This window comes from Alnus glutinosa, chromosome 1, assembly GCF_958979055.1.
Source record: "Alnus glutinosa chromosome 1, dhAlnGlut1.1, whole genome shotgun sequence".
Classification (NCBI taxonomy): Eukaryota; Viridiplantae; Streptophyta; class Magnoliopsida; order Fagales; family Betulaceae; genus Alnus; species Alnus glutinosa.
Genome location: NC_084886.1, coordinates 31,380,911 through 31,452,999, shown reverse-complemented (window position 1 = coordinate 31,452,999; position 72,089 = coordinate 31,380,911). Strand labels below are relative to the sequence as shown.

Below are 72,089 nucleotides of genomic sequence, written 5' to 3'. Positions count from 1 at the left end.
TGAGCATGAAAGAAATCCCTGAGCAGATCCAAAGTAGGAGGCTCCAAAACCTCATTGAAAGGATTTGCTGAATTTGGAAGCACAGGTACACCAATAATCCTGCTGATGACCTGAGGATCAACCTAAAAAACATGCCCCTAAATAGTAGACTGAAGAATAATGCCACTGTCCTCATCTTGCACCACCTCCAGGTTCCCATAAAGTCTCTAACCTATTGAAAAGTGAATGGCTCATATTGGGTAACGAAAAGTTCACATTGGTTAATGGAAAGTTCATATTGATTAATGAAAAGTTCATTGGTTAATGGAAAGTTCATATTTGTTAGTTTGTGATTGGCTACATTCTGTTAGACAAAATCACTTCTATATAATGATGCTTTTTAACAGGGATTCAGTTATTCAGTTCTTCTAGAAGATTCTGTACAGTCTACAAGTCAGTGAAATTGGATCCCTTGCAGCCGTCCGGGCGACGTGATATACCGTCCGAACGCTCAACTATCCAAGCATCATCTCTAGACGACTAGAACTTTCCTTCCGAACCTTCCTCGGTGTCGAGAAGCTTCAAACTATTCCAGCTTGCATCCGTCCAAATTTTTCAGCAGCACGTTCGGACACCACTCAATGTTCAATCAGCTATGGGATTTCTTTCCAAAACACAGATATGGGAAGACAGCTGCAACCGTCCGGACGATGTGGATTCCCGTCTGGACATGCTCATCCATAAGGCAAGTCGTGCATTCAAAATCAAGACGTCAGGACGTTAGTCCTCATGGTCCGGACGAGCGAGCTTCATATATGGAAATTGCGTGCATCAGATCAACCACCAAGCCTTGATAAGAAAATTGCGTGCAGCTAAAGTGCGACCGTCCGAAAGCCAGGGCAACACCGTCCAGATGCGGCTCATTTCAGGAAAGAATTTTTGCGAAATTTGGAAAGCCGATCGTACAGTTGTTTGTCCGAACGGCGCCTAGGTATTTCAAGCCAAACGCTCATTTGAACCTGCAGCCTATAAATAGAGGCCCCTAGGCTTGAGAATGGTAAGAATTTGGTATTGAATTCTGTACTGCTTAGAGAGTTATATTTTAGAGTTATTGTGCTGAGTTAGTCTCTCTCAAGCCGTTGCCAAGTGTTATTGTTGTGCTGAACTGAAGTCTATCTTAGGCGTTGGCCCTAAGGTAAAGGATTCCATTGAAGAACCCTTCAAGTAGGAGACTTGGTTAGGAGGCATTCGTGTTGGGTTACACGTCAGAGTTCAAGGTACGACCACTACATCATGGGGAGCTTTGTCTTTTGAATAGTGGATATCCTGGGTTTGGCTGCCCCGGAGTGGTTTTTCTCTTAATTGAGTTTTCCACTTCGTCAACAAAATATTTGTCTCTTTTAAATTCCGTATTTAATATTTTGTTGCACACTGTTCACACACAGAGTTAATTACAAGTCCAATAATTTTCAATATTGGTTAACGAAAAGTTTTTTGGTATGCCCAATATTTGATTGCTCTCTTTAAAGCTTATCTGCAAGTCTTGAATTTGTTATTCCTTCAAGGCACCAATTCATTGAATGACGTTTAGTCTTCCAACGTCTGCAATAAGTTTCTCAATGTATCTTTCATGTTATTATTCTCCTATAAAATGGAGTTTGTTTCAGGAACTAAGAAGCGAGATTTGTGAGAATGAAATTGGGTGTATTTGGGATTTGGGTTTATGAGTGTTTAATACTCTTTTGTGTACTCCATTTGATATAGTGAAATCTCTCCCTGTTGTTGCACTATGGACGTAGGTAAATTGTCGAACCACGCAAATCCTGTTGTCTTTTGTTTTTTTTTTAAAAAATACTATATCACGTTTGTTCCGCTTGAGTGTTTGTGTGAGAAATTCGCTACTTTTCGCACAACATAACCTGCTTGGGAAGCACTATGCAAGCACAATTGTAGAGATAGCCCCAATGATAAGTCTGGATAATGTCAGCAATAATGTCTAGAGGAGCCACCATGGCATCTGCGGGGACCACATTCCTCTCAGGAATAGCTTGCCTATTCTCAATTCTGGCCCTAGTAGCAGCTAAGCTAGCTTCTGTCCTTTAACGGACTCGACGCTAAGAACTGCCAGTAGACATGATTCTGCAAAAAAAAAACCCAAAAGGTTGCCAAAAATAATCCCAATGAAAGTTAATTAGTCCCCCCAAAAAAAATTTGGCATTATAACGACAGTAATTTCGACTGTCCCAAAAATACAAACATAATAAATAACCCAACACAGTCCAAATAAATGACAGATCAATATATCCCAATTTCAATAGCAAAGAAAATAATCAATATCATGCAATATCCATCTCAAATATATTCTAAAATATATCTTAAAAATCTAACAATTAAAAAGAACTGAAAAGAATGCAAAAGATAGAGCAAAATACCTAGAATGGAGAGAAAAGGCACAAAATGACAAAATAGGACAAAAAACTCATGAGAAAACTGCACAAAAGTACAAAAATCAAGTGAGAAAGTGAGAGGTGCGGCGGGTAGGGAGGAAAAGATGCAATTTTAAGACCTATAGGGTACCCGTCCAGTCGCGCAACTTACCCGTCTAGACGGATACTACCAGATCATCACTCGGCAAAACCACGCGTGTCCGAACGTGTCACTTACCCGTCTGGACGACTGAGTCACTTGCGTCCAGACCCAAGACGAAGACTGTCCGGACGCATCACACAGAAAATCAGGAACTGGAGGAAAATTTGCAAAAAAATATATTTCCCTAAAAATAGCTACAGAACACGCATGTATAATCTACTGAAAACGCAATCAAATAGCATTTCAAAAATATACAAAAACATAATGGAGAGTTAAGTTTTCAATAAGCACAAATTTTCCTGTAGATAGAAATTTTAAATAGATTACTCAACTCATGCAATGTGTGTGTGTGTGTGTGTGTGTGTGTGTGTGAAGTTCACTGATATGACTTAAAGCAACTGAATTTTCTAAACAAGAGAGAAAATCAATGATAGATCAGTCAAAAGTCAAACCTTATTTTACTAGAGCCTAGCCACCCTCATCTAATACTCCTCCTAAGCTGTAGCACTTTTTCTTTTACTTAGTCATTTAGTGACCGTCTATTTCCGCAATGATTTGGTCACTGACTGTTTCTTTAGGGACAATTTTAAGAACAGATTTGTAGCACAATAAGCAGTGGATCTTTTTATTTATCCATATTTATTGATTTTTGAATGTTTTTTATCACTTGGTGCTGCAACCTAGAAAGAATGCCAGAATTTATAAGGTCTAGGTTCAACTAGCGAGTTGGTCAATTTGGCCATCTTATCAAAAAAAATCTCTCTCATAAGAATCTTCAAAAGAAAAAAATTAGAGAAAAAAAATGTACCTTAGGGGGAGCTTTGGATAGTGCATATATTTCATCGCATGAGAAAAGTAACTATCTAGCATTAAGATGCACAGGAAGACTTAGTAGATATCAGGTATAAACTCTCAATCATATATAAGCATAGGCAATTAATGTATGAACTGAGATATCAAGCAAAAATACATTTAATATCAGAAAAGCTATTAAAAGAAAAAAATAAAATTCTGCATCTTCTCCCCCATTTTTTTTTTTTTAATGAAAAAATAGAAAAACATGCTTCCAAGGAAGGGAAACAAAACTAACCTAGCATGTGTGGCAAGATCAAACCTGTCCTCAAGGAGAAAGGATCAAAATTACTATTAGTATTATTGGCCTCATTCTGTTTGGACAAAATCACTTGTATGTAAAAGATGATATTTTACAAGGGATTCCGCTATTCAGAAGAGTTTCAGAAGATTCTGCCTGCAAGTCAGAAAATCTCCGGCTCCCTGTCAGTTGTCCGAACGATCGTGGCATCCCGTCCGGACGCCCATCTGTCCACTGTTCCATCCGTCCGGACAACGTGCCATACCGTCCGGACGCCCGACAGACCAAGCATCATCCGTCCAAACGACGTATATTTCCGTCCGGACCTTCACTGTTTCGAGAAGCTACTGTTCCAGCTTGCATCCGTCCGGACATCTCAGCAGCCCGTCCGGATGCCTCTCAGTGATCGATCAGCTTCAGATTCTTTCCAAGTTCAATTTAAGGGAAGATTGCTTCAACTGTCTGGACGATGTGGATTTTCCTCCGGACGCGCTCATACATAAGGCAAGAATCGTAATTCAAATATCATCGTCCGGAAGACTGTCAGCCTAGGTCCGGACGCGCGTTCAACAGTTAAGGAAATTGCCGATTTGACTTCAACCGTCCAGACGACTGCCTATCATGGTCCGGACGTGCGCATAGCAGATATGGAAATTGCGTGTTGAAGTTTAGCCATCCGGACACTCCTCCGATGGTCCGGACGCGCGAAGCCTTATATGGAAATTACTTGCAGCGGAGGTGCGACCATCCGGACGACAGTGTCTCACCGACCGGACACAGCTCTTAAACAGGAAATATTACTCAGTAAAATTTTCAAAAAAATCTATTGCACAGTTGTCCGTCCGAACGTCCCTTGTCCACTGTCCAGACGACACCCGCATATATCACTGCAGTCACCCATTCTGTTCCTCAGCCTATAAATAGAGGCCCCTGGGCATTGAGAACTGCAAGAATTCGGTATTGAATTCCACAAGTCCTCAGAGAAGTTATTTTTCCTCTGAAGCCATTGCAAGTGTGCTATTGCTGTGCTACATCTAAAGCCTATCTTAGGGGTCGACTCTAAGATAAAGGATTCCATTGAAGACCCCTTCAGGTAAGAGACCTGGTTGGGAAGCATTCGTGTTGGGTTACACGTTAGAGAGCAAGGTACGACCACTGCATCGGGTATATGTGAGTGTTACTATCTTGTATCTAGCTTTGTCTTCTGAATAGTAGATATCCTGGGTTTGGCTGCCCCGGAGTGGTTTTTCTCTTAATTGAGTTTCCACTTCTTCAACAAAAATCTTTGTGTCATTTAATTTCCGCATTATTATTTTTGTTGACACTTTGTGCACACACTTGCTGTTTATTTTAGAATTCAATTTCAATTTTCATTTGGTATCAAAGCTTGGTACACTCTGTTGAGATTTATTTCTTGAGTGTTATTACTTTTGACTTTTATATTTTGATATGTCTCAAACTCCTAATTTTGTTCCTGCCTTTGATGGTACGAACTATGGCTATTGGAAGGCACGTATGCGTTTCTTTCTGAAATCTATTGACTGTTGGAGTATTGTTGAAACTGGTTGGACCAAACCAGAGGATGCAGCACTCGAACTAGTCCCTCAGAAAAACGCACGTCTTTCAAATGACAAAGCCCTCCATGCTCTGTGCCAAGCACTTTCTCCATCTGAATTCGCCAAAATTTCAAACTGCGAATCAGCCAAAGAAGCTTGGCAAATTTTGGAAACAACAAATAAAGGCACTAAGCTTGTTAAATCTGCCAAACTTCAAATGTTGATTTCAAAATTTGAAGAAATTAAGATGTTGGAAGAAGAGACATTCGGGGAGTTTTACTCCAAGATGAGTGACCTGAGAAACTCCATGGTAAGTCTTGGGAAACCTATCTCAGATGTAAAACTTATCTGAAAGATTCTAAGATCTTTTCCTGAGCGTTTCAGGATCAAAGTAACAACCATTGAGGAAAGCAAAGATCTTGAAGAGATGAAGATTGAAGAGCTTGTGGGATCTCTTCAAACATATGAGCTGTCTCTACCCCCAGTCAAGAAGTTGAAGACCATTGCCCTAAAGGCTTCCAAGAAGAAGGTAGAAGCCTCATCTAAAGATGACTCTGAGGATGAAGAAAAAGTTGTGGCTATGTTAGACAAAAATTTCAGAAGACTAATGAAAGATGATCGATTCAAGAAGAAGTTTTCTGAAAAAGTAAAGAAACCTCTCAAAGAAGTTGAACCTGAGGAAGAAGAGAAGAAAGATCCCAGAGGACCCCGATGTTTTGAATGCTCAGGCTTTGGGCATATCCGGGCCGATTGCGGGAATCTTAAGAAGGGTAAAGGGAAGGCATACAATGTGACTCTCAGTGATGAGTCAGAAGAAGACACTCCAGAGTCTGAAAAATTTCTGGCCTTTGTTGCCCCACATGCTGAAGAAAAAGACTCTTACTATTCGGAGCACAGTGATAATGGGGAAGAACTCAAGGAGGCCTACAAGACACTCTATATAGAGTATGAGAAGCTAAGGGAAGGTCGCAAGCAGCACCTCTATGATCTGAACAGTTTGCAAACTGAGAAGAGTTCATTGCTGCTCAGAATATAAGAGCTCGAGGAGAAGCTGCTAGAGACTCAGCTCCAGTTGTAACGTGTCACAGATGAAAAGCTAACTCGTATGCTGTCTATCCAGAAGAGTCCAACTGACAAGACTGGTCTCGGGTATGTAGCTCCCTCTTCTGATGCTCCCTCTACTTCAAAGACTGTATTTGTAAAACCTATAGTCCCAGAGCCTCCTCCCACTATTGAAGATAAAGGGAAGGACAAGGTCAATGATGATGCTACAGGCACTCAGAAGCCTCATTCCATCAGAAGACCTCCCATATGCCATCATTGCGGTCTAAGTGGGCATGTACATCCTCAGTGCTCCTTTCTCAAGGCTCAGAAAGCCAAGGACAAGAAAGAAGTGCCCCGAGAGGCAAATTATGGCACTAGACCTGCGGCCCAGTTTCAGACTCCATGGTATCCAGCTTCCTATTATCAAGCACCAAGATATCAAGCTCCTTGGTCTCATGCACCACGATACCAGGTATCTCAGTACCAGCGGCCTCAGCAGCGGTTTGTACCAGCCAATCACAGTGGCAACTCCACGAACAAACTCAAGCAGTTTAGAAGGCCCCAGAAGGTGGAAGTAGATCAATATCACAGTGAGCCACCTACCTGGATCTAGAGCATGATGGAGTGGATGATGTCCTGCCAGCAACCATCCTCAGAAAGGTAGGCTTGGGTCAAGAAGGACCGTCACCCTATGAGGGGGAACAGACGTACCTAGCAGGTTCGGGTGTTCATGCCTAGGATTTGGTTCCTAATCCTATGGCATCAGGTTTGATTGCTTATTTTGCTGTTATATTTTATATGCAATCTAGGAACCAGTGGTACTTTGTTTTGCCCCCTATATTTTGTTTAGAGACCTTTGCAGGTATTTATTATGGAAGACAGAAAAAGTAGTTCAAGCGACTGTTTTTCTGTAATGGCATCATCAGGTTTGATTTTTCCTTGCATATGATGTCATTTCCATATTGCATTTTTTTTAAATAAATAAAAAAAATTGGGGAGAATTTTCAGGATATTTTTTTCTCTTGGCATGTCAGATATTACATGTAGTTTCTCCTGATATCTCAATTACTTGGGTATTAATTTACTTTGCTTAGATATATTTGTGAGTTTCTGACTATAATTTGCTAAGTGTTTTCCTGTATATGCAAAAGTAGGATAGTTTCTTTTCTCATGCGATGAAAAATGTGCACTATCCACGACTCCCCTAAAAGGTACATCTCTCTTTCTCTGACTTTGTGTTTCTAGAAATTTTGGATAAAGAGAAGAGGCCTTTGATAAGATGGCCAAATTGACCACATGCTAGTTGAACCTAGAACCTAAAAACTCTGGCATTCCCTCTAGATTGCAGCATCATAAGAATCAAGCAGTAAATCATAAGAATTCTGTGCTTTAATTATTCACTGCTTATGTGCTGAATTTGATTTATGCCTTGCCCTCTACGTGCAAGTAAAACATTTACTTTGTCCTTCATGGTACAAGTAAAACAATTAGGTGCTGCATCTCATGGGGAGTGTATCAGATGAGGGTGGCTAGGCCCTAGTAAATCATAAGGTTTGAATTTTGATTAATCTTGCATTGATTTTCTCTCTTGTTTAGGAAATCTAGTTGCTCTTTGTCATATCTATGATAGTCATACCTTGTGGATTAAGTCTTCACACACACACGCATTGCATGAGTTGAGTTGACTATTTGAATTTTCTATGTCCAGGAAAATATTTGTGATAATTAAAATCTCAACTCTCTTTTATATCTCTGCTTAGTTCTGAGATGCTCTCTGATTGTGTTATTAGTGGTTTATACATGCGTATTCTAAAACTGACTTTGGAAAAATTTGATTTCTGTAAATTTCCCTCAGTTTTCTGATGTTTCAGTGTGGAGCGTCCAAACGGTAGTTTCTTGGCGTCAGACGGGGATGGAGCTTAGACGTCCGGACGGGAGTTGTTTAACGTCAGGAAGCGTGCGGCCAGTATCTGGCGGACGGCTAAGATTAATCGTCCGGACGCACGCGACCAGTCTGCTCATTTTCGAGGCAGCGAGCGTCTGGACAGCATTAATATACCGTCCAGATGGGGGACCCGCAGAGGATGACTGAGTTTCTTTTTGTTATGTGTTGTTTGAAACATTTTGCTTTATTTTTTGCTATGTCCTTTTTTTGTTTATAAAAACTTGTGGACTTTATTACTCTGTTTACCCGGGTCCTTCTAAGACCTTTAGGGGAGTAATTTTTATTTCAGTTGGTGTTTATTTACTCTGTTTTACCCTTTGTCCCTTTGTGACAAAAATGGGAAGTAATTTTTGACTTGGACCGGGAATGTTTTTCCAAACTAGTCAAGTGATTTTTTGTCCCAAAATGGCCAAAAGGGGAGTTTATTAGTATTATTGGCCTCATTCTGTTTGGACAAAATCACTTGTATGTAAAAGATGTTGTTTTACAAGGGATTCCGCTATTCAGAAGAGTTTCAAAAGATTCTGCCTGCAAGTCAGAAAATCTCCGGTTCCCTGTCAGCCATCCGGACGATCGTGACATCCCATCCGGACGCCCATCTATCCACTGTTCCATCCGTCTGGACGACATGCCATACCGTCCGGACGCCCGACAGACCAAGCATCATCCGTCCGGACGACGTATATTTTTGTCCGGACCTTCACTGTTTCCAGAAGCTACTGTTCCAGCTTGCATCCATCCAGACATCTCAGCAGCCCGTCTGGACATCTCTCAGTGATCGATTAGCTTCAGATTCTTTCCAAGTTCAATTTAAGGGAAGATTGCTTCAACTATCCCGACGACGTGGATTTCCATCGGGACGAGCTCATTCATAAGGCAAGAATCTCAATTCAAATATCACCGTCCGGACAACTGTCAGCCTAGGTTCGAACGCGGGTTCAACAGTTAAGGAAATTGCCGATTAGACTTCAACCGTCCGAACGACTGCCTATCATGGTCCGGACGTGCGCATAGCAGATATGGAAATTGCGTGTTGAAGTTCAGCCGTCCAGACGCTCATCCCCTATGGTCCGAACGTGCGAAGCCTTATATGGAAATTACTTGTGCAGTGGACGTGCAACCATCTGGACGACAGTGTCTCACCGGCCGAACACGGCTCTTAAACAGGAAAGATTTCTCAACGAAATTTTCAGAAAAATCTGTCGCACAGTTGTCCGTCCGGACGTCCCTTGTCCACCGTCCGGACGACACCCGCATATATCACTGCAGTCACCCATTATGTTCCTCAGCCTATAAATAGAGGCCCCTGGGCATTGAGAATAGCAAGAATTCGGTATTGAATTCCACAAGTCCTCAAAGAAGTTATTTTTCCTCTAAAGCCATTGCAAGTGTGTTGTTGCTACGCTACATCTGAAGTCTATCTTAGGGGTCGGCCCTAAGATAAAGGATTCCATTGAAGACCCCTTCAGGTAGGAGACCTGGTTGGGAAGCATTCGTGTTGGGTTACACATTAGAGAGCAAGGTACGACCACTGCATCGGGTATATGTGAGTGTTACTATCTTGTATCTAGCTTTGTCTTCTGAATAGTGGATATCCTGGGTTTGGCTACCCCGAAGTGGTTTTTCTCTTAATTGAGTTTCCACTTCGTCAACAAAAATCTTTGTGTCATTTAATTTCCACATTATTATTTTTGTTGACACTTTGTGCACACACTTGCTGTTTATTTTAGAAGTCAATTTCAATTTTCAATTACCAATACAGAAAAGCAGCCGCCTGACGTGCTTTTTCTGTCATCCCCTAATAGTACCCAGAGAATTTTTTCAAGAACAACAAGAGAAATAAGGGGAAAAATAATGATGGTTCCTAGATTGCAAAGCAAGCAGAAATATGTCAAAGAAAACAATGCAATACAATCAAACCTAATGCTCTAGGATTAGGAACCAAATCCTAAGCATGTGTACCCTCACCATCTAGGTGTGTCCATTCCCCATGAAGGGGTGAACAGCTTCATCCTTTTTGACCTATGCCTGCCTTCCTGGTGGTGGTTGTTGATAGGCCTTCATCTGGTGATCTATCCACTATATCATACTCTACATCCATATAGGCAGCTCCTTATAGAATTGATCATCCTCAAGTCTCTGTGGCTTATTTATTTTTCTTGGGTTTGCCATTCTGATTGGCAGGAACAAATTGCTGTTGATGCCACTGATGCTAAGGAGCTTGATGCCATGGGGCCTGATGTCGTGGGGCCTGATTCCTTGAAGCCTGATTTCGTGGAGATTGATACTAGGCCAGGGGTCTAGTGTCGAATGTAGCTTGTCTTAGTACCTCTTTCTTGACCTTTGATTTCTAAGCCTGGAGCTATGGACATTTGGGTCGGATGAGACCTGTGATGCCACAGTGATGACAAGTGGGCAGGCTTCTTTGGTTTGAATGCTTCTTGACAGTCTCTATGGATTTTAGGTTAGCATTCTTACAAATAACACTGTCCTTACAGTTTATATGTCTCCTATGTGGAGGAACATATTTGGACGAGGAAGATTTTTCAACTTTACCTTTCCTCAAAGCATCCTGCTTAATCCAAGATCTGTGGGTTTTTAATAGAAAACAATTTGGTCTAATTTGACCAACCTTCCCACAATTATGACAAGTAGGGACAAACTTATCATGAGTTTGTGTTCCAATATGAAAAACGAAATTGACTTCTAAAAATGAAGTGTGTGCATAAGTGTCAACAAAAATTAAAGCACAGCCGAAAATAAATGACACAGATTTTTGTTGACGAAGTGGAAACTCAATCAAGAGAAAAACCACTCCGGGGCAGCCAAACCCAGGAATTTCACTATTCAGAAGACAAAGCTAGATACAAGATAGTAACTCACATGTACCGATGCAGTGGTCGTACCTTGATCTCTGACGTGTAACTCAACACGAACGCTTCCCAACCAGGTTCTCCTACCTGAAGGGGTCTTCAATGGAATCCTTTATCTTAGAGCCGACCTCTAAGATAGATTACGGTTTATAGCACAGCACACTTGTAAAACGGCTTCAGAGGGATTGATGACTTCTCTGAGCTCTAATGGAATTCACACTGAATTCTTGCAGTTCTCAATGCCCAGGGGCCTCTATTTATAGGCTGGGGGCTCAAATGAGCGTCAGGCAAAATATACCTGGGCGCTGTCCGGACGGTGGACATGGGCCGTCCGGACAAACAACTGTGCGACAAGATTTTCCAAAAATTTTGCGGGAAAATCTTTCCTGTTTAAGAGCCTCGTCCGGACGGGATGGCACATCGTCCGGACGGTCGCACGTCCGCTGCAAGTAATTTCCTTATAAGGCTTCGTGCGTTCGGACCATGGGGATGAGCATCCGGACAGTTATTCTTCAACACGAAATTTCCATATCTGCAATGCGTGCGTCCGGACCATGACGAGCAGTCGTCCGGACGGTGGAAGTCGAATCGGCAATTTCCTTCTTTGATGAACGCGCGTTTGGACCATAGCTGTCAGACGTCCGGACAGTTATATTTGAATTGCGATTCTTGCCTTAAGGAGACACGCGTCCAGACGGGATACCACATCGTCCGGACGGTTGATTGATCTTCCCTTTCTTGGAACTTTGAAAGAAATCAGAAACTGATCGAGTACTAAGAGGCGTCCGGACGTGCTACTGAAACGTCCGAACGGATGCAAGCTAGATAGAACCTTCTCGATACAGTATAGCGTCCGGACGGAATGATCATGTCATCCAGACGGATGATGCTGATCTGCGCCTTGGCGGTCTGGACAGTAGAACACGTCATTCGGACAGATGGAACAATCCACAGATGGGCGTCCAGACGGCTGACAGGGAACTTGAATTCTTCTGACTTGCAGACTCTGAATAGTGGAATCCCTGTTTACAGCATCTTTACACTTAAGTGATTTTTGTCCAAACACAGAATGAGGCCAAAATACTAACAAACTCCCCCTTTGGCCATTCTGGGACAAAAATCACTTGACCGGTTTGGAAATACATTCCCGGCCCAAAATAAAAATTACTCCCTCTTTTTGTCACAAAGGGACAAAAGGTAAAACAGAGTAATAAAATAACCAACTGAAATAAAAATTACTCCTCTTAACGGTCTCAGAAGGACCCGGGAAACAGAGTAATATAAATCCAAGTGTTATAACAACAGAAAAGTAATAAAATGTTCCAAAATAGCAAAAGACAACAAAAACAAGAGGGAATCAAACATCCTCAGGCAGAGGTAAAGTCCCGTCTGCATCAGCCTCATCATCACTACTGCTGGGATGATGATACTTCAGGCACTCCTTGAGGTCCAGCTGGTTCTACTCCATGCGCTTGTTGATGGAGTCCACTTCTAGCTGCATGGAAGTGATGGTCTGCTGCATGGCGGACATAGACACCTGCATATTGCTCATCCCCCCCTGAAGAACATCAAGAGCCTCCATAATCTGAGCATAGTTGACCTCCGGCTCAGATGGTGGAACAGTCTGTGAGGATGAAGCCATATCCGGAAAGCCGACTGGCATAGCAGCAGGTGGGGGCACCTCATCATCGGAGTCATCTCTCCGTAGCTGCGCGTTGGACTTCATCAGTGTCTGCTTGCTGATTGGCTGCTGGATTTTCATCTTCGATTCGCCATTGACATTGACTCCCGACTGAAGAATAATCTGAGTGAGCAGGAAGCCAAACGGAAGACCAGCATTTCCTTCATCATGGGCCTCTAACATAACACCCAAAATATGCTTACACAGGCAGAAAGGCAAGTGAAGGTGGACTGCATAGACAAACTGGGCCCGTTTCAGGATCAGATCACTACGCCGAGCAACAGGCCAGATGTTCTGCTGAATAATCTTGGCCAGCATGCTGTGGGAGGAAGACAGGGCACCAATCCTGATGGCAGTAGAGCGCTCCTCGCCTTGGGGAATGGCATGGAAGAATTCCCTGAGATCATCCAGGGATGGAGGAAGCACCACCTCATTGTATGGGCTAGCCAAAATCTCGAGCACTGGGACTCGGATGATGTGATTGATGAACTGAGGATCAACAGTGATGAGATGGCCTGCAATGGAGGACTGAAGCACCACTCTGTGATCATCGTTCTGCACCACTTCCATGTTGGCGTAGAACAGCTTGACCAGTCTGGTGTACACCACACAAGCACAGTTGTGGAGATATCCCCAATTGTATGTCTGGATAATGGCAAGAATGTTGTCCAGCGGGGGCACCATGATATCAGCTCGAAGGACGTTCCGCTCAGTAATGACAGTGCGGTCCATTATCTTGGCCTGAATTGCAGCCCTATCTTCCACAAGCCTCTGACGGACCCTGCGGGGTGGACTGCCGGCAGACATGATTCTGCAAAAGATCCAACAAGAATTTTGCCAAAACAAATATTCCAAAAATATTCTTGTTAGGATAACAAAAATTTGGCAGAATAACAGCAATAAAAAGGACTTGTGTAAAAATCAATACAGAGTAATATCACAATTAAGTCCAAGGAATTTCAACATGGCAGCAATATGCATCTCATATTTCAAAAAAAAAACATTCTAACAGTTTTTTAAAAAAAAATTAAGAGAAAAAGACTAGAAGAATACCTGAAATATGAGAGGAATATGCAAAAAGCCAAAGAACTCAAAGACAAATAACTCACAAGCAGCCAAAAGTTTAGATTTTGTGGGGTATGAAGAGAATGCGGCGAGCATTAACGTCGTCCGGACGCGCGCTACATAGGGAATATGCGGACAGGTCACGCGCGTCCAGATGATTTTACTCACCGTCTGCCCGGTGGTTGCCGCATGCGTTCGGACTCAATCAGGTCCTATCCGGACGATTGGGCTCCATACTAGTCCGGACTCCAAGTGAGTGCTGTCCGGACCACTAATCCGTCCGGACGTCAATGGAGACCGTCCGAACGCTCCACACTGAAACACCAGAAAAACTGAGAAAAATTTATAGAGATCAAATTTCCTCAAGTCAATGTCAGAACACGCATGTATAATCAAATGATAACACAATCAGAGAGCATCTCAAAAACTAAACAGAGATATAAATGAGAGTTGAGATTTCAATTAGCACAAATAATTTTCCTGATCATAGAAAATTCAAATAGGCAACTCAACTCATGCAATGCGTGTGTGTGTGTGTGAAGACTGAATCCACAAGGTTTGAAAAATCATGACAAGAGCAACCGGATTTCCTAAAGAAGAGAGAGAATCTGTGACAGATTAGCCAAAAGTCAAACCTTACTTTTACTAGGGCCTAGCCATCCTCATCTGATACACTCCCCCTGAAATACAGCACCGAATTGTTTTACTTGTACCATGAAGGACAAGATAAATTTTTACTTGCTCATAGAGGGCAAGGCATATTGCACATTCAGTACAGAAGCAGTGAATAGACAATTTTAAAACACAAAATTCATACGAATAACTGCTCAATTCTTATGGTGCTGCAAGCTAGAGGAAATGCCAGAGTTTTTAGATCCTAGGTTCAACTAGCCTGTGGTCAATTTGACCGTCTTATCACAAACCCCTTCTCTTATTCAGAAATTCTAGAAGCAAAATAGTCAGAGAAGGAAAGATGTACCTTTAGGGAGTCTCGAATAGTGCACTTTTTCATCGCATGAGGAAATGAGCTATCCTACTTTTGCACAATCAGGAAAAATAACTTGGCCAAAATAGTCATAAGCTCTCAAATATGTCTAAGCAAAGTAAATTAATGCTCACAGAATTGAGATATCAGGTAAAGATACATACAATATCTAAACAGCCAAGGAAAAAAAATCCTGCAAATTCTCCCCAAAATATATATATATATTTTTTTATTATTTATTTAAAACAAACAAAACATGCAATATAGAAATGACATCATATGCAAAGGAAAGATCAAACCTGTGAACGCTTGATGATGCCAACACAAAAAAAACAGTCGTTCAACCTGCTTTTTTTGTCTTGCCCAATAAATACATGCATGATTCTCTCAAGAGACATAGGGGGCAAACATACCTGGTTCCTAGATTGCATATAAAGATATATCAAGTAAAATAAGCAATCTAACCTAATGCCATAGGATTATGAACCAAATCCTAGGCACAAACACCTGAACCTGCTAGGTGCGTCGGTTCCCCCTCATGGGGTAACAGTCCTTCTCAATCCAAGTCTGCCTTCCAGTGGGTGGTTGCTGGCAAGACTGCATCATCCACTCCATCATATTCTGCATCCAGATAGGAGGCTCACTGGAGTATTGAATCTTCTGAGGCCTTCTCACTTGCTTGGGTTTGCTCTTGTAGGCGCCACAGTGATTGGCTAGTACAAACCGCTGCTGAGGCCGCTGATGCTAAGGAGCATGAGACCAAGGGGCTTGATACTGATGCCTTGATGCATGTCCCCATGGTACTTGATAGGATGCCTGATGCCACGGAGTCTGATGCTAAGCCGGAGGTCTAGCGCCATAATGAGCTTGTCTGGGCGCTTCTTTCTTGGCTTTGGCCTTTTGAGCTTTCAAGAGGGAGCACTGAGGCCGAGCATGCCCACTTAGACCACAGTGATGGCAAATAGGAGGTCTTCTGATGGAATGAGGCTGCTGAGTGCCTCGAACATCATCATTGACCTTTTCCTTCTGTTTATCTTCAACAGCGGGAGGAAGCTCTGGGACTGTAGGCTTCACAAATACAGTCTTTGAGGAAGAAGGAACATCAGAAGAGGAAGCTACATACCCGAGACCAGTCTTGTCATTTGGGCTCTTCTGGATGGACAGCATACGAGTCAACTTCTCATCAGTGACTCTCTCTAGCTGGAGCTGTGTCTCTAGTAGCTTTTCCTCGAGCTCCTGTATCTTGAGCAGCAATGAACTCTTCTCGGTCTGCAAACAGTTCAGTTCATTTAGGTGCTACTTTCGGCCTTCCCTCAGCTTCTCATACTCTATGTAGAGTGTCTTGTAGGACTCCTTGAGCTCTTCCTCATTTTCACTATGCTTCAAGTAATATGAGTCTTCTTCTTCAACATGTGGGGCGACAAAGGCCAGAAATTTTTTAGACTCTGGAGCTTCTTCTTCTGACTCATCACTGAGAGTCACATTGTATGCCTTCCCCTTGCCCTTTTTAAGATTCCCACAATCCACCCGGATATGCCCAAAGCCTGAGCATTCAAAACATTTGGGTCCTCTGGGATCTCTCTTCTCCTCTTCCTCTGGTTCAGCTTCTCTATGAGGTTTCTTTATTTTATCAGAAAACTTCTTCTTGAACCTATCATCTTTCATCAGTCTTCTGAAATTTTTGGCTAACATAGCCACATCTTTTTCTTCATCCTCAGAGTCATCTTCAAAGGAGGCTTCTACCTTCTTCTTGGAAGCCTTTAGGGCAATGGTCTTCAACTTCTTGACCGGGGGCAGAGACAGCTCATATGTTTGAAGAGATCCCACTAGCTCTTCAATCTTCATCTCTTCAAGATCCTTGCTTTCCTCGATTGTCGTTACCTTGATCCTGAAACGCTCGGGCAAAGATCTTAGAATTTTTTGGATGAGTTTTACATCCAAGATAGATTTCCCAAGACTCACCATGGAGTTTCTAAGGTCACTTATCTTGGAGTAAAACTCTCCCAAAGTCTCTTCTTCCAACATCTTAATTTCTTCAAATCTTGAAGTCAACATTTGAAGTTTGGTAGATTTAGCTAATTTCGTGCCTTCATATGTTGTTTCCAAGATTTGCCATGCTTCTTTGGCTGATTCGCAGTTTGAAATTTTGACGAATTCAAAGGGAGAAAGTGCTTGGCATAGAGCATGGAGGGCTTTATCATTGGAAAGTCGGGCGTTTTTCAAAAGGACTGTTTTGGGAGTTGCATCCTCTGGTTTAGTCCAACCAGAGTCAACAATATTCCAACAGTCAATAGATTTTAAAAAGAATCGCATCCGACCTTTCCAATGGCCATAGTTCGAACCATCGAAGGTAGGAACAGAATTAAGAGTTTGAGACATATCAAAATATAGAAGTCAAAAATAACACTCAAGAAATTAATCTTCTCCGAGTGTACCAAGCTCTGATACCAATTGAAAAACGAAATTGACTTCTAAAAATGAAGTGTGTGCATAAGTGTCAACAAAAATTAAAGCACAGCGGAAAATAAATGACACAGATTTTTGTTGACGAAGTGGAAACTCAATCAAGAGAAAAACCACTCCGGGGCAGCAAAACCCAGGAATTCCACTATTCAGAAGACAAAGCTAGATACAAGATAGTAACACTTACATGTACCGATGCAGTGGTCGTACCTTGATCTCTGACGTGTAACTCAACATGAACGCTTCCCAACAAGGTTCTCCTACCTGAAAGGGTCTTCAATGGAATCCTTTATCTTAGAGCCGACCTCTAAGATAGACTACGGTTTATAGTACAGCACACTTGTAAAACGGCTTTAGAGGGATTGATGACTTCTCTGAGCTCTAATGGAATTCACACCGAATTCTTGCAGTTCTCAATGCCCAGGGACCTCTATTTATAGGCTGGGGACTCAAATGAGTGTTAAGCAAAATATACCTGGGCGCCGTCCGGACGGTGGACATGGGCCGTCCGGACGGACAACTGTGCGACAAGATTTTCCAAAAATTTTGCAGGGAAATCTTTCCTGTTTAAGAGCCTCGTCCGGACGGGATGGCACATCGTCCGGACGGTCACACCTCCACTGCAAGTAATTTCCTTATAAGGCTTCGCGCGTCCGGGCCATGGGGGATGAGTGTCTGGACGGCTACTCTTCAACACGCAATTTCCATATCTGCAATGCTCGCGTCCGGATCATGAGGAGCAGTCGTCCGGACGGTTGAAGTCGAATCGTTAATTTCCTTCTTTAATGAACGCGCGTCCGGACCATAGCTGTCAGACGTCCGGACGGTTATATTTGAATTGCAATTCTTGCCTTAAGGAGACACTCGTCTGGACGAGATACCACATCGTCCGGACGATTGATTGATATTCCCTTTCTTGGAACTTGGAAAGAAATCAGAAACTGATCGAGTACTAAGAGGCGTCCGGACGTGCTGCTGAAACGTACGGACGGATGCAAGCTAGATAGAACCTTCTTGATACAGTATAGTGTCCGGACGGAATGAGCACGTCGTCCGGACGGATGATGCTAATCTGTCTTGGCGGTCCGGCGGTAGAACACGTCATTCGGACGGATGGAACAGTCTACAGATGGACGTCCGGACGGGATGGCTCAATCGTCCGGACGGCTGACAGGGAACTTGAATTCTTCTGACTTGCAGACTCTGAATAGTGGAATCTCTGTTTACAGCATCTTTACACTTAAGTGATTTTGTCCAAACACAGAATGAGGCCAAAATACTAACACTATATCTTTAGATTTGGGCTTCACACAATTATTTAAGCAAGAATTTTCAGAATTATCTAAACAAGCAGTATCTACTATCACAGGCTTAATAACAATAGAATCTAATTCAGAATCAGAAGCATGTGAAGTAGAAGCACTCAAATTATCAACAACTAAGTCAGGCTTGTTAGAAATATCTGTATAAATACAAAGCATGCTTTTTGTTAATATTTTGGCCTCATTTTGGGTTTGGACAAAATCACTTAAGTGTAAAGATGCTGTAAACAAGGATTCCACTATTCAGAATCTGCAAGTCAGAAGAATCCAAGTTCCCTGTCAACCATCCGGACGATCGAGCCATCCCGTCCGGACGCCCATCTGTCCACTGTTCCATCCGTCCAAACGACATGTCATCCCGTCCGGACGCTAGACAGACTAGCATCATCCGTCCGGACTAAGTGTTCATTCCGTCTGGACCCCATACTGTATCGAGAAGTTTCTGTGCCAGCTTGCATCCGTCCGGACGTTTCAGCTTCACGTCCAGACGCCTCCCAGTTCCAAGAAAGGGAAGATCAATCAATCGTTCGGACGATGTGGTATCCCGTCCGGACGCGCGTCTCCTTAAGGCAAGAATCGCAATTCAAAAATGACCGTTCGGACGTCTGACAGCTATGGTCAGGACGCGCGTGCATCAAAGAAGGAAATTGTTGATTCGACTTCAACCGTCCGGACGACTGCCTATCATGGTCCGGACGCGCGCATTGCCGATATGGAAATTGCGTGTTGAAGAATAGCCGTTCGGACGCTCATCCCCCATGGTCCGGACGCTCAAGAGCCTTATAAGGAAATTACTTGTAGCGGACGTGCGACCGTCCGGACGATGTGCCATTCTGTCCGGACGATGCCCTTAAACAGGAAAGATTTCCCCGCGAATTTTTTGGAAAATCTTGTCGCACAATTGTCCGTCTGGACGGCCCATGTCCACCGTCCGGACGGTGCCCAGGTATATTTTTCCTGACGCTCATTTGAGCCCCCAGCCTATAAATAGAGGCCCCTGGGCACTGAGAACTGCAAGAATTGGGTATTGAATTCCACAACTGCTCAGAGACGTGATATTTTCTCTGAAGCCCTTTTCAAGTGTGCTGTGCTATAAACCGAAGTCTATCTTAGAGGTCGGCTCTAAGGTAAGGAGTTCCATTGAAGACCCCTTCAGGTAGGAGAACCTGGTTGGGAAGCGTTCGTGTTGGGTTACACGTCAGAGATTAAGGTACGACCACTGCATCGGTACATGTGAGTGTTACTGTCTTGTATCTAGCTATGTCTTCTGAATAGTGGAATTCCTGGGTTTGGCTGCCCCGGAGTGGTTTTTCTCTTAACTGAGTTTCCACTTCGTCAACAAAAATCTGTGTGTCATTTACTTTCCGCTATGCTTTAATTTTTGTTGACACCTATGCACACACTTTATTTTCAAAAGTCAATTTTCGTTTTTCAATTGGTATCAGAGCTTGGTACACTCTGAGAAGATTAATTTCTTGAGTGTTATTATATTTGACTTCTATATTTTGATATGTATCAAACTCTTAATTCTGTTCCTACCTTCGATGGTACGAACTATGGCTATTGGAAAGCTCGGATGCGATTCTTTTTAAAATCTATTGACTGTTGGAGTATTGTTGACTCTGGTTGGACTAAACTAGAGGATGCAACTCCTGAAACAGTCCCTCTAAAAAACGCCCGACTTTCCAATGATAAAGCCCTCCATGCTCTATGCCAAGCACTTTCTCCCTCTAAATTCACCAAAATTTCAAACTGCGAATCAGCCAAAGAAGCATGGCAAATCTTGGAAACAACATATGAAGGCACAAAATTAGTTAAATCTGCCAAACTTCAAATGTTGACTTCAAGATTTGAAGAAATTAAGATGTTGGAAGAAGAGACTTTTGGAGAGTTTTACTCCAAGATAAGTGACCTTAGAAACTCCATAGTGAGTCTTGGGAAATCTATCTCGGATGTAAAACTCATCCGAAAAATTCTAAGATCTTTGCCCGAGCGTTTCAGGAACAAGGTAACGACGATCGAGGAAAGCAAGGATCTTGAAGAGATGAAGATTGAAGAGCTAGTTGGATCTCTTCAAACATATGAGCTGTCTCTGCCCCCGGTCAAGAAGTTGAAGACCATTGCCTTAAAGGCTTCCAAGAAGAAGGTAGAAACCTCCTCTGAAGATGACTCTGAGGATGAAGACAAAGCTGTGGTTATGTTAGCCAAAAATTTCAGAAGACTGATGAAAGATGATTGGTTCAAGAAGAAGTTTTTTGATAAAATGAAGAAACCTCTTAGAGAGGCTGAACCAGAGGAAGAGGAGAAGAGAGATCCAAGAGGACCCCGATGTTTTGAATGCTCAGGCTTTGGGCATATCCGGGCGGATTGTGGGAATCTCAAAAAGGGCAAGTGGAAGGCATACAATGTGACTCTCAGTGATGAGTTAGAAGAAGAAGCTCCAGAGTCTGAAAAATTTCTGGCCTTTGTAGCCCCACATGTTGAAGAAGAAGGCTCATATTACTCGGAGCATAGTGAAAATGAGGAAGAGCTCAAAGAGGCCTACAAGACACTCTACAAAGAGTTTGAGAAGCTGAGGGAAGGCCGAAAGCAGCACCTGGATGATCTGAACAGTTTGCAGACCGAGAAGAGTTCATTGTTGCTCAAAGTACAATAGCTCGAGGAAAAGCTACTAGAGACACAGCTCCAGCTAGAGAGAGTCACTGATGAGAAGTTGACTCGCATGCTGTCCATCCAGAAGAGCCCTAATGACAAGACTGGTCTCGGGTATGTAGCCTCCTCTTCTGATATTCCTTCTTCCTCAAAGACTGTATTTGTGAAGCCTACAGTCCCAGAGCTTCCTCCCACTGTTGAAGATAAACAAAAGGAAAAGGTTAATGATGATGTTCCAGGCACTCAGCAGCCTCATTCCATCAGAAGACCTCCTATTTGCCATCACTGCAGTCTTAGTGGGCATGTTCGGCCTCAGTGCTCCCTCTTGAAAGCTCAAAAGGCCAAAGCCAAGAAAGAAGCGCCCAGACAAGCTCATTATGGCGCTAGACCTGCGGCTCAGCATCAGACTCCGTGGCATCAGGCATCCTATCAAGTACCATGGGGACAAGCATCAAGGCATCAGTATCAAGCCCCTTGGTCTCATGCTCCTCAGCATCTGCGGCCTCAGCAGCGGTTTGTACCAGCCAATTACTGTGGCACTTACAAGAGCAAACCCAAGCATTTGAGAAGGCCTCAAGAGCAATACTTCGGTGAGCCTCCTGTCTGGATGCAAAACATGATGGAGTTGATGATGCAGTCTTGTCAGCAACCACCCACTGGAAGGCAGACTTGGGCTAAGAAGGGTAGTTACCCCAGGAAGGGGAACCAACGCACCTAGCAGGTTCGGGTGTTCATGCCTAGGATTTGGTTCCTAATCCTAAGGCATCAGGTTTGATTGGTTGCACCTTTTATGTCATATTTATGTGCTTGTTATGCAATCTAGGAACTAGTTTGTTGTGCCCCCTGTTTCTCTTGAGAGAACTTTGCAGGTGTCTATTGGGGAAGACAGAAAAAGCAGGTCGAGCGACTGTTTTTCTGTACTGGCATCTTTGAGCATTTACAGGTGTGATCATCATTAAGAGACCCTGGCAACCCAAAAAATGTGTGCCATATCCAAAAATCGTATGACACCACGACTTTCAAAATAATTGTTGGTTCATGAATATGACCAAAAAGCATACCTGCCCATTCTCTTGGACAATTCTTCCATTTCCAATGTATGCAATCAATGCTCCCCAACATCCCTGAAAATTTACGTCTTGCGTTCACCTCTAACAGTCTAGCAATGTCATTGTTGTCTGGTAACCTCACTGATTTAACAAAATATTTCAAACACTGTGTTGCAGTGCTTTCTGCAATCCTCAAATATTCATCCATAAAATCACCTGATACTCCATAAGCAAGCAACCGAAGTGCGGCAGTCATCTTTTAAAGGGAAGAATGTTCGAACTTTTTAGCAGCATCTCTTCTTTGGATGAAATATGGTTCATGAGCTTCTATCACAATTTGAATACGATTAAATAGAGAATGTTGCATTCGAAACCTCCTCCGAAATGTTTTAAGAGGATAGACTGGTGATTCTGCAAAATAGTATAAGAAAAGGTGTTGGTGCCCTTCCAAAGAATTACGCTGGATGAACCTACAGCGATGAACAAAACCAAGGCACGATGTTGAGCCTCTTTCATCACGCAACCGCTCTTCAACAGAAAAACCTAAAATGATATCCAACTCATCATCGGAGGATGAAGAGTCAAATTGTAAAAGAAGGATCCATAAAGAGTGTAGAAAAAGAAACGCATAGAGAGTTGTGAAAAAGAAGCTTGTGTTTGCTCTCTTGTTTTTTTTCTGTGTGTCTCTCAAGGATGATTTATGTGATTTTTAGCTACTGGCTAGTTGGGTTTTTGGGTTGATTAATCCTTGGAAACTACAATTTGGAATGACTCACCATGTGATGACATTTTGGAGAACAGCCGAGACATTTTGGTGTTATATTAATACTGTAGGGTAGTTGATGTCTTGGTGATGCTTCTAGATTTAAACACACGTGAAGTTTTAAGGATCTACACTACCAAAAAAAAAGGGCCACGTTTAGTATTCCAACCCTTCTTGTCCGGTTTGAATGTCTCTTGGTTGGTAATTAGTTCCATCTTTTCCAAGTTAAGTTGTTACCTCATAGAGTCAGTCATATTCTTATACGTTCAGTGTAACAGTCATACGTGCAGCCCTTGAGAGGATCAGTATCGCCGGAGCATTTGCTTCCAGACTCGGTCAGGTAGTTTTTTTTTTTTTTTTTTTTTTTTTTCAGATGACTCAGTCAAGGGAGTTGAATTGCTTTTTGACATTCTCACCTACAAGCTGCCCCCTATCCCTAATTTCTTTTACAAACATTGTTTGGAGGTATGCTTTGATAGTAAAAAGAGTTAAATTTAATTATTTAGTCAAAATTTTAACGTTTTTCTTCTCATGTGGGCTCAAACAGAAGCCCAACACATAAAATATTTAATTATAATGAGTGTTAAAAATATGATCGTTAGAAGAATGACTGTTTAAAAATTAGTGTTAGAAAATGACAGATTTAAGAAAAGGAATTCTGAAAAATATGACTGAAGGGAAGAATGGTTGGTCGAGAAAAAATGACCGTTGAAAAATTTGCATTAGAAAAATGACCTTTTTTTTTTGTTTCAACAAAAATAATGACCGTTTTAACAAAACAACTGTTGACATATATGGCAGTTTGAAAAAAAAAAATCAAAATATATGAAAATTAAAAAAGTAATAAAAATAAATAATGTAGAGTTAAAAATAAATAATCAAATGTATGATGCCTTTTAAAACCCATTATTAACTAAGCTAGATAAAGTAAATTTTAATTAGTTATTCTAGATTGCGATATGCATAAGGCATTGGAAGTGCTCTTAAACCTTACCTTTCTCTTTTGAACGAATGCTAAATGAGCCTTGCAAATGATTTCTCTTTGTTGTTTCGAAGAGAAAATTGTATGAACACGTAACTAGGATTTAGGAGAATCTTTTTGGATGATTGGTTAAAGAAAAACTATGTTTTAAAGCAATATAAAAGTGACGTATTTTTTTTTGGAAGGGCCGACATTTAAAAAGTGTTTTTGTATTTTTAAAGAGTGTTCTGTGTTTTGAATTATTTAATAATGATTTTGAGAAGTAAATTGTTTCTAAAAAAAATGTTATCAAAGCTAAAGAGACTATTTCAAGAAACTTTATCAAACTATTTTTTCAGCTTAAAAATTCATAAATCATAAAATAAACATTTCTAAGTTTCTGGGGGGGGGGGGTTGTACATCATCCACAGAATCCTGATAAACTATCAACTCCAGCGATAAACTCGATCAAATTGCAGGGACTAATCGTACCGCACGCCATACATCCTCCCCAAAAAAACCCACCAATCCAATTTTAAAAAATAATAATAATAATAATTTCAAAATTTTGCCAGTAGGGAAATCTAAAATGTCTAAGCGACTCATAATAACTTATTTATAGTAATTTTAACCGCGCGATACCTTAGTGCTAATTTACATCCCTATAGTATAGGCACTATGGTCTAAATAGTACAGGAAGAAGCAAAAGAATTACAATATTTAAGATTTGCTTGTCGCAGTGAATGAATGTCCTAACCCAACAAAAGCGCCGATAATATCTCTCCCATAGTCTTTTCAGACGTTTCACCTTCATTATCCATTTCCATAGCAGACTCGAGGACTGCAGCATCCAAGACTAGCTTCCGCTTCGCAATCTCATAAACATTCTCATCAACAGTACCCTTGGTCACCAGCCTGCAAAGAAGGAAGTCAAGCTAGATACAACAAAAACAAAAGCTTTTTGGGAAGAAAGAAGGCTAGCTAGAGAGACCTGTATATGGTGACAGGCTTTGTTTGGCCAATGCGATGACAACGATCTTCAGCCTGCCTGTCAATCTGTGGATTGAAATCCATGTCATGGATGACGACAGTATCAGCTCCAGTCAAGTTCAATCCCTGCCCTCCAGCTCTCGTGGAGAGCAAGCATGCAAATATACAAGCATCGTTATTGAATGTGTCGACTATCGTCTGTCGCTCTGTCACCTGAGTACTGTCATTGTAACAAGGTTCACTAATCACAACAAATAATTCCTAGTACATCAACTACAATTAAGATGTTATCAGCAGCATATCAAATACATACGGATTGAGCTTTGAATACATTTCATAAGGTGCATTCAAATCATAATGAACTAAGGATTTTATTCACTTGATTCAACATACAATATACAGATAAATAGGAAAAACCTAAAACCTATATTAACGTCCCTTGACATTGAGTTCCCTTCTTGTTTCAAATTAGACAATAAGCTACCTCAAATTAAAAAATGGATTTGGGAAAATACATTTTGCACTGCTAAGGGGGAGAGAGAGAGAGAGAGTTAACAGTTGGTTTTTCAGATACGTCAATAAATCCCTGAAGAAGATAAAACAAACTCATAAACCAAGGTTGCTTCAGGTACTGTAGCAGCCTGTCAGCCAGATACAGCATATACAGTCAGATACGGCATATATTTAGCCACAATTAGTCTCTCTAGTTATGGCATGTTTTATATTACTGGTGTAGATATCTTGTAATTAGTATGATGATTTTAGTTACCTTATTTGCTCTTCTATATTGTTGTAATCGCTGAGATTCAGCCTTGTAATTAGCCTTGTATTTACGGAACCTTTTCTATATAAGATGAGAAACCCTAACAATGAGAGGTATTCAGTCCAATTGATATGGTATCAGAGTCAAGTTCATCTAAATTAGGGTTATTCTAGCTGTTTTCAATTTTATGGGTTGTTGAGAGTGTCAGCAAGTTCTGGGGTGATTTCCGGTGGGTTAGAGTTAGGGTTAGGGTTATTCTAGCTTTTTCAATTTTCTGGGTTGTTGAGGGTGTTGGCAGGTTCTAGGGTGATTTCCGGTGGATTCTGGTGTAGTGGGTGATTTCTGGTGGGTTCTAAAATTGCTCTTTGGCAGTTTCTGGTGAGTGTGAACGTTGATTCTGTTTGATTCAGAATCTTTGGTGGCTGTCGATCAGTGGTGGACGGTTATCCTTTCTGGTTGGTGAGATCGGCATTCTCTTGTTCAGTGATTCTGTTCTCTGCTGGTTCTGGTGCAATGTGGGTGCTAGGTTTCCGGTGAGTTTCTGTTGTGAGTAGCGGCAATTTCGTGGGTGGGTGACTATCGGCAAAGCCTGTTGAGGTGGTCTCCGGCGATTTGTGGGTGACGGTAGTTTCTGTGGACAGGAGCGTTTCCGGCGGTTCTGTGCAGTCTTGGTGTGTTTCCAGCGATCTGTGCAGTCTTGGAGTGATTTCTGGCAGTGTTTCCGACGGTTTGTGGTGGCTGTCGTTTCTGGTGCAGCCTTGGAGAGCTTTCAGGCAGTTTTTTTTCCGACGGTCTGTGGTGGCCATAGTTTCTGGTGAATCAGGTTTTATATTTTCTTATTCACTTTTGTTGTGTTTCACCATGTCTTCTAATGATTCTTTTGGGTGCGTTTTATTGGAAAAAATTACTCTACTTGGAAATTCCAGTTTCGCTTATTTGTTACGGGGAAAGAATTGTGGGTTTAGATTGATGGTAGTGATCCAGCTCCTACAAAGCCTAACGAGTTGGCTCAGTGGAAGGTCAAGGATGCACGTGTAATGTCCTGGATTTTAGGGTCTGTTGATCCTCTATTGTGCTCAATTTAGGGGCCTATAAGACTACGAAGACTATGTGGTAGTATTTGCTGAAAGTTTATCACCAGCATAATATCGCACGACGATTTCAGTTGGAATATGAGATTGCTAGTTACAATCAAGGCAATCTCTACATTCAGGAGTATTTCTCTGGTTTTCTTAATTTATGGGGAGAATTTTCTGATGTGGTTTATACAAAGGTACCTACTGCATCTATCTCTGCTGTTCAAGCTATTCATGAGCAGAACAAGAGATATCAATTTTTGATGAAATTGTGCCCTAAATTTGAGGCTACTCGCTCAAGTTTAATGAACCGGGATCCTTCACCATCTTTGGATGTTTGCTTTGGAGAATTACTTCGCAAGGAGCAGCGTCTTCTTACACAGGCTGCGTTCCAGCAGGATGCCAACCCGAATCCAGTTGCCTATGCAGCCTATGGGAAAGGGAGGGGTAAGGATATGCGCAGGGTCCAGTGTTTCAGCTACAAGGAGTATGGTCATATTGCCGCCAACTGTGCAGAGAAAGTTTGCAACTACTTAAGAAAGAAGGCCACTTTATCAAAGACTGTCCCACTCGGCTTCCACATTGTCATGCTACTGCTTATCAGGCTACAGTGAACACTTCTTTTACTCCAGGGATGTCCTCAATTTCTTCTGCAGCCAGATCCTCTAGTCTTACACCTGAGATGGTCCACCAGATGATTATGTCAGCATTTTCCGCCTTAGGGCTTCAAGGTACTACTTTGCTTAAGTCTTAGCTTATTGATTCTGCTGCATCCAATCATATGACCAAATCATCTGATGCGTTGGGCAATGTCCGTTCATATCATGGTTCATCCCAAATTCAGGTAGCTAATAGGAGTCATTTAGTTATTAATGAAATAGGAGATATCAATCCTTCATTCAAAGATGTTTATGTATCTCCTGGACTGTCTAATAATCTTATTTTAGTTGGCCAGTTAGTTGAGAAAAACTGTGATGTCCATTTTTCTCGTGATGGTTGTCTTGTGCAGGATCAGGTGTCGAGGAAGATACTCGCAAAGGGGCATAAAGTTGGCAGACTCTTTCCACTACAATTTTCTATTCCTAGTAGTTTATCTTTGGCTTGTATGATAGTTAATACTCCGAGTGAAGTATGGCATAAACGTTTGGGCAATCCAAACTTGGTTATTTTGTCTCATATGTTAAATTCTGGTTTGTTAGGCTATAAAGAACATGGTTCTAAACACTTGTCATTTGATTGTTCTGTATGCAAACTTGGTAAGAGTAAGACTCTTGCGTTTCTTTCTCACGGCAGTCATGCTGCAAAATGCTTTGATATCATGCATCGTGATGTGTGAGGCATTTCTCCTCTCATTTATTATGCTCGAAATAAATATTTTGTGACATTCATAGATAATTTCAGTCGGTATACTTAGTCTATTTCAAAACTTGGTCGCATTAATTGAGAACCAATTTTCTCTACCTGTATTAAGATGTTAAGGTCTGATTCTGGTGGAGAATACATGTCCCACGAGTTTCATGATTTCTTACATCATAAAGGAATTGTCTCTCAACGTTCTTGTCCTTATAATCCTCGGCAAAATAGGGTGGCGGAACGAAAGAATTGACACCTCTTGGATGTTGTTCGCACTTTATTGCTTGAATCATCTATCCCTTCTAAATTCTAGGTTAAGGCATTATCTACTGCGGTTTACTTAATTAATAGACTGCCCTCTCAGGCCTTGAATTTTGATTCTCCTTATTACCGTTTGTACCATCAGCATCTTCACTATCTTAATCTGCATACTTTTGGATGTGTTTGCTTTGTTCATTTACCTCCTCATGAACGCAACTCTCTGCTCAGTCTATTAAATGTGCCTTTATGGGTTATAGTATTTCCCACAAAGATTATGTTTGCTATGATTCTTGTGCTAACAAATTTTGTATATCTCGTAATAAAGTTTTCTTTGAGAATCAATATTTCTTTCCTACACATATTGAGTCGTTGCCTGAGATTAGTATCCTACCTTGTTTTGATGATTTGCCACCACTTCTTGACCGGTTCAAACCACTTCCGACAGCTTCTCCTAAGATTGAAATGACATCCGAGACAGGTCTGATCAATTCTTCCATGCCTCTTGAGCCTGGTTCTCGCCGATCTTCCCGAGTATCACGTCCTCCTGATCGGTACGGTAATTACCACACTTCTTTTAACACTACTTCGTCATCTATTTCTATTCCTACATGCTTTTCAGAGGCTATTAAACATGAATGTTGGCTAAAAGCGATGGATGAGGAACTTCAGGCTCTCCAGGACAATCATACATGGGATGTGGTTCGTTGCCCCTCTACTGTTAAGCCATTGGTTGTAAATAGGTTTTCTCGGTTAAGCTCTGCTCTAATGGGACTCTGGACAGGTATAAGGCACGCTTAGTTGCTCTTGGGAACCAGCAAGAATATGGGGTGGACTATGAGGAGAAATTTGCACCGGTGGTGAAGATGACTACAGTGCGTACGGTTCTTTCTATTGCCGCCTCCCAAGGATGGTCACTTCACCAGATGGACATCAAAAATGTTTTTCTTCATGGTGATCTCAAAGAGGATATTTACATGACTCTTCCTCAAGGTTTGTTTTCTTCTCCGTCTTTCGCTGTGTGTAAGTTAAAGCGGTCTCTCTATGGCTTAAAACAGGCTCCCCGAGCGTGGTTTGAAAAATTCAGGTCTACCTTGCTTCGCCTCTCCTTTGTTCAAAGCCAATATGACTCCTCTTTGTTTCTATGCAAGACTCCAGCTAGTCTCGTCATTTTACTTGTGTATGTGAATGATATTGTCATTACTGGCACTGACTCCAACTTGATTGCTCACCTCAAGCAGAATCTTCAGGCTTCTTTTCATGACTTTGGTCCTCTTACGTATTTTTTAGGTTTGGAAGTGCACACTGATTCTTTAGGTATATTCTTGAATCAACACAAATATACCCAGGATTTGATTAGTCTGGCCGATCTTCAGGATTCGCCTTTGGTGGATACTCCTATGGAGGTCAATGTGAAATATCGACGTGAGGAGGGTGATCTTCTTTCTGATCCTACTGTGTTCCGACAGTTGGTAGGAAGCTTGAACTATTTAACTATTACTTGGCCTGATATTTCCTTCATTGTCCAGCAGGCTAGCCAGTTTATGCAAACTCCATGCCACCTTCATTTAGCTGCTGTTCGCTGTATCATTCGATATCTTCGGGGGTCACTTGACTGTGGGTTGTTCTTTCCAACCAGCTCTCCTCTTCGCCTTGTTGCTTATAGTGATACGGATTGGGCCGGATGTCTTGATACTCGGTAGTCTGTCACAGGTTGGTGCATGTTTCTTGGTAATTCTTTGATCTCTTGGAAGAGTAAGAAACAAGCTCGTGTTTCTAAATCCTCTACTAAATCTGAATACTGGGCAATGTCTACTGCTTGTTCTGAGATTGCCTAGCTTCGTGGGCTTCTGGCTGAGCTTGGTTTTTCTCAATCTGACTCTACTCCTCTTCATGCTGATAATACTAGTGCCATTCAAATAGTTGTTAATCCTGTTTACCATGAGCGTACGAAGCATATTGAGGTCGACTGTCATTCTATTCGGGAAGCTTTGGACACTCATGTTATATCTCTTCTTCATGTTTTTACTTTTTTTAATAAGTAAGAAGAACTTTATTAAAGAAAGCGTAAGGCGCCCCTAAGTACATAGGAAATATACACAGGAACAACCAATGCTAATCCACAAAAACCCGCAACACCCAAGGCCCCAGAACACAAAAGAACCAAAACAAGCTACAAAAGAACCCAACTAAGAACAAGACTACCCACAACCCGTCAAGGCACAACAAACCTACAACATGTGTGCCTTGCCTTTCCTACGTCTAGAGGGATAGTTCGCGTCACCATAGTTGATAGAACTATGCAAATTTAGAAGCTCCCTTTTCCCTTTAGACTTCTGGCGCGCAAAAAACTGGAACTCCTCTTCCATGGCATCCCGAATAGCAAAAGCCTCCTCCCCAAAATCCCCATCCATCGCCCAATCTAAGGGCAAACCATCCCAATAATCATCTTCATCATCCTCCCACACCACAATCTCCCCGTTATGATCAAAACCAACTGGCCAATTCCTAGATTGGGAGATACCATTAAAGCAACCACTCGAAGGGGAAGGACCTACCACCCCACCATTGTTGACCTCCTGAAGCAACATGGGAGGGGCTGATATCGGGGGAAGGTTGAGAAACCCCTTCCTAAAAAGGCCCTGATTCACTGGCGTCACTGACTTCTTCATTGCAGGAGGCTTTGCCGCCTTCTCAGCTGGCGTCTCTGCACCTGTAACCCTCTTATCAACGTAGCCAATTGACATCTTCATGGCTTCCAGTGAGTCAGAAAGAAGCACATCATTCCACTTCACAGAATGCCCTTCCCTCAATTTTTTCGCCCTCCTGTAGTAACACTGAAAAGGCTTAGAAACCACCACAGGGAAGGGAGAACGCAGCTTCTCTCCTTAAAAAGCTACTCCAGCGAGAGACGGAGGGGCCGAAAGGGGTTTAGGAATCTGAAACTTCCCCAATGGAATGAACTTAAAAGCAGGATCCGCCGGAAAACCCAGATCCGGTGCCGGAGAAGGGGGGAAACCGAACAGATTAGAGGCTGGAGTCCGGCTAGAAACCGCCGGAAACACCTGGGAACTGCTCGACTCACCCCCGGAAGAAGACTCTGTCCCTGTAACTGTCCCTGTGACTGCCGCCGACGAGGGCTCCGACCTAGAGATATCCCCAACAAAAGCCGATGAAGCTGGATTCACGCCCTCTTTGCCTCCCAACGCTGTAACCCCCAAACCCCCAGGAGGAAGCCGATTCAGAACCAACCCAAAGGACACCTCCGTTGTCATCTCTGGCGAGAAAGGCAGCGGATAGGAAACTTTAGGTTTCCGCTTGAGTTGGGCCACACAAACAGCCCCGACCCGACAAACCGGATCAAAACTCTCCTCACAGCCCCGCCCAATGCCAAATAAAAACCGGGACCCAACTTACGCCACGTCCGCAATCTCGAATTTTCAAAATTCAAACGAGAGTACTTACCCTGCGGACGTACAATCTGGTCTTTGTCCAACAGATCAAGCGGGTGAGACTCTAATGAGAAGCAATCCACCACCGATCTCGGAACAGCCTCTGCATGCCACATCGCTGGAAGAAGATCAATCTCGCAAGGTGTCGCCAACGAAGCCCTTAACCAGGAACAACCATCACCCACTATGGGCATCGTCTACGCAGCAGTGGTCGAATTCGACCTCAAAACCTCCGCAAAAGAAGGCCCCGTCCACTTTGGAGCCAAGCCCAGAGTCGGCCGAACATCCTTCACAGCCTTCTTCTCCGATGTAAATGAGTAACCGAGCTCGCAACCCACCGAGACTGAGAAAAAGTCTACAACCTTTCTCAGCTCGTCGGAGAATTCAAGCCATCCCCACCCTCCACGGCCCTCAGGGATAATAATGGACCCTTTCCGACCGCCCAACCCGAACGTCGTCGCCTCGCCAAGCAATTAGGACCTTCGAACCTTCTCTGAACGACTTAACACAATCTTGCTCTACCAGGAGACCCAACAACACTTCCAACGTCGACGCAAGCCACTCGGAGCTCTGAGCATTCAAGATGACCACATCCAGGAAATTTTTCCTCTTCTCCTCCACCTTCAACGTTGACGCCCCACCCAAAACTGAGAAGGTAAAAGACTTTGACTCCACTAAGAAATTCTTATCCATCTACGACACACCCGGGACTAAAACGACAACCCAAAAAAACTACATCGCTGAACAGAGAACCACCCAACGAAACAGATGACCGAAACACAAAGCTAGAGGACCAAGCAGGAGGCTATGAGAGAGAGAGAATGTGAGAGGACGGAACAGAAATCGAACCCCTAGCTAGCCGCGCTCTCACGCGCCGTCACTAGGGCATAGAGGAGAGAGAGAGAGAGAATTGGTGGTAAGCATAGTTATTAGCTAAGTATTAACTAATACTCAAAGACGCATCCGGGGAAAGTGGACTAATCTCCAGATAGCTTACGTATTCACCAAGGCCATGACACGACAACGTCATCAGTTCCTTGTAGGCAAATTGATGCTTCTTGATCAACCAGCATCAATTTGAAGGGGGATGTCAATCAGATACAACATATATTTAGCCATAATTAGTCTCTGTAGTTATGGCATGTTTTATATTATTGTGTTTCCTTTTAAATTCTTTCAGACAATCTTGCGTGGGTCACTTCTCTCCTCTCTACCTAGCAATGACGCGTGTGAGCGCGTCAAGCTAGGTCCCTCCTTCGTTCCTCGTTCCAATCACTCGGGTCTGTGTATCGTGCTTCTAGTGCTTTCGTGGGTCGCTCCTCTTAGTTCGGTAGGGTGCTTAGCTGGTGGGCTTTTGTTTTCTCTAGCGAGAATACGTTTCCGTTCTAGGTTGGTTATTTGAGCTTGGATGCGCCTCGTAATGGAAAGGAGATTCCTTGTGGAGTCAAAATCCTTCGTCCTTTCGGTCTTGGAGGGGGCGTCGGTGTTGCGGGTGGAGGAGAAGAGACAAGACTTCCATGGAGCGGTCGCCCTGAGCTCCCATTGTTCTGCATGGCTTGTTTCGACGATGGAAACACTTTTGGGCTTTCCTGGAGAACAAGAGTTTATCAAGTCTTACAGGGAAGGACCGAAGTTGTTGATTGCCCGGAGAGGTGGCAACAAAGATGGTCGGTTCCTAGAGGCGGCGGTGTTTGGGTTGGGCGGTCGGAGAGGGTTCGTTCTGATCCCGGAGGGTCGCGGAGGTTGGGGCTGGCGCAAGTTTTCTGGCGAGTTGAGTAAGATTTATGCCTTTCTTTCTGCTACAGTGGGCTGTGGGAGTTGGTCCTCAGCTGCGACGGTCAATTTGGGTGGTAAGAAGGAAGGGGAAACGCTGGGTTTATCTTTCGATAGGTCGGGGCCTTCATATGCGACAGTGGTGGGTTCGACTCCAGTGCCAGCAGCAAAGGAGACGCCCATCCCAGTGAAGGTGATCCCTCCGGTTGTTCCGTTGGATTTGGACAAACCTCTTTGTCCGATGGGTAAGCAGCTTCGTTCTCCTAGGTTCTCTGCACGAGGTGGGGCATTTCCAAATAGGGGGTCTTTTTTGAATTTGAACTTGCACACGTGGAGAAATTTGCTCGTTAGCCTTTATTTGGCTTTGGGCCGGGTTTTTGGGAAAAGGTTGGGGGCGGTCTTTTGGGTCTAGGAAGGGCCTTTTTCGCAAAGGCCTTCGTTTGGGTCGGTTTCTTCCGAGACCTAAACCTAAAGTTTTGCAGCAGCCGAAAGTTCTTGCGGGTGCAATTCGGACGGCCGTTCGTGGGAGTCTTCTTCGGCCAGAGATATCGTCGGCGACAGATTATAGGGTGGGTCAGGAGGTGTCAAGCTCTGGGGATGGGTCGTTTTCGGCGGTCGTACCCGTCATGCCTCCCTCCCCTTTCGTTTTTCCCCCTTTGCCGACTCTGGATTTACTGCCTCCGGCGTCCATGGACGTCGCTGGGGCTCCGGTTAGGTCTAAAGTGGATTATGTGCTCGCCTCTCTACCAAACTCTTCAGTCAGGGCTGGTGCTGGGTTGGCCGATTTTCCTTCTCCATCAGGGGCGGCTGTGTTGAGAGAGAAGATCTGTTGTTCTCTTCCTGTGTTGCAGCCTTCTAAGCCCTTCCAGAAATACTACAGAAAGGCTAGAGAACTCAAGCTTGGCCATTCTGTAAAATGGAACGAAGTGTTGTTAGCTGATTCACTGGTAGCTTCGAAGACGGCTGTCTGTAAGGGTTCAATTATAGCGCCTCCAGTGAAGAAGTCTGCGGGTTCGGCGAAGAAAAGCTTCCTTCGGAAGGGGTTCCTCAACCCTCCGCCTCAAGGTTAAGGATGTTGGAGTGGAAAGACTTCCATCCCCCCCAAGTTGTCCTCCACCCGTAGAGGGCAATGGCTTTTCCCAATCTCAGAATTGAACTGTTGGGTTTGATCAAAATGGGGAGATTGTTGTTTGGGAGGACAATGATTTTTGGGAGGGGTTGCCCTTGGACTGGAAGATGGATGGTTTTCAAGATGAGGAGTCTTTGGCTATCTTGGATGCCTTGGAAGAAGATATCCATCGGGACAAGATGATTGCTCGCCAGAAGACAAAAGGCAAGAGGGAGCTCTTGAATTTGAAGAGCTCCATAATTATGGCGATGCTAGCACTTCCTCCAAGCATTGGAAAGGAAAAGCTCTCATGTTGTAGGGGGTTTTAGTTTGGGGGCTTTCGAGGCAGGTTTGGGTGCTTGGTAGGGGTTGTTATTGTATTTGGGGAGCTTCTTATGTTTCTTGGGTGTTCGTTGGGGGCTTACCTTTTTTGTGGGTTCTTTTGAGTTTCTTGTGGTTTTGGGGTGCTTCTTTTGCTTCTTGGGTGTTTGTTGGGGACTTACCTTCGTTTATTTGGGTTTTTGGGGCTTTTCTTTGTCTTTTGGCTTTCCTTTGTTTTTGTGGGCTAGCTGGGTTGTTCCTCTGTATACTTCATGTGTACTTAGGGCGCTTTACGCTTTTTTTAATAAAATCTTCTTACTTATCAAAAAATATATATATATTATTGTTGTAGATGTATTGTAATCAGTAGGATGATTTTAGTTACCTTATTTGCTCTTCTAGATTGCTGTAATCGCTGAGATTGAGCCTTGTAATTAGCCTTGTATTTACAGAACCTTTTCTATATAAGATGAGAAACCCTCACAATGAGAGTTTTCAGTCCAATTGATAGCCTACTCATGAAAACTTTTAGGGAAAAAAGACCAGATTAAGAAATACAAATGTACTTGATCAAGGGTAGTTTATATGTTTCTGCAAAGTCATTAATGGATATTTTTCGAGTAATATGCCCTAAGATAATCCAAAACTCTCTCTCCCCGAAAACTCTCTCATCTCCCTCTTAAAAAAAAAAAAAAACAACTCTAGATCTCCTTTGTGAGGAGAGGAGGGAGGGGATGGGACCCCTCCCGTCCCCTTCCCTCCCCTCCTCTTCAAGTTCCTTTCTAGGTTGTTCTTCTTTTTGGTCTTTTTTTCTTGGGTTCCTCTTCTTCTTGGGTTTCTATTTTTCTTCGATGGATGGTCTTCTCCGGCATACATGCCTTCCGCCTGAGGCATCGCCAGCTTCTTCCGGTCTTGTCCGTTGTCACCGATTCTGTGGACGGCCGCCGCACCGTTGTGCGTGGATGGTGTTTTTTTGAAGCTTGGGTGTTAGATCTACAGGGTATGGGGCCTCTCCTTGGCGCACATGCCTCTCCGGTGGTTTCTCCGTCAGTTTCCGCACCGGCCCAATGGTTTTTCCGACTGGATCTGTGCCGCACCACTGCACGTTGCGACACGCCCCACCGTTTGCTTTTTATTTTTTCCTGTATTTCTAGCATTTCCTATGTATTTTGGGTTGTTTTGGTTTGGGTTCTGGGTGTTTCTTTTGGGTCTCATGTTAGTTGGAGTGTTTTTTGGGGAGGGTTTGGGTGTTTGATTGGGGGTATTTACTGTATTTTGGGGGTTATTTACTGTTTTTTTGGGTGTGTGATGGGGTTCTACTGTATTTTGGGTTTCAAGTTAGTTGGGGTGTTTTTTTGGGAGGGGTTGGGTGTTTGATTGGGGGTATTTTCTGTTTTTTTTTTGTGTGATGGGGTTCTACTGTATTTTGGGTTTCAAGTTAGTTGGGGTGTTTTTTTTGGGAGGGTTTGGGTGTTTGATTGGGGGGTATTTACTGTATTTTGGGGGTTAGTTTCTGTTTTTTGGTGTGTGATGGGGTTCTACTGTATTTTGGGTTATTTGTAGCTTTTGAGGGTTGGGTTTTGATGGGGGTTCAGTTGTATTTTGGGTTTCTTGTGGGTTTTCATGGGTTCTCTTCTGTGGACTAGCTGGGTTGTTCCTTGTATACTTCATGTCCTGTGTACTTAGGGGCGCCTTACGCTTTTTAAATAAAAATTTTCTTACTTATCAAGAAAAGATAATCCAAAAGAACAATACTATTAGTAGTCTATAAAGTGCAAGGAATTGATAATGACAGGCATACCATCTTTTACAAAAGGGGAATATTTGCCATAAAAGCCATCACCCAAGGATGCAATTTAGATATCATTAAGTTTATTAAATGAAGATATGCCACTTGCTAGACCATAATCAGAGGCGAAATTGAAAATGTCAAATTAGTGAGCAATACCTTCCATCAAGTCGTCTGTATGTAACCCCAATCACATCCAAAGTCCATTCCAAGATATCAAGCATTGACGTCCACTGGCTAAAAATCAGAACACGATGCCCACCTTGCTTTAGTGAAGGAAGAAGTTCAGCCAATGCCTATATCATTAAGAGAACTCTGAATTGTAAGCAGAAATTAACAAATACTAGTACCTTTTAAATAGGACCAAACAGACTTCTTCTAAAAGAAATTGTAATATTACTTTCATCATACCCGACATTTTGCTGAAAGCATAACTTGTTTGTCTGGAAGGATTCCCTTTGTACCAGTGACACCATAGGAAAGTAAAAGCTGTAAAGAGATAGATGGAAAATATATTGACATCAAAAAGGAATATACAGCTCCACAACTAAATGATGCCCATAAAATTCATTTAAAAAAAACAAAAACAAAAACAAAAAACAAGATCAAATTAAGTTCTCCATTATGAAGATTCAAAGCATAAACCAGTGGTTAGACCTTTAGTCGTCATGCACCTAAGAAAAGTTTATGACAACAAACATACAAAACACATACCACACAAAAGAAAAAATCACAACTGTTCTAATATAAGCATAATCACTCAATAACTGATGGGAGCTAACATGATATCAGCACAAAAACATTAAACCAAAACGAAGTCCCATCACTTCATGAAAATATACTTGACATTTTAATTTAAGCTACATAATCTGAAAAGAGAAAAAGGAAAAAACAGAACAGTCATAGCAAGCCATGGGGATTGAACAATGCAACCAAACTACGAAGTCTGACAGAAGGCTTTGGAGCATCTAATGATGACTGATTTAGTGGCTCGGGCTTCGCACTCAGCCTGTTGGGAGGCAATTATTACTTTAAAAGCTTGGCATAATGGACTATCTCAATTTAATTCAGAGCAAATATACCTAATTTCAAATTTATCTCATTATAATTAGAACTTAAGAATTGGGCAAAATTCAAATATTCAAATTCAATTATGTTGTAATCGAGTCACACACAGCGAGACAGTCACTTCCAGAAAGAAACATATACATATAACATTATCGACAAAAAATTATTATATCTAAGAGACAATGCAGTGGAGTACGAATACACTTTCTTCATTCTTTTTTCCTTTTTTTTAACATATTTTTTTTTATCTATATAAAAATACGCGCATCTGTTTTCTTGCTGCATTTGATTTTGAATCTTAAAAAATAAGACATGCATCATTTAGCATCAAAATGACTTGGGTAGTGTTTACAAATGTGTTTCTTTGCATAGGAGACTAGAAGAATTCTCAAGAAATAAAAATGCCCAATTTTGAAGTTAATTCTCTATTCCTATGAAGTGGCTGTTCCAAATTTATTCATCTCCTTTCTCATTTAGGCTTTTTATGGATTCGGGTTATATGTTGTGACCTTGTCGCTTATGTGTAACTCAATGCACCTAGACTTGTTGCTTTTAATTATGACATTGTTCCTCTAAAATTTAAACTCTCTGTTCCAATTTATACTTGTTCATTTGAAATAACACAATTATAAATAAAAAAGGTGAAAATATAGTGATCGTCCTCGAATATCCTTTACTTTATGCCGAAAGTGACATAAAGTAAAGGATTGATTGGCAAAGCTTTTTGCCATTTATGATTCTCTGGAATAGTAATAAGAATTGATTGATGTGATATAAAGGTGAAATGAATTTTGAATTTTGTGTAAGAGAAAAGTAAAGAAAATTGTTTGTTAATGTGAAGAAGGGAGTTTGACTTTCCTGGGAGAAAGTGTTGCCAAACACAACCAAGATTTCTAATAATAATTGTGTTTTGCTTCTCTAGAAAAGGTAAATGTAATATATACAATTACCCAAAAAAAAAAAAAAAAAAAAAAAAAAAAAAAAAAAAAAAAAAAACAAAACAAAACAAAAAAACAAAAAAAAAAGTGAACTTTCACGTTTAGAAAGTGTACATCGATTTTGCGAAGGAAAACTGAAACCCACAATTCTCTATCAACTTTGCAATGGAGCAAAAGATGATCGATGGATTCCCCATTGTTCCAACACATGCAACACTAGTTCATCACTATCCTTTCTAAAATTATCCAAGGTCAAGATTCTCCCTAACGCAGCCATTCAAACAAAGAAAGCCACTCTCATAGGCACATTATTTTTCCATATACTCTTCCAAGGGAAAGAAATATCAGCCGGAGGATTAAGCACATGCTTAAAAGATCTGACCTTGAAAGTTTGCCTTTTAAAGGGGTTCCAACTGATCCTATCCTCACCGCCTCTATTCAACCTGATAGAGTACAAGAGATTGAAGTACGAGGGGACCATCTCTATCTCCCAATCATGCACGGATCTGATGAATGTGATATTCCACTGATAAGTGTCGTTCAATCCCAACAAATGTTCTGTCACCAAGGCAGGGGCGAAGCCAAGAATTTTTTGGTGGGGGGTCCAATATACATATATATATAGTTCCTTTATATGTGCGCACGTGTAAAATAAAAGCAGACAAGTCTTAAACTTAACTTCATACTAAGTCATAAGTACTGTATAGAATAGTTACATGTCTATAAAATCATCTTTAAAAATAAATTTTCTTACGAATACAAAAGTATACTAGTTTGCTATAGACATGTACAAAGAAAAAATCCAAAAAAGAACTTTGTATCTCCTTCGAATTGTGCTCAACAACGGTCATTCATGGAATAAAATTCATCTATTATCATTTTCTGTAGTGTAATCCATAGATATTTCTTTCTCAATATAAACTAGCTAATGATCTGCTAGAAACTCATCTTCTATTCTACTACATTATCTAGTTTTTACTAGTAGAGTAAATTTTTTTGGGGGGTTGAATTTCATTTTTGCCAGAGCCATCATATGATAAACCCTTAAAAAATAATTTTTTTCAGGCTTTGATCTCCACACCAAAAGTCATGTCAAACCGAATCTTAAGCCCACCTCCCATCTCATATCTCACAAATCCGAAAAAATCCCCCATCCCCTCCTAATGATTTTCCACACCCCCACCCCATAGGACCTGTACACCGCATTGGAGCACCATTGTCCCCACATGCTCTCATTTTAGCTTCCACCACCAATCTCCACAAAGCCTCCCTCCCTCTTTGTGCTATAAGGCCAAAGCCATTTCCCTAAGAGAGCTTGATTAAACAGAATCAGGTTCCTAACCCCCAAACCTCCTAAGGACATCGAACTACAAATCTTGGACCAATTGACTAGATGGAACTCATGACCTACTCCGCCCCACTCAAGTCCTCGATGGCCGCTGAAGGCGAGGAGATGTCCTGACCCGAAAGATCAGAACCCAAACCCACTGAGAAAGAATTGAAACCAAAATCCGGAACATGACCCAACTTATTGGCCTTCTTAATGCAGGGCCTAAAACCCCATCTCCTAGATCCAGCCTGTAAACGAGCCCCCTCTAAACAAAAAATAAAGACTCTTAAAAACCCAACCCAAGCCCCTACTGCCTAAGTTGCGTTTCAGCCCAACAGGAGAGATCCTACCCAACTTTCATTTAAACCTGAAAACACAATCCAACCAAACACAAAAAAATCTCGAGAATCTTCCTGAAAATTCCATTCCCCTCTTGCCCTTGAGCTTCACCTGCACACTCGATGTCATGCCTGCCTACACACTCTAAACCTTTGCAGCATTGACCCTTGGAGCCTCTGCTGCTGCTTTGAAACCCGAAGCCTTGGCATCTTCGACAGCTTCGATCCAAGGAGACATTACCATGACGGTCAATACCCAAAGGAAGTCGAAGACATCTCTAAGGCAGAACAGTCCGCCTATCGGACGGTCGCCTACTCCAAACTCAATGGAAGAAACTTCTCCACCTCACACCAAGCCACCTCCGTCAATTGGACCAGAGGCACACCACCGATGAAAGGGAAGGAAGGCTTCGAACGCTCCACCTCTGCAAATGACAAAGGGCCCGCAGCCTTTCCCAAGCACTCGCCCACCCAAGCACCACCAGAATACGAAACCTTGACCGTGGCTTCAAGAAAAGTCAGGGCTTTATTCAGCTCCCCAGAAACACTACTCCAGCCCCGCCCATCCCGGCCTTCAGGAAACATGGTCATCCCTCTCCAACCACCCACAGCATAGACCGCCACCTCCAAAAACCGGTCGCATTTGTTCCCACCACTTCAAACGATTGTCATATGTTCCCACCTTTCCTCTTTTCCAACATCCTCAACTCACCTGACCCATTCGCCATCAAGAAGAGGAAAGATTTAGCCACCACAGAGAACCAACTCTCCATCCCCAAACTTATATGGCAACCTCTGAAGGGGTCGTGGCAGCTACTCCACCTCAAGGCAATTTACATGGCCGCTAGCTACAGAAAGCAAGCTCCCCAGAGAAGCACCAGGCGCCACGGTCTTGCTAAAAACCAACAGTACGAAAGAGGATCTCTAGAAGAAAAGAAGATCTAAGGAGGATCAAGGTTGAGAACTAGCGGGACGCACCTACACGCGCCACCGTTAGCGCAAAGAGGGAAATGGAGTGAGAGCGATACCCAAGTGTTGGCTTTGCAAATCTTCAAGAATGTCTAACATCAGCTGTTGGCAATCTTAGGCCAAGATACTTCACAAGCAAAGAGGAAACCCCAACACCTAGAATACCAGCCTACCTAGCCACGTGATCAACATTTCCCTCTACCATCAAAGTTAATAGAACATTCCAAATTATTAAGCTCCCTTCTCCCCTTCGGAGTAGAAGCAGAACCCACAACTTCATGATGTCCCTCTTCAAGGACAGCCAATAGATCCAAAAACATCTTCTTCTTTTTTATAAGTTAGAGTGATCTCATTAAAAAAGATACAAAGCGCAATCAAGTACACAGGGAGTATACAAGAGAAGCAGCTAAGAAGGAGAAGAAAACAAAACAAGGAAATCATTAAAACTAATCACTAAAGGAGTGAGGAACGCAGCCGTCCAAGAGAACAAAGAGAAAAAGAAAAAAGTAATTAGTTCCTCAATGGTCCTTTCTTTGTCCTCGAACTATCGTTGTGTTCCCTCCACAAGCTCCATAAAAGGCAACAAGGAATCATCTTCCACACAACTGCACTCTGAAAGCAACTACCCGTCCACCAACAAGCGAATAAATCTACCACTCGAAGAGTCGTAACACAAGACAAACTGTAGCGACTAAAGATAGCATTCCACAGAGCACGTGTGACCTCGCAATGGAGAAGAAGGTGATCCACAGACTCTCCATCCGTTTTGCACATACAACATCTATCAATCACAATGACATGCCTCTTTCTACGATTGTCCAAGGTAAGGATTTTCCCTAGCGCTGCCGCCCAAGCGAAGAAAGCCCACTTTCAAGGGAACCTTGATCCGCCAAATACTTTTCCAAGGGAAGTGAACTTTCTCTTTGCAAGCAAGGACCTTATAGAAAGATTTAACATCAAATTTCCCTTTGTGAGAAGGAGACCACCAAAGCTGGTCTTCCCCTTCACATTCCACTCTGATGGAGTACAATTAGGTGAATAAGGAAGCCAAGACGTCCACCTCCTAGTCGTGGGCCACTCGAAAGAACCTAACATCCCACTGAAATAAACCACTCCCAAAACCAAGTGAGTTGCGACAAGCACATCCTTGTCATGAGCTATGCCATACAAACCTGGGAAAGCTTCCTTGAGGGGCGTCTCTCCATACCACACATCATCCCAAAATCTGATCCTGGACCCGTTTTCGAAAGTAAGTCTGGTATGGCTACAAAACAAACTCTACCCCTTCCTTATGTTCTTCCAAAGCCCCACTCCGTGAGAACCAAGGGGATCTGAGGAACACCAACCAGCCCAAGTAGTACCGTACTTCGCATCCACAATAGATTTCCACCAAGCCTCTCTCTCATGCGCATAATGTCACAACCACTTCCCTAAAAGAGCCTTATTCAAGATCCTAAAATTCCGGATGCCCAAGCCACCTTCTAAAATAGGGGAGCAAACCTTGGACCAATTAACCAAGTGATATTTGAACTCCTCACCTACACCGCCCCACAAGAAATCTCGATGAAGCTTCTCTATACGATTAGCCACACTGGTAGGAATAGGGAAAAGAGAAATGAAGTACATAGGAAGATTGGAGAGAGTGCTCTTTATAAGGGTAACTCTGCCACCCTTTGACAAATACATCCGCTTCCAACTAGCCAACCGCCTCTCAATCTTACCAACAACATCATCCCATATGGACTTAGCCTTAAAAGAGGCCCCTAACGGAAGGCAGAGATATTTTAAAGGTAAAGAGGAAACTCCACAATCCAAGATGCCAGCCAATTCATCCATATTATCCACAAAACCCACAGGAACCAGAACTGACTTAGCCAAATTAATCTTTAAACTTGAGACAGCTTCAAAGCACAAGAATAACACACGTAGACAATGGAGATGGTCAGGATTAGTCCCGCAAATGACTAAAGTATCGTCTGCGAACAACAGATGATAAATGTTAACCACCTCAAAGCTTCCAAAACACACAGAGAATCCTAAAAGGAAACCCAAGCGAACAGTAGCAGTGAGCAACTTACTTAGGGCCTCCATCACAATGACAAACAAAAGGGGAGACAGAGGATCATCCTGTCTTAGCCCACGAGAGCTACTAAAGAAACCAAATAGGGTGCCAGTCACCAAGACAGAGAAACACAACGAAAAGATACAATGCGCTATCCAAGAACACAATTTCTCCCCAAAACCACATCTTCTCAACATATAAAGTAAAAAATCCCAGTTGACATGATCATATGCATTCTCAAGATCCAGCTTGCAAAGCATCCCTATATCACCTGATTTGATACAACTATCCAAGCACTCATTTGCTATAAGAATTGAATCAAGAATTTGCCTACCTTTCACAAAAGCATTCTGAGCTTTCGAGATAACCTTCTCCACAACCCTTATTAGTCTATTCGCAAGAACTTTTGCAATGATCTTGTAAACACCACTTACGAGACTTATAGGCCGAAAATCTTTAAGATCCAAAGCCCTAGACTTCTTCTAAATTAGAGCAATAAAAGTGGCATTAATGCTTTTGACAACTTGCTACGTGTGAAAGTCTTGGAACACCCCCATGATATCTATGTTGATCACATCCCAACAGTCTTGGAAGAACGCTAGAGAGAACCCATCAGGACCTGAAGCCTTATCACGATTCATGCCTTTAACCACCTCTAATACCTCCCTTTCCTCAAAAGGAAGTTCTAAGGAAGAGGTCTCAACCGCATCCAAGGTGTCGAAAGTGAGGTCATCCAACCTAGGTCTCCAACTATAAGGTTCTGCAAAAAGAGACTCATAGAACTGAGCAGCATGATCCCTAATAACCTGCTGATCAGAAAAAACAGAGCCATTGACTGAGAGCAACTCCATGGAATTGAACTTCCTATTCGAGTTGGCTACCCAATGAAAAAATTTAATGTATTTGCCACCCTCTTTAAGCCAAAGAACCCTCGACTTCTGTCTCCAACTAATCTCCTCCTAAAGAATAGAATTTTCCAGAACTCTAATAACCATACATTTCCTCGCCTTTTCTTTGAGAGTTAAACCACATTGTTACTCCAACCTATCAAGAGTGCACAACTCTTCCATACACATATTTTTAATAGACTCCACATTCCCAAACTCCTGCTCGTTCCATCTCTTAAGATCATTCTTTAAGACCTTAAGCTTTTGAAAGAAGATGACGCTAGGAGAGCCTTAAAAACAATAAGACGACCACCAAAGTCGCACCCTATCCACAAACCCTTCAGCCTTCAATCACATATTCTCAAACTTTAACGGTCTGGAACCCCTTTGAATGCTGCCTCTATCAAGGAGAATAGGAAAATTATCAGAACACAATTTATGAAGCCTGTTCTGGAGAATACCTGGAAACTTGACTTCCCAATCTGGAGAAACAATAAATCTATCAAGAAAGACCAAGAGAGATTCTCCTGATTATTAGACCATGTATTACCCTCCTGCAAGGGGAAGATCCATAAGACCCTGCTCAGAAATAAAGTCTAAGAACTCCATCAAAGCATGGCTAACACGAATGTCTCTCGATCTTTCAACAGAAAAGCGAGTGACATTGAAATCACCCCCAATGTACCAAGGCAACTTCCACCAACAAGAAAGGCCAGCCAACTCAACCCAGAGAGAACTTCTAAAAGCGTCAATATTAGGACCGTAGAGCCTAACAAAGGCCCAAGTCATAAACAACACTTCTAAAGGAGCAGGCAACAACAAACTCTCCCACGTACACGTCTATCTTCTCTACAATCCTTCTATCTCACATGATCAAAATATCACCAGAGGCCCCGCAAGAGGCTAAGTAACACCAATCAACAAAGTGACAACCCCACAGACTTCTCACTATGTTGTTGGATATAATCTCCAGTTTAGTCTCTTGCAAGAAAATAATATCCGCCTTCCATTGCCTGAAAATGTTTCTAACTTTCAACCGCTTGCCACCCTTGTTCAATCCTCTAACATTCCACTCGCTTATAATATGCTTCCAAAGTCCCACTCCAAATGTCCCTATTACCTCCTTATTTAGAACGCCAACCTCCTCTTATATTATCATATTTAGTCTCAACCACCAATCTGATGATTATGATCTAAGCACCTATGTTTCAATCAAGAAAAGGGCCAGATGAAGGCATATGCATCAAATACACCATCAAAGTTTAATATCAGCTTCAGATTTTCCCTTATCTAAAAAAGCCAGCTTACTAAACTAATTTAAGTTATTAATATTATAAGAATCCTCATAACTGAAATTCAGATGCATGTCCAACAATAGTCAACCTTGTGCAAAACCCCCATATACACACACAAGCTTCCCTAGTTCACACTTCGACTCCAACCATTTTACAAATATATCATAAAATCAAAGGCACCAGCAGTTCCAGCATAGACAGGCAACATAGAATTTCACTTACAACCATTGAGAAGAAAAAACGTGCAATTATATAGAAGATAGTCCATCATATCCTTAAGAACACAACAAAAAAAAAAAGAGACATTGACAGGATCCAAAATAATTACCCGGTGAATGGAAAAGTCATTGTAACTCTTAAGTTCTTCAATTACTCTGTCCAAGGTACATTCAAAGCCAAACGCACCCATTGGATGAAACTTTTTAGCAAAACGAACAACGTCCTCATCACTGTAAATACGCCTAACCAATAAAGGATGATTTGCAATCTGGAATAAGCACATGAAGGAGGAGAAAATGAAAATGAAAAAGAAAAAGCAAAACATACCAGATCAGAAGCTGGATTAGAGATAAACACAGAATATTTAAATGATTTGAAGTAAATAAATGAATATATTGAACTCCAAAATAGTAAAATGCAGCACCTTACGAAACTGAACAAAATAGTTGGACACTTGACGCCGAGGAAGAACTCCAAAAATATTAACTGAGTTTATCTGTGAGTTTTTTGCAATACGAGCTCGTGAAGCTGCACGATATTCCTCAATAGCTTCCCTATATGCATCTTCTTGTTGCTTTTCCATTACAACATACTCGACCTATAGAATAGTTTTAGCAGTTACATAAGTGAATTTTTTTTTTGTGTGTGTGTGTGTGTGTCAAATAAAAAATCTACGATACCCGTTGAATCTTTGGAACAAGTTGCTGCATTACATCAGATTTCAAACGTCTCAATATAAATGGTCCCAAAATAGACTTCATACGACCAATCAAATCCAAATCATCTGCATTTAAAAGCTTTTTCAAGTCTACGTCCTCAGTAGCAAAAAGATCAGGCATCATAAACTCCAACAATGACCACAGCTCCTGCAACAAAAGCATATCATAGTCAACCGCAAAGAAATTAAAAATAAATTAAAAATTTGTGTTTCCTATGAATATAATCTCCAACAGTGGATGTAACAATAATTACTAAAATGCAGTCCATAGAGCAAACCAAATTTCTGAGAACAACCATCATTAAAGATCAATACCCCTCCCCAAAACCTCAGCCTCACACCAACCACCACTAAGAATAAAAATAAAAATACAAAAATACAAAAAGAAAGATATCACGTTTGCCATACCAATTATATTCATAACAAAAGTCATGGAAACTGTTGCAACTTATTGGACGCTGCAACAAATGATAACATACGGTAGCAGTAACAGAGTGCTCAAATGCTATTTTCTTGGAAGGTTCTGATGGCCAAAGGTTAGAAGAGATGAGAGGGATTTGAAGTAGAGGTTTAAGAGATTGATTCAGGCTGAATCTTGATGGTTTTATGTTGCTGGAAATCGAATTCAAGTCTGCATCATTTCTCTGGCAGCAGCATATCAGAGGGATTAGAGAAAAAGGTTTCACGTGGGAAAAGAGAAGGGGAAATATGTTGATTTGACAGTGGTGTGAAAACCAACTAATAACAAGTGGGTTGTGCTATGGTTTTTATCCTAGGGACTTTAGGGTGAGAAATTTAAGGTCTGATTGCAAGGTTTAAAGGATTGGATTAAGTTGTAGAAAATTAAAATGAAGAGAAACAAGAAGATATGTCTAGGTTTCACGCAAGGTATTGCTTAGGTATCACTTAACTGCATCACACAATCCTTGAAGAAAAATTTAACAGCTGAAAATCTCTCTTAAAACGTTCTCCATCAAATAAAAACTCCAAATCTTTTTTCCTATTCTCGAGGAAAAGAATGTAGGAAACAAGGCATCCACCAAAAATGTGTTACCTAAGATCTTCCCAACAACCCCTCTTTTAGCCAAGGCGGCTCCACCCAAATTGCATAGGAGGAGCCACACATCAAAATGTTGTTCTAAGATTGGGATATTTCCATAAATCCAACATCTTTCCTTTTGACTAAGTGAAACAAAATGCAAGACTATATCTTGGACCTTGTCATACAACATAGTAAGTTAGTAACTACCCACAATATTTTTCTTATTTGTAAGTTTCACATGCATCAAGTGGGCTAGTAACGACCTTATCCTCCACCCCATTCTCATTGGGGAAGGAAATGCCATTTGAGCTAGAGCTCATGGGCTAGTAACTACACAACATAATACTAAACTTTCTATTACATTTACCAATAAAATTCATTTCTCAAGACCGCAACAGCAGAGTGTTTCTAGGTTAAATTGGTAGTCAGAATTAGGGAACACATTAGTAACTTTAGGAAAAAGGTCATTGCATGTAATACATGTAGATCATTTTGGAGTGGCGTTCCTGTCAGCATTAGACGCTGGTTTGCATTTCGTGCTACAGACATTAGGTTTTTCCACCTATAGCTATTTTTATCCTTCAAGGCATGGGCCTCATCCATCAGCACACAGCTCCATCGCCAACGCTTCAGAATTTTACGGTCATCTTTCTGCTGCACACTGCATAAGCCATCATTTATGGGAATTCAACTGTCAGGAAATCAAATAACATACTGGCCAGGAACACAGTGGAACAAACCTGTGTCTTTCAAAAAGTGAATAACACACAAGAAGAACATTAAAAGGAGACGGCAATCCAGCTTTAGCTAAAGAGCTCAGTTCCTTCGAATAGGCAGATCGCGCAGCCCCATGATACTGGAGAACGGAAAACGAAGGACACCACTTTTTAAGTTCTCTTTCCCAGTTTTCCAAAACAGATGCAGGACATACAATTAAATGTGGACCAGGATCATTGTTCAAGTGTTTCAGCAAGGTCAAATATGTAATAGCCTGTGGGAGAAGAACAATTTTACAATATTACAGCAAATCAGCAATCAAAACAAGAACTTCCTTTTTTTTTTTTAGGGGGGGGGGGGGGGGGGGGGGGAGAGAGAGAGAGAGAGGGGGGGGGTGTTCAAAAGAACTATTATCAAGACAACGGCAAAATAATGGAGCCCAATATACCTGGATAGTCTTCCCAAGGCCCATCTCATCTGCCAAAATGGCTGCAGCAAATACGAAAGAAAGTAAACCTTTAGAATCTTAAACTCCCAAACATATAGTCAAACCAAATATCAAAACTTACAATAATATCAGAGATATGCTCTTCATGACATGGAAAAATCAGGATGCTGGAAGCTTTTTCATAATATGATAATACAACAACTAATACAAACTGAACAGCTGTAAATATTTCATAGGAAGAACACCATCTCAAGAAATTAGGTCATGTTCCATAAGTAGAAGATCATTTTGAGAAATGTCGGAAAAAGGAGATATATACTAGCTTTTTTTTTTAGAAGTAATAAGCCAATCTCATTAAAAGCATGAGATTGGCTTATTACTAGCTATTTCCAAATTCCAAGTAACAAAGGTAGAAGATATGATCCTTCCATCCGAATTCTTCATTTAAGTAGCAGTCTTAGCATCTAGTCAAACCGAGGATCTACTACTGAATCTCATGCAAATCTGATAGGGTAAGTCCGAGATTCCAATGCCAACATCATAAATATATATTGGGTATCAGTTACTTGGTCAATTATTCAAAGTTGCAAATAAAGTAAGAACATAGGCAGATTTATGGTGGGTTGTTATTTATGCTATTTCTACTGTCTATTTTGATCGACAATCCTTGATGTCATGACCACTTCAATTTTCTGCCAACAAAAATATTTTTGAGGGTGTAGACAAACAACCCCTCCTGTCTCTGTACTCTTTTTCCTAAAAGCTGAAATCTTACGGACTCCCATGAAACCAACACCCAGCCAATCCATCTTTAAGTATGTGTCCAATTCCTTTTAGCCTCTTATGGTAAAATCTAACTAAATGATGGTATTAACTCCCATCCTGAAGCCACTTGTAGTCAGAAAATTCATGCAACATCAATCTCCATTCCAGCATTAAATCAGCTATCAATATGCAATCTTTTCTAAGTAAATTTGAACTTTCCTTTTCCCATCATTTAGAACTTCAAAAGCCTAAATTTTTCCATTGAACTTACTAATTTATCTTTTAAACATTGTAATGCTGCTATCCTACATCAGTGGGTCCATGTAACATAGCCTTCATTGCTTCATAACAACAATAAGTTTATGAAATGAATCCAATTTACAAATAAATAATAAAAATTATGTTACTGTGTAGTTGAATTGAAAGTACCAATGTTTCATTTTTCTTATTTTGTACCCTCAGCACTGAGAGCTCCATTTTATGTGCACTATCAAAGGCAAAGGCATGATGGTGATGATGAAGAAATGCGGTACCTCCCCCAATACCCTTCTGATATAACAGAAGAAGAAAGTTGACCCCAACCAACTGGTATGGCTTGAGAACAGGTTGAAAATCCAAGTCCTTTGACCTACATGCCGCATGAATATCATCCTAGAATAATTAAAACTATATCAGTTACCAACCACATCGGAAAAGTAACTAAAATCACTGTTTGTGTGCCAAAAACAGAAAGCATGGGTGAACAAAGCGAAGTTTCAATTTTACAGAACCTAACACCACAATTGTTTACTCAACTATGTCTGCTTCCCCCCCCCCCCCCCCCCCCCCCCCCCCCCCCTTTTTTTGATAAATACACTCAACTAAGTCTGCTTCAACAGAAATAACATAAAACATGAAATTTAGGACCATGTGCTCCCTAAGTTGAAATAACATATGGAGAGGCATCAAAAGAGAGGGAAATTTAAAAAATAAAAAATAAATATAAAAAAAGAGTTAAAATCTCAATCTCCTTCATTCTAAGCGGGATAAGCAACAATCTCCAAAATACTTCCAGTGACACACTACTTGGCTAAATTGAGCGAACTCCTCCAAACTTTATAAACCAAAACGATATAAAACATCACTCCTAGAATTATCTTTCTCCAAGTTTTCTCATTAAGAAATTATAAATATAGGACTAAAAATTTCCACTAAAGCTCCACCAAACTAGCATAACCACCCCAGCAACAATACTCAGATAAAAACTTCAACTCTATCCTACCTCTCGCAAAAAGCTCAACCGAACAATTTAGCTCAGCAAAGTGAGTTTTAACCAAACGAAAGCAACATATAACGCGAGATAGAAAATTAATATTACTTTCTTTCCTTTCCCCTAAGTTTCTTAGCAAACAAACACAAGGAAAACGATCATTAAAAACCAAAAATTTCAAGAACCATTGCAATAAAAAAATTCAAAAAGCTTCAAGCACCTGGGTCACAATCCTAACTGAAGAAGCCTCCACTTCCGCGTAGCGGTCGCACGCGGTCCGCGACGAGCCGTACAGCTCTCTCTTCAACTCCGTCGATATCTTCGCACACTTGTGCAAAGCCTTCCCTACCACATCCTCCTCCTCCTCCTCGTCGCTCGACTTTACCTCAAACACTTCCTTGAAATCCCCATCGCTCTCGTCGTCATCGACCACGAACCGACGGCCACGATTCGCCGCGGGCCTCGCGGCCTCCGCCTCCACATCGTCGTCCTCCAAATTAAGTGTGATTTCGACTTGGGGCTTGGACGATGCGTAAGTGAAGGATTCGATGGGAGGAGGTGGTGGCTGTTGCGGGTTTCTGAGGACGCGAGAGGGCTTGAAGGAGTGGTTCCCCCACTCGTCATCGGAGATTTCCTCGAACACGCGCTTCATTTCATTATATTCTTAAGCGGCGCGTCTCGGTTATGGTTAGGGCAGTGTTGGAGGCTTAGAGAGAGGAAGCGCCATTTGTGTCCGGGAAAGTCAGAAATGGGGAAAATAAATAAAGGTGACGCGGCGCGGACCTGGGGGGGGGGGATACACGCTGCGTTTTGACTAGTTTCTAGCCGGAGCTGCAGACGATCCAAAGCCGTCGGCTGGGAGTGGAAAAGAAATTATATTTGTTTATTTAGAAAAATAAGTTAACTCAAGCTTTCTTTTTAAGACTTCTGTAATGAATAAGAAAAATATAAACAAAAACAATGACCTAACAGCCGTTTTTCAATTATCCTTATGAAGTGTTTTTCAAATGTCCTCTTAAAGTGACAAGTGTACTAAAATATATCAAGGTCGAAAATGCTACTTTTTTATTATATTTTTATAATACATTTATCCTCTTAAAAATTAAAATAAAAAACTAATAAAACATATATTAAACTAAATTATTTTTTAAAACAACAAAAAATAATTAAAAAATAAATACAAAGGCCATAACTTCTATCGGGTCATGGCAGAAACAATGTCTTTTTTGCCCACTATAAAAAGTTGACACATAATCTTAAAAAAAAAAAAAAAAAAAAAAAAAAAAAAAAAAGGAATAAAAACACCTAATCCCTCTCTCTTGTATAACTGAATTTCCACTTTTTTTCTATTAATTTTGTAATATTATACTTATAAAAAAAAAAGTGGTAATTTTATTTTATTTTTTTTCTTGCAAACAAATAAGCTGGTGATGGGTTGACAAGCAAAAGGAGAAGCATATGCAGAAAAAGTGTAACAACCCCGGCCTAGAAAATGGTAGGATTGTCAATTTACTCTATCAGATTGAAACGCCCCGCCTTTTACAAAAAGACGTAAGTAAAAATTTCGATTTTCACGTGACATTACGACATCATCAGAGTTATAAATTGGCAGCGGAATATATATATATATATATATATATATATATATATATATATATATATTTTTAATATTCGGAGAATAACATTTATATTTTTGTTAGTATGTATAAAATGTTTGTAAATTATCTGTGCCATACATGGCACAAATACTATTTTAATATGTAATTATTCAATTACACTCTTTCTATATATTTTGAAGTATTTTGTTAGAAGCTCTGATGTGTTATTAAGAAAAAATAAATAAATAAATAAAATATATATATATATATATATATATTCCGCTGCCAATTTATAACTCTGATGATTTTGTAATGTCACGTGAAAATCAAAATTTTCACTTACGTCTTTTTGTAAAAGGCGGGGCGTTACACAGATGCGCAAAGATTACAAAGTTTTTTTTTAATTATTATTTACCCGAGCAATTACTGCATGCAATACTAAATGCATGATAGAATAAAAACATCAAATTTTAAACTTCATAAAATGAGAAAAAGTTTTGTTGTAAACAAAAATGTAACGATCATTCTTTATTAAAAAGTAATCATCCTAAAATCGTGTCCATGCACTTATTATAAAAACAAAAATGTAAACAGCTTAAATGGACTTAATAATTAACCTCGCCCCCATTCCGGCCTACTAGACTGATCTCCTGATCACCTGAAAACAAAAACAAAACTGAATGAGCCGAAAGGCTCAGTAAGTAAATCCCCAACCAGAAAACGATTGGGTTAAATTCATTTTCTTTAAAACTCTTTACTTTACAATTTATTTTCTGTAGCATTCCAAGGCACAATTAACACATCACAGTTTAAACAAGATAAACCTTCTTCTTTAAAACCCCTTTTCAAAAATTGAATTTCTTGAAAATCCTTCCTACACTTCTTTATCTCATATCGCTAATTAAATGCAATACAATCCTCAATAAAACCAAGTTAAAGCATATTCTTTCCTTTGAAACATATAATTATTCATTCATACGTAAAACTAATTTCTCATAATAGGGCCCATGTACACTATTATGCCTTGTGTACTTAGGGTTGTGCGGTCTTTGTTGTGACCATGGCAGGTAACTGTGGTCCCAGGCCTGCCCCGTCAGCTAATTAATCAAAGTGCACTTAGCATGACCTAGAGACAGATTACCGCATTCTCAACGTTCTTCAGCGGGTACGCTTCCATCTCAAGCAACGGTACCGAGCTTAATCCTCTGTGAATCTCTGTCAATATCTCTGGGGCCAAAATAATCTCCTCCACACACGTGCCCTTATCTCACAAAACCTTTCTCATTATTTATCTCATAAAACTTTTCTCATTCTTTCACTTTTCTTGTATATATAGAGGCAACGTGTAGAAGGGTTTTACAATAATACGCTTCTCTTTTTCATCACTTTCTAAAGGTAGTGATTTCCCCATATCGGGAACTTTAAGAAAATAAAGAATTTACTATATTGGAATGTATTTCATACTAATACTTTCCTCAACAAATTTCAGATTTCAAAAGTATCATTTTTTCCACAAACAACTTTCATTTCAACACTCTTTAGAAATCTTTTATGTACGTAAGGTAAATTTGCAATACATAAATAAAATAATTGTTCACAGTTATGCTAAAAGATAATTGATGAAATAAGATGACGTGAAACAATTTTAGAAGGAGTAGATGATATACTTTCCTCTCCGAATGCAGCTAAGGCAATTCCTTGACAGCTAGCTAGTCACCTGAGTACAGGTTCCAACAAATTAATACTACATACTCGTCACTAGAAAATATCCAGACACTACTATGGTTCATCTTGCTAGCCTATTGAGAATGGATTTCCAATGTATGTTTAACGACATTAACAGAATAATAATTAAACCATTAAATAAGAAATAACATTTTTATTATTTGGAATAGGACTCAATAATAACAAATGTCATAAGAAATATTTTCTATTAGAGTCATGAAATTTGATGAAGTTTCATGTCGATAATAAAATAAGAAAAGAGGTTGCATGTGCTGTGAAGACATGCCTCATTATATATATATATATATACCTATAAGTTACCGAAATATTATAGGTTGTTAAAGTAACTCCATAAAATATATAGTAGGACTTATCAACACCAGTCCATTTACGCTTTGTATATACGTGTTAACATATATTAAAAGAAGATATTAACACGTGCTAGCAACTATAGATTTTTTTTTTTTTATAAACTTAGGTGTTACAAATTATACATATACTCAAAATAAATTATTAAAGGCTCCGTGATTTTAAGCAATTTACAAGAAGGTTTGAAATACTTAAATTAAAATTGTTTTGGCTTATTTGCGAAACAGATTTAAGACAACTAAAAAAAATAATAAAATAACAAATGGCTGTAGCAAAACCGTAAGGATAGGACACAATCTGCTATGGTACAGTAAAAGAAAAGAGAGGAAAAATTTTAAAGTCGTCGAAAATCAAGCGGGGAGACCACTGTCCGAAAAGAAAGAAGGAATGAAAAAATTAGGACAATTCCTGCAATGAAACGGAAAAAAAGAAAAAAGAAAAATATGGGACACAATAATGCTTTTTCGTTTAAGGCTTGAAAGAACCCAAAAATCAATTGTTTTCAAAAGGGCAACGAAAAGAAAGATACAAGGCATGCAATGCATTGCTCAGAAAAAGAGAAGGAGAGGAAAAAGTAATATCCCAAGGCCATCATCTGCTACGGCACGAACAAGGAGAAAGGAGAGGAAATATTTGTCAAACAATAAAATCAAGGAGTCCATGCTAGTACCAGAAAAAAGGGAAAAATAAGACAAAGAATGATGAAGGGTGTGGGCCTAGCTAGGCTGTGCCATGGGTGAAGGAGAAAAGGGTATAAAAAGAAACACAAAAATAAAGAAAGTCCATCATAGTTGTATTAATCAAAATCAAGACAGAGAAGAGAAAAGTACAAGTACGGGTAGGCATTAAAAAAAAAAGGAAAAGAAAGAAGGGTCATCATGCTTGCTGTCAAAATGGAGAAACAACAAAAAGATAAGGAAGACAATCCCCGTCTATCATGCCTAGTGCAAGGGAAAAATAAAGAAACAAAAACCAAAGGATAAGAAAGGACAAGGATCAAGAGGTTACCTTAATACATTTGCCGTGAGAGGTAAGTTAGACTATGGAGAAAACCAGAAAATTTTGGAAAAGAAAGGGGCGGCTGAGAGGAAGAGTGGGGTGCGGCTAGGGTTTACTCCCCTTACTACTAGGGTTTTCTCAATTAGGGCTTTTACAAGTAAGATTAAAAATTGGGTATAAAGTATTAATATAAAAATTTTAAGTGTAAAGGGGCATTCAATCTTAATATAAAATTATTAAATGTAAAAGCAAGTATTTAATAAAATATAAAAGCGAAAATTTAATAAAATATAAAAGCGGGTACTTAATATAAAAGCGGGTATTTAATAAAATATAAAATCAGGTATTTAATATTAAAGCGAGTGTTTGATAAAATAATAAGATTTTTTTAAAAAAAATCCATTCTCATGGATAGCAATTGACCATTCTACCCTCAAAAGAGGATCAGGGTTATTACATTCTTCCCTCCTTAAAAGAATTCCATCCTCAGAATTCAGTAAACAACTACACTAGTAACTTAAGAAGCTACCTGAGGTGTCTAAGTCGTACTCAGGTCCGTCCACATCCTTCACTACATCTGCTGGTCTGTAAGAGATTTTATCTTCCTCTAAGTCATAAAAGATGTTCGGGTCATTCCTCTAGATCAGATTCTTCTTCTAGCATCCCTTTTGAGCCTTCTTCTAGGTTAAAGTTTGAGTAGCGCAATCCCTTCTCTTAAGTGTTGTCGTCGCCTGAAACTTCCATTTGCCTCTTCCAAAACTAGATTGCGGTCTCACTCTTCAAGGCAAGCAGGGCATAGAGAATTACATCTCGAGTTTGGCGCCATAACACTTCTTCTACAGAATGATTATCCTACAAGAAGTTCACCAATGGAATGCTCCTCTTTCTCAGGACTTGCTTCTCTTTTGTCCAGCACTTTGATTAGCGTCTTCTCGTAGGTCATGTTGGGGCGAATCTGAAAGGGTTCGCTATCAAGACACAAGTCGAATATGTGATATACTTCTTCCAAGTTGTTATAAGAAATACGTTGAGAATTGCAGGCAAGGTTCGAAGGTAGCACTAATCGGTATGTTATTGCTCCAGCTTCCTCGAGGATCTCAAATGGCTAACAATTCCGGGAGCGGTCTTGAGGAAAACTTTTGTGTCGACTTCGAACTCCAATTCTTGTCATCTAGCCTCGACGTAGCCTTTCTGATGGCTCTATGCTATTGCCAGTCGCTGTTTGATCGCCGCTACCTTCTTGCTCGTGCCCTGAGTGATCTCTGGCTCTAGTAGCTTCCGTTTACCCACTCCGCTCTAATATAACGACAACCTACACTTCCTCCAGTATAAGGCTCCCTATGGCGACATATTGCTGCTGGTCAGTACTTCGATCTCCATGAATCTTGGACTCAACCTCAATGAGATCTAACTGCCTTTTTGTTAGTTTTGAGCCTCGGTGAGTCCTTGACGGATAAGTGTGGCCTTCTCCGAAGTTTCTCGAATTAATTAGGTCTTGTCAGTTATCTCTTTCCAATCTCATCCCAGTAGAGTGGTGATCGCCACTTCCCTCCATACAGGCTTCGTACGATGTCATCTTGATGCTTGCGTGGTAATTATTGTTGTAGACAATTTCTCTCAAGGAAAAATATTGAAGCCAACTACCCTTAAGGTCCATGACACACGCTCTCATCATGCCTTCTAACGTCCGAATTGTTCCTTCCGTTTGTCCGTTAGTCTGAGGGTGGAATGTCATCCCAAGGTTTAACCTCGTCCCTATTACGACTTGCAAACTCTACCAAAATCGAAAGGTAAGGCATGGGTCACTATCCGAGATGATCGATACTGGTACATCGTGCAACTATACGATCTCATCTACGTACTCCTTTGCCAAATGACTAATATCCTAACTTGTTTTAGCAGGTAAGGAGTGTGCTGACTTTGCACTCCAAATCTCTCGTTATCTCGCATTGGCATAGCTTTCTGACGACTCTGCCCTGTTTTCGATCCTTATTTGGTTGCCGCTATCTTCTCGCTCGTCTTGGATGATTTTTAACCCCAGTAGCTTCTGCTCTCCTACTTCGTCCCAATACCGCAGCGGCCGACACTCCTCCCATAAAAGCTTCACAAGGGGACTTGTGTGTGAAGATTGTTAAAGAAAGGACAAGGAAAAGAAAAATGTGTACCTGATGAAGAGGAGAAATGAGAAGAATTGAAATATTGCAAGGGAGAGAGGTGGAGATGATACCAGGGGAAATACATGCCGACCATTACTCTACCAAGAGCAAGATTTGTATGGTTGGTAGGAGGTGAAAGAGACAAGAGGAAAAGGGAAGGGCACATAAATGAAGGCTGTCCAAAGCTTTAGGGTTTCATCTCTTTCATAAAATTTTGCCAGGAAAAGAAGGAAGAAAAGGAATGAAGGGTACTTACTAACCAATGGTCATGAGACTTGAAATTAAACCACTATATATGGTAGAGGTTTTATTTTAGGCATAAGATTTTGCATATCGAATGAGCCAAGGTGTCATATAAGATGTTGGAAATAATTATTTTTTTTTTTGGATGGTACACAAAACTCCTATAGAAATAAAATAAAACTAATCTGAAAATTAACAATAAAATAAATAAATAAATATATATATATATATATATATATATATATATATATATATATATATATAAGAAATTGGTTGAAATTATTATAATAGATACTAGACCATATTAATTGTATCGCCCAAGAAAAATAAATACTTAAAATAAAAATATATATAAATATGTACACACACACACACACACACACACACATATATATATATATATATATATCTTTGATAAACGTAAATATGCACATGTGTAAATACTAGACTTAATTGATCTACATACATATATATGTGTCTAATTAATTCTTGCAAGAGATTCTAATTATATGGTATGTTATATAAATATATAGAGATATATAATTGAGTGATATATATATATGAATATATGTGACCACCCGGATTAATAAACATAAACATAAAGATGATGACTCCTAGAGCCACCAGTTTTCTAGCTCTAGTAAACTCGGTGGGAAACACTAACTATGTAGGTGTTTTTAAAAGTATGAATCACCATCATAGACCCCATAAAACTCAGCTTAAATAGAAACAAATCAGGCCATGCAATGGGCTCGGCAGTAGGGATGAATCAGAATTTGTGGTTGAAGGATACAAGAGTTAATAAGCTGGAAGTTACTGAGTGAACAGTACTGAGCGCTTAGCTGGAAGTGATATTTTTGTTTAGTAATCATCACTGCTAATAGGATATTTTGGGGTGAATTATGAGTTGGAAAATGAGTGAGAGAAGTCTTAGTTCGGGTGAAACCAGAAAATAGTTAGTTAGCTCAATTAGTTGGAATTCAAATTATAGTTAGAAGGGATAAGAGATATTTAAGAAATCTAATGATGATTTTCTATCCTAATCAAGCACTCACCGAACACTTGGTTACTCCCTAACCATAGATCATTTTGTTTAAATGAACCTGGACCCCTCATGTTCTTTATAGTTATGGATTCAAGCTTCAGCCATTTTTTAGGAAAAATATCGACCGAACTCCATTTCTGTATTAGAATTTCTGCAACCTTCCCTACCTTTGGTTAGAGCAGAAAAACCAGAATTGAAAGCAACCACTCATTGCCGTTTCTGTTATTAAAACATGGAGAAGAGCTCAGAGATTTGTACACATCTTTTCCTCCTTGTGATATTAACCGGCCAGTACAAGACAATAGAAAAACAGAACTTCAACTCTCTGTTTTTACATTTCCTCTTCCTCTTGTTGTTTGAAGTTCTTGAGAACAAGTGTTACACCTTGTACCTTGTCCCTTCACGGTATGTTCAGTGTACAACAGAAAGATGAACCAAGAAACTCAGTTTTAGTTTCATTCTTCACTCATTCGGACAGTAACCTTTAAAAAGACAAAGAGGAGCTCAACTTGAATTCTCAAACCAACCTTGATTTCTGGACAGGAACTACTAGTTTTCACACACCACAGTAGGTTCTCTCTTTACCCAGTTGAATAGAGGAAACCTTCTCCTTTTCACCATGTAATCATGTCCTCACTTATTCTTCTTTTTATATGGTTGCTAGATACTCCTGAATTCAGTTGACAGCAGCAGTGAAAAGAGATAAGTGCAACACTTATTTCATCTAAGCAGAAACGGGTAAGCTTCCTAAGGTAGAAAAATAACATGATATGTATATATAGATAAATGTTTAGGTGTAGGAGTGATAGGCATGTTTTGTGTAAGTGTGTTGTGATAAACCGAACCTGCATACTGAAATGTCTGAGTTGGAGAGTGTGAATGAGTTATAGATGTGTGTTGCAGACATATATGGGGTGCTGAAACAGTGAAGTGTGTGCTGTCATGAAACAGAAAAATAAAAAGTGTGTGCTGTCATGAAGCAGAAAAATAGAAGTGGAAGCCGTGTGTGCTGTGTGTGTGTACAGGTGGGTGTTTAGGTGTAAAGTGCTGCATGTGGGAGTGTTTTAGGTAAACATGTGTTGTGTTTTTATGGTGAACGTGTATGTATATAGTGGTGGTATAAAATTTATATATATATATATATATATATATATATATATATATAAGCACTTAGTGGTGAAAAACCGTGTGTGTGTACAAGTGTAGCAAGTGTGTGGGTTTAAGTGCACATGTTGTTAGTGGTTGATAAAAAGTGTGTGAGTGTGATTTTTGTTATCAAGAAAAGTGAACGTGTGTGAGAGAGAATGGCAGTTCTGTAGTTCGGGTTAGTGTACAGAAACTAGTGGAAAACAGTGAAGGGAAATTGAAGGAGATTAAGGGAAAACATATGGGTAAATGCAAAAATTGCCTTGTGGTAAGTTAGAGTTCGAATAGGGCAGTAAAAGGAAGACCAAACCTGTACCAAAAAGGAGTAAAAGGTTACAATAGTGGCTGTAGGGTGAAGAGTGTTAAAGAAATTAATCAAATGGGAAGTCCACGGGTTGCTTAAACTAAGTACTAAAAATAATATATATAATTATGTATATATGTATATATATATTCTTGATAGGGATGTATGTAAATATATATATATATATATATATGTAAGGATGGTGCATTACATAGAATATACATCTGTGTACTTGTTCATTAAAGTGTTAAATACAAGGAGTTAAAGGTTGCATAATATAATACTAAAGAGGGATATATTTATATAAAATAGTATATATATGTACGGTCTCATTTGTTACAATAAAGTGATAAGATTATAAATAACGTGTAGTTATGGAAATATCTAAATAAATAATAAATTCATCTAATAAAGAACTAGAAAAAGATAGTGATAGATGATAATTTTCTTAGCACTATTTACTGATTTAATATTTCATGAATATAACCCTGTAGTTGATATTTTTGTGGACCCTGTGGAAGCAAAGGACTGTAAGTATAAATTACTTACTGAGGGTAGTACTGGATTTCAATAGTGTTGTGTTTATATTTTATTTTAATTGGATGCGTGTGACTGATTATTGCATACTGTTAATAATCAATCTATTAATATTGGAGTCAACGTCTCTCAAAGGTTCCAGATGAGAATAGTGCCTGAAACCGAAAACCTTAGTAATTCATATTGGAGTCAACGTCTTTCGAAGTGCTAGTAGAGTGACGTGTGACGCACTCTGCTAGTGCGAAAATAAGCTAATCAAGATGTAATGTAGAGGGAACGGCCTCGAGAAAGATGCTTACCGAGTTAACGGCTTCAAACGAGAGGAGTGTGATGACTATATTAAACTGTTAAACTTGGAATAGAAAACTATCACTACATCATTATGTCATCTCTGTTCCTTAAATAACACATAAATCATGATATTGTTGAATGACAGTTAGCTCACTTACGGAACTATGAGGTTGGGGTTAACCGTCTCATACATGATTGTGCAGGTACAGACATTGAAGAGTATCAGGATTATCAGGATCCTTGTGATGATCCTGGTTTCATAGATGTGACTGTCTAATGGCTCCCTTTTTGTGATGGACTTGCTGAATAGTCTATCTTCTATGTTGATATTAGGTTTCATTTTATGTACTTCCTAAACATCTTATGTTTTATTTTATGGTTTGTAATATGACTACAATTATGTAGGATACGAGCTGTATGTGGCTCTTATGTTATCGCTTCCGTATCTATTTATTTGTAAGACATTTTTATTATCATAATGCAAATTGAGGTATTTCAGTCAAAGCTCTATATGTGTCGAAAGATAATTGTTCATGTTGGTTTAAAAGAAAAAAAGAAAAGATATTCATATTTTCCGCTGCGAGATTTATCATCTCTGAAAGGTTAATGACACGTAATTATCCAGATATAATTACTTACGCTCTTTTGTAAAAAGCGGATCGTTACATTAATCCAAAATAATAATAAAATAAATACAGTACAAAATATTAAAATTAAAGTAAGGAAAGATCTCACAAGGCTAATCACGCAAGAGCGTTGTCCTTAAAGGTTGATTTGTGCCTCCGGAGTGTATAACTCGGTGTGATCAGATCGCTTGATACGCAACTTCCCAGGATTAGACTATAGTGTTTATCTTCGTTAAGAACACATTCTTAGAAATAAAGATCAAATAGAACAACTCTTTGATCGAAGTGAATGGAGGATTTCAGAATTTTTTTTTTTTTTTTTTTTTTGGCTTAAAACAAATTCACTTTGGAATATATAAAACACATTCTAAAAATAGGTTGGAAGCCAAAGAAGAAGTAAGTTATCAAATGCGCATTGGGAACTTGATTTATACTGAAACAACATCATCTTTTTTTTTTTTTTCTTTTTTTTTTTTTCATACAAAACGAAAAAAAAAACAAGAGTGGACATTCAGACCATGCTTACCAAACTTATTAAATAACCAGCAATCAAAATAAAATCAATGGTCAAAATGTTTTCTATTTTTTTTTTTTAAGGCTCAATCAAAACGTAAGACATTTTTGCATAAAATCATGAATTTGACTTGATGTCAAGAGTCATAAAACAATAGGGAATAACAAATATTATTTGTAACATTACGACAATAGCGACGTGTGCTTTGGAGTTTGAAATCAAGGATTTTTGTCAACACCATATGAAGGGAAGAAATTATGGAAAGATGTTTAGAAGGAAACCTTTATTGTCTCAGGGTATGATATATCCTGGAATTGGAAGACACAAAATCTTACACCACTAACGACTCTTGGTGCTTCAGCCTGGTTAGGTAAATGTCGAACACGATAATTTGCGAGTTATCAGCTTGCCACGCTTCCGTTGCGCCACTCTGATGCAATGTCTACAAGATATGCACCACTTCTAACGAGGGGTCAATGATGAGTTCGACTTCTTTACTTGAATGAACAAAATGAGCTCTTCAAAGGAAATTCTTGAAAGCTCAACTATTCGGTATCTATGGCATAATGTTTTTTTACTCAGGTGGGTATCTTCCTTCAATTGACTTGCACCGAATCATTCTCTTTTCGAGGTTGCTACATACAATTCTAACCCTAGATCATAGTCTTTAGTAGAAAATGATGACAACCACAGTAGCACTTCCATCTACTCAAACAAAACTACCCAGATAAGTCGGAAGCCTACTAGTGTCCCTCTTGCTGGAGGCATTAGCGTTCGTCAAATTTAAAGTGCAAACTTGAGCTAGTGCGATGTTCCCTCGTCCGTCGTATTGACTTTGGCCCGATCGGTGATTAGCGGGTCCTCTGCAATCTCTGACAATGTGGCCTGGTCTATTTCATCTATAACAAACTGCTCGTTCGTGCAAACATTTCCCAAGGTGTATCCTTCCACATCTTTGGTACGTTGGACGTCGTGCATCTCCTAAGGCTTCTTGTTGGCATTAGCTTGTCGAGCTCTAGTCATTGCTCTGATTATTTGGCTTCTTATCGAGATAATTTTCTTTCCCTCCTTGTTCGTCATCCTGGGGTGCAGATCTCCTTCCCCAAGGCTAAGGTACTTCGTGTTAGTCTTCAGCATCCTTTCAATCACCGATACTCTATTGATGAGGTCTTCTTGCATGTATACCGTTTGTGTTGCTAATTCTATCAAAACCTCCACGTTTGGGGCTTGATTCCTTGCAGTTACAGCTTCATTGTTGACAACATTCCCAATAACCACATCATCGTTGGCCTTGTTGCGTGCAATAGGTGCCATCTAAATGGGAACCACCTGTTTAAAACCAAGGAAGGGAATACTTCCCTAACAATTTAACTTAAGTAAAACAGTAACTCTATTAGGCCGGAATGTGACTTCCCATTACCCCACTAAGTCTAACCTAATGCACTTGCTCCTACGAGTCTACAAAACCTCATAACCTTTGCTTTGATACCAACTGTAACAACTCCGTCCCAGAAAAGGGTAGGATTGTCAATTTACTCTCTTAGAGGCGCAAAGATTACAAAGTCTTTTTTTTTTTTTAATTTACCCGAGCAATTGCTGCATGCGATACTAAATGCATGATAGAATAAAAATATCAAATTTTAAACTTCATAAAATGCGGAAAAGTTTTGTTGTAAACAAAAATGTAACGATCATTCTTTATTAAAAAGTAACCATCCTGAAATTGTGCCCATGCACTTATTATAAAAATGAAAATGTAAGCAGCTTAAATGGACTTAATAATTAATCTCGCCCCCATTCCGGCCTCCTAGATTGAACTCCTGATCACCTGAAAACAAAAATAAAACTGAATGAGCCGAAAGGCTCAGTAAGTAAATCCCCAACCAGAAAACGATTGGGTTAAATTCATTTTCTTTAAAACTCTTTACTTAACAATTTATTTTCTGTAGCATTCCAAGGCACAATTAACACATCACAATTTAAACAAGATAAACTTTCTTCTTTAAAACCCTTATTCAAAAATTGAATTTCTTGAAAATCCTTCCTACACTTCTTTATCTCATATCGCTAATTAAATGCAATACAATCCTCAATAAAACCAAGTTAAAGCATATTCTTTCCTTTGAAACATATATGCGTAAAACTGATTTCTCATAATAGGGCCCATGTACACTATTACGCCCTGTGTACTTAGGGTTGCCCGGTCTTTGCTGTGACCATGGCAGGTAACTGTGGCCGCAGGCCTGCCCCATCAGCTAATTAATCAAATTGCACTTAGCATGACCTAGAGACATATTACCGCCTTCTCAATGTTCTTCAGCGGGTGCACTTCCATCTCAAGCAACGGTACCGAGCTTAATCCTCTGTGAATCTCTGTCAATATCTCTAGGGCCAAAATAATCTCCTCCACACACGTGCCCTTATCTCACAAAACCTTTCTCATTATTTATCTCATAAAACTTTTCTCATTCTTTCACTTTTCTTGTATATATAGAGGCAACGTGTAGGAGGGTTTTACAATTATACGCTTATCTTTTTCATCACTTTCTAAAGGTAGTGATTTCCCCACATCGGGAACTTTAAGAAAATAAAGAATTTACTATATTGGAATGTATTTCATACTAATACTTTCCTCAACAAATTTCGGATTTCAAAAGTATCATTTTTCCACAAACAACTTTCATTTCAGTACTCTTTATAAATCTTTTATGTACGTAAGGTAAATTTGCAATACATAAATAAAATAATTGTTCACAATTATGCCAAAAGATTATTCATGAAATAAGATGACGTGAAACAATTTTAGAAGGGGTAGAGGATCTACTTACCTCTCCGAATGCAGCTAAGGCAATTCCTTGACAGCTAGCTAGTCACCTGAGTACAGGTTCCAACAAATTAATAGATACTCGTCACTAGAAAATATCCAGACACTACTACGATTCGTCTTGCTAACCTATTGAGAATGGATTTCCGAGGTATGTTTAACGACATTAACCGAATAATAATTAAACCATTAAATAAGAAATAACATTTTTATTATTTGGAATAGGACTCAATAAAGGCAAATGTCATAAGAAATATTTTCTATTAGAGTCATGAAATTTGATGAAGTTTCATGTCGATAATAAAATAAGAAAAGAGGTTGCATGTGCTGTGAAGACAGGCCTCATTATATGTATATACCTATAAGTTACCGAAATATTATAGGTTGTTAAAGTCACTCCATAAAATATATAATAGGACTTATCAACACCAGTCCCTTTATGCTTTGTATATACGTGTTAACATATATTAAAAGAAGATATTAACACGTGCTAGCAACTGTAGATTTTTTTTTTATATAAACTTAGGTGTCACAAATTATACATATACTCAAAATAAATTATTAAAGGCTCCTTGATTTTAAGCAATTTACAAGAAGGTTTGAAATACTTAAATTAAAATTGTTTTGGCTTATTTGCGAAACAGATTTAAGACAACTAAAAAAATAATAAAATAAATGGCTGTAGCAAAACCGTAAGGATAGGACACAATCTGCTTTGGTACAATAAAAGAAAAGAGACGAAAAATTTTAAAGTCACCGAAAATCAAGCGGGGAGACCACTGTCCGAAAAGAAAGAAGGAACAAGAAAATTAGGACAATTCCTGCAATGAAACAGAAAAGAAAGAAAAATATGGGACACAATAATGCTTTTTTGTTTAAGGCTTGAAAGAACCCAAAAATCAATTGTTTTCAAAAGGGCAACAAAAAGAAAGATACAAGGCATGCAGTGCATTGCTCAAAAAAGAGAAGGAGAGGAAAAAGTAATATCCCAAGCCATCATCTGCTACGGCACGAACAAGGAGAAAGGAGAGGAAATTTTTGTCAAACAATAAAATCAGGGAGTCCATGCTAGTACCAGAAAAGAGGGAAAATAAGACAAAGAATGATGAAGGGTGTGGGCCTAGCTAGGCTATACCATGGGTGAAGGAGAAAAGGGTATAAAAAGAAACACAAAAATAAAGAAAGTCCATCGTAGTTGTATTAATCAAAAGCAAAACAAAGAAGGGAAAAGTACATGTATAGGTAGCCTTTAAAAAAAAAAAGGAAAAGAAAGAAGGGTCATCATGCTTGCTGTCAAAATGGAGAAACAACAAAAGATAAGGAAGACAGTCCCTGTCTATCACGCCTAGTGCAAGGGAAAAATAAAGAAACAAAAACCAAAGGACAAGAAAGGACAAGGATCAAGAGGTTACCTTAATGCATTTGCCGTGAGAGGTAAGAGTGGACTATGGAGAAAACCAGAAAATTTTGTTAAAGAGAGGGGCGACTGAGAGGAAGAGTGGGGTGCGGCTGGGGTTTACTCCCCTTATATACATATACTACTAGGGTTTTCTCAATTAGGGCTTTTACAAGTAAGATTAAAAATTGGGTATAAAGTATTAATATAAAAATATTAAGTGTAATGGGGCATTCAATCTTAATATAAAATTATTAAATGTTAAAGCAAGTATTTAATAAAATATAAAAGCAGAAATTTAATAAAATATAAAGGCGGGTACTTAATATAAAAGCGGTTATTTAATATTAAAGCGAGTGTTTAAAAAAATAATAAGTTTTTTTTTTTTTTTTTTTTTTTTTTTTTTAAATCCATTCTCATGGATAGCAATTGACCATTCTACCCTCAAAAGAGGATCAAGGTTATTACAAAAAGAGAGGGAAAGAAGGTGAGAGAGAGAGAGAGAGAGAGAGAGAGAGAGAGAGAGAGATGTGAGGGAGAGGTAAGACGAGAACAGTTTAGGTGAAGCTGGTTTCAGATCTAGCAAGTGAGAGAGATTCACGAATTCTTCTCATTTTCCGGAGAAATCGAACACATTGAGATCTAATGGTATCTTATTTCTATTTCAATTGAACCCAATCACTGCTTCCACTGGGTGAAGAAACCTTAGTTTCCGGCACTGATGGTCGATTAGAAAGAGCATTATCATCGTCCTCAAGTTCAACCTTTTTCTGGGTACATGTATCAATATCTTTTTCTTCCAACCAGTTTTCAGTACTTTCTTCATCATTGTCCAGCCTGGGCAGTGCCACGGTGGGGCTGCACACGGATTTGGGGCGATGATGGTGCAAATTGTAGACGGGTTCGATTTAGCCCTAGAGGATGTCTCTGATGACTCTGATTGTGACTTGGGGCGGTGATGGTGCAGATCTTCCGGTTGGGGGAGTTTTTCTTTGGGTCTGATTGTGATTGGGCGGTGGGGAGGGTTTTCTTTTTTTAGAAGAGAAAAATGAGGAGTTGTGAGAGGGATCCGATAAATCAGCAGCATTTCATTTTTTTGTTCTTAGCTGACGTGTCGAGTGCTTATTAGTAGGCAAAAAACTCTTGTCTTCTGCCATAACCAGACAGAAGTTGTACTCAAATGCCAAAATTAGTCCTTATGGTTGGCCTAAATTAAAAATCACTCTATGCAAAATAAAATATAATTCAGAAGTCTTCAAGGTATGCCAAAATAACAATTTAGTCCTTACAGTCAAATTCCGTCAAAATACTTTACAGAGTAAGTTAGTGTCAATGTTAGCATCAATAAAATGATGACTTATGTTACTCTTATTAAAAGAAAAGAAAAAAAAAACTGAAAGAAAAAAAGGATTGGATGGCCTGAAGTAGGGGTGTACAACTGGTTGCAGTTGCGATTATTTGGTCACAACCACAACCGAGGTACCCGATTATTCCCATTTCAATAACTGCAACCGCTACTGGTTGTACACCCCTACTTTGGGCCACCCAATCCTTTTTTTTCTTTCGGTTATTTATTTATTTTTTACCAACCACCGATTATGCGGTTATCTGGTTATTGAAAACCGGTTATTAACCGGATAATCGGTTTTCATACATTGTTGAATCTTTTCAGTTTTTTTTTTTTTTTTTTTAAAAAAATAAAATCTAATATGGTTATTAAAGTGATTGTGCTATTATTTTGGTTTTTATATAAAGCAGCCAAATTATAAGTTCAAAAAATTCTGGAGTCTAGCATATATATCCCAGGCTTTTGGCAAATTAGACTACCAAAATAATAGCACAACCACGTACAATATAATTACACATGCAAATTATATATGAGTTTTATGACGACCTCCCCCTTTTTTTTTATAACATAATACATAAATTGATCATCACAGTGGCACGACTATTTGTCGCTCAGCCAACATATGGTACACGTCCCATAACATGTCCCTGATATTCAAAGTTACATCTATACAGCGGAGAAAATAATCAATGTGCAGCGAAACACATATCAATAGCGGAAACACATCTATAAATTCATATCTGTTTACAATAAGAAAGCCATTAATATGTCTATCTGTTTAAGGCTTTAACATAATAATACTCTAATTACATAACAATGGATGGCTTTACAAAATACAAGTGCCAAATAGGACACAAGCCATATACAAAACAACTACAAAATGCGAACTACCCTCGAGTCCGTGACATATGACTGTCGCGATGTGCTCCAATCATAGCATCCTATACGCTAAGTAAAGTAGCAAACTGGTCATCATCTACATCCGCTGAACCTGCAGCCAAAGCATCAATATCTGCACGGTTGTGGGATTAACCACATCCGCACAGGTGAAATTATGAGTTCACCATCTCAGCACATAATACCGAGACCTCAGTAGTGTAATAATCACTGAGTTTTCGCAAAGAATCGACTTTTCTTTTAGTCTTACGTTTACAATAACAACTACCCATTTTATAAACATTTGTTTTGTAAAAACACAACGTAGCTGATAAAGTAAACACCAACATTGAAGAAATACTTGAAAGCATACTATGCAGCTGAGAACATATGTAGAAGTTCCAATCATCTTACCTTGGAAGCATCTACATATAAACCTGTCTACGATATTTTAATTTTATAATCGATAGCTTAGCTATACAGAGACATCAATGTTTCCAAATATAGGTAACTCTGTGTCTAAGTGCATTACAACTTCGTGCCTTTGATGCATCAGTTCGATCATGCATGCACATGAGCGGAGCTCTAGTATGCAAGCACGTCTCTGCTAAAGAACAAACAACAGTCCACCTACCTACTCGAAGACACTTTGTTAGTTTTATTGGCTATATTCTGTTAACAAAATCACTGCCATGTAAGTGTGCTACTGAAACAGGGATACCATATCATTTCAGAATCATTAAATATTCAGATAATTATTTATCTAATATGAAAAGGGCCTTATGGTGTGCAAATTATAATATTCGCAAATGCACGAATCGTTTGCAATATAGCGTTTTGCAAGTACGAGGTCGATCCCACAGGGAATTGAGTTGCGAAAATTAATTTCTATTCAAACTAATCCTATTTTAACCTAGTTCCAAGTTTAGGGGTTTTTGATAAAAGAGAACATAAACAAAACAAATAAAAATAAAGGGTTCTAAGGTTTTGGAATCCACACCCACCAAATCATAGCAACCTAATCTCATACTCATCTACACCATTTGAAGTTCTCATCATACAAATCTTATGTTTGTTCTACTTTTACTTCAAAAATTGTTTAAATCATTCAATGAATCCATTCTTCCACAAATCACAAAAAGATATCTAGTTTCAACTAAATCATCAAATGTATCCATAGAATGAAACACAATGAATATCCAACATAAATGAAAACCCAAGCCATCAATTTAATGAAACCATATCAAATCATCACTTGTATCCGGAAATCACAAGAGATATCCAATAATAAGCTCAAAAATCAGAGTAGAACAATGAGAAATCAAAGCCCATAAACTCAAATAGCATAAACAAGCAATGAAACTCAGTTTCTATTCAATGGTGAGGTTTCATCCTCAACCCTAGACGAAATTTCAGTTACACATAACTAAGGAAAGTATAAATAAACTACAAGAATGTATTAAAATCAAAGAAAACTTACAAAGGAAGGATGTTCTGGGTGAAAATCACCCAAGAACCCTAAACTAGAGCAAAATCGGCCCCTGGGGGCCCCCAAACGGTCTCTGCCGCGGCTCCTCTTGTTGAGAAAATGAGAAAAGACGTATTTATAGAGTTAGCTAGGGTTTCTGTCCTGCAAAAATTCGATCGATCGATTTTAAAATCGATCGATCTACTTTTCGATTGATCTACTTAATATTCGATAGATCTACTTTTCGATCGATCTACTTAATATTCGATCGATCTACTTTTTTAGCACTTCCGAAAATCCAGCTTTTCTATGTAATTTTGCCTTGAAAATTTTCATTTTTCTCTTATTGCCCAGCAAAACACAAAAACACTAAAACTAACCAAAATTTCAAAAAGTAACAAAGCTAAAGGTTTAACTAATGTAAATTAAGGGGTCCAAATATACACTTTTTGGCACTCATCACCTTATTATGACAATTTTCAGTGTCACAAGCTTCAAGAAGGCAATTTTAGAGTTCCAGGAAGATTCTGCAAAGTTTCCAACTCAGCAAAAGTCAGATCCCCTATTTCCGTCCGGACGGTCCAGTGAAGCGTCTGGACGCCCTCCTATGTCGAAGATTTTGACAGCTCAGCATGCATCCGTCCGAACATCAGGGCAACACCGTCCGGACACTCTTCAATGTTTGAGAAGAATCGAGAGTCCTTTGCAGACTCGAATTGGAAAGACAGCTTACAACCGTCCAGACGCTAGGCAATATCGTCCGAACGCGGCCTTAATAAGGAAACGCGTGAAGCGCATTATGGAAAGGTGGTTGCATAGTTCACCGTTCGGATGTTCTATGCCTCTGTCCGGATGCCGTCTAGAGAAATCCGAATTAGTGTCCTGCAAAACACTAAAAAAACACTATTTTGCAATCTGCTTCTTTGCAATTTTATTTAAAAAATAATAATATTTTCTCTCAATGTCCTGCAAAACACTAAAACACCAAAACTAACAAAAGAATATTAGAAAATAATAAAGTTAAAGGTTTAACAAATGCAAATTAAGGGAAAACAAAACAAAATTGAACTCATCAAATACCCCGAAACATACATTTTACTAGTCCCTTAGCAAAACAAAACGAAAAATAAAATCAAAGCAAGAAACATAAATCCGCTGTCGTGGGAGAGACAATTACATTTAGCATATGCAACAAGCCTTTTAAACCCCTAAGACTCCCTAATGGAATAGTGAAGTCTCGTGAGGGTTTGCCAGAAATGATACCCACAAACATTTTAAGAAAAACTATGTTATTGTCAAACAATGACTTACACACAAACATATGGTTCATACATCATGAGTAAGTTTAACAAAATAAACATCACATCATCAAGATATCAAAAATCAATCAACTCATAGCTGGAAAATTGAGATAACACATGCTCCAATAAGTGCGAAGTGAGATTAACATAGACTCATGAGGTTTCAGTTTTTCTCAAAGCTTGGTACCCCAAAATTTATAGGAATTCTATCAAATAAAACAACCAAGGCTTAACCCAAAATGTGCATTTTTTTTTTTTTTTTTTTTTTGTGTAAGCTGTGCAATGCCTGACTCCCTTATGCTTTCTAATTAACCTATGTAACGAGTGTTGGGCTAGTGACTCCCAAACTAAATGATTTTAGGACACTAGATGTAA

General features: G+C 39.9%; 1 protein-coding gene across 1 annotated transcript; it reads right to left on the bottom strand.

Moving 5' to 3' along the window:
* Positions 1-24,601: 24,601 nt before the first annotated feature.
* On the bottom strand, positions 24,602-51,746 carry LOC133878503 (protein CHROMATIN REMODELING 19). The gene is made up of 12 exons (XM_062317061.1): positions 51,169-51,746; positions 50,233-50,350; positions 48,935-48,975; positions 48,510-48,760; positions 48,250-48,430; positions 46,690-46,875; positions 46,434-46,607; positions 46,119-46,277; positions 37,315-37,392; positions 37,063-37,199; positions 25,012-25,230; positions 24,602-24,935 (listed from the first exon to the last, which is right to left on the bottom strand). Exons 1-12 carry the CDS (start codon positions 51,598-51,600, stop codon positions 24,773-24,775), a joined length of 2,139 nt encoding a protein of 712 aa, XP_062173045.1. The 5' UTR covers positions 51,601-51,746; the 3' UTR covers positions 24,602-24,772.
* Positions 51,747-72,089: the final 20,343 nt, after the last annotated feature.

Coding starts and splice junctions, on each gene's coding strand:
- LOC133878503 (XM_062317061.1), bottom strand. CDS start 51,600: ATGAAGCGCGTGTTCGAGGAAATCTCCGATGACGAGTGGGGGAACCAC. Junction 50,351..51,168: donor CAGTTAGGATTGTGACCCAG/GTGCTTGAAGCT, acceptor TAATTATTCTAG/GATGATATTCATGCGGCATG. Junction 25,231..37,062: donor TACAGACGACTTGATGGAAG/GTATTGCTCACT, acceptor TTACAATGACAG/TACTCAGGTGACAGAGCGAC.